Source organism: Beta vulgaris, chromosome 2, assembly GCF_026745355.1.
Source record: "Beta vulgaris subsp. vulgaris cultivar EL10 chromosome 2, EL10.2, whole genome shotgun sequence".
Taxonomy (NCBI): domain Eukaryota; kingdom Viridiplantae; phylum Streptophyta; class Magnoliopsida; order Caryophyllales; family Amaranthaceae; genus Beta; species Beta vulgaris.
The window spans coordinates 8,251,693-8,323,781 of NC_079203.1; the positions used below are offsets into that span (position 1 = coordinate 8,251,693).

The window sequence follows — 72,089 nt, forward strand, 5'->3', positions numbered from 1 at the left end:
AAAGGCCCAGAAGACCCTCCTAAAGATGTGCGTAGTAGGATCTTGTGTTGGGATCGTACTCCAGTAAACGACAGTGCCTCGATTGGACTCTTTCAAGGCTTGCAAGTACCTCGGTAACTCTTGATACGACTTCTCCCAATCACCAAAAATATTGCTGATTGCCTTTTGTTTTGCTAACCAAGCTCTCTTATATGTTATTGAAAATTGATATTGGTTCTTCACAACAGTAAGGATGGACTGAACTTTGAATGAAGGATCAGTCCTAATGAAATCCTCGATAAGATCAGCAACGAAATCTGATGAAATGAGAGGATGGTCTCCACATGTTATGTCTCCTAAAATTGCTTGCATGTGGACCAATATATCGTACAATTTTGAATGAGAACGACTTAGTCATGATTGCACGCAACCTCCATGGACAGTGACACACTTCCTTTCTAGCACATTCAATGACATACTTTGTGGGCTCTGACTCTAACACCCGAAACATCTGGTTTCTAGAGATCGACCATGCTTTCACAAAATTCTTTAATTGCTGCAATGAGGCGAACTCTTGTCCTATCTCAAATTCAGAAGCCACAGTTAATGAACCAGTGACATTCCAAGTCATCCATGAATCTATTAACCTTTGATCAACTTCGTCAACTCTAAGCCAATCTTGTGAAGGAACACCAGCCTTTATTGCCTTGTCAACTAATTCTCTTGCATCATCATCCTCATCCCTATCAGAATCCACATGCTCCTCCTCGTTTCCCAAAAAATCAACATCATTTTGATGTAGAGTGTCAAGATGGAATGTGGATGGTATGTGGGGGAGACGAAGCAGGAGAAATAAACTCATTCATGTGCTGATTTACATAATGTGGGTCTGACAACATGCTAGTAAATGATTCAAATTGCATATTAGGAGCTGATGTCGGTACCTCCATGCTATCCCTAAAGTCCATTGAAGGTACATAACCCACATTACTTTGCACATTTATCTCTTTGGGAACTTGTTCAATGTACACCTCCATTGCCATGGCTGACGTTTGTGTCACTGAAAGCCACATAGCACTCAGTGACTCGTCATCCTCTAGTGCAATTGGCACATATTTTCCCGGCATCGGATATCTCATAAACAATTTCAGTTCCACATACATACGATCACATCCAACAACGTCATATACCCTATTCAGAATCTCTTGAAACATCATACCGGAATTGATGAACAAAAACTTTTTCCTTCCACCTCTATACACAATATCAACATCATTTTGAGATAATTCACCATTCCAATAAAGGTATAGAGGATATTTAGGTTGTTCCATATTCTACATACAAAAAACATAATGTTTAATTAAGTTATTCTTATTCTACATATTCAAACAATATGAACACTATTTTTCACCTATACTAGTAGTATTTACAACATAAACACAACAATTCATGCAAAATCAACCATCACAAAATGCTCAAATCCATTTTTAACCAACCAACAACTAAATTATACTAATCAAACAACTAAACAATATGCTAATAACCTTCGAGTTATACTAATCACCTTCCAATTATACTAACCTTCCAATTGATACAAAATCAACCATCACAATATCCTAAATTTTTAATCATCAACAACTAAATTATACTAATCAAACTAAACAATTTCCATCTAACAAATATGGCATGCTACACAAATTAAATTAAAAAAAAAACAAAAAAAAAAACAAAAAAAATACTCACAAAGATGGCTGTGGTCGGAAGAGAGAGAGGGAGAAGTGACGGATCCGGTGAGGTGGCGCTGTCGTCGGAAGAGAGAGAGCAAGAAGTGACGGACTGTCGTCGGTCGCCGGCGGTGAGGATCGTGCGGCAGCGTCGTCGGAAGAGAGAGAGAGGGAGAAGTGATTGTGAGAGAAAAAAAATTTCGAGCACCTGTAAATTGGGAAATTGGGGATTTAGGTCTGATTTGGGGATTTTTATAAACCGCTACTCGGAGTAGCGGTTTTCTTTAATGAACCGCTACTCCGAGTAGCGGTTTACAACGGGTCCAAAATCTTGTAAACCGCTACTCAGAGTAGCGGTTCATTAAAGAAAGCCGCTACTCATAGTAGCGGTTGATTTTAAATATAACCGCTACTCTGAGTAGCGGTTTTTATGCATTAACCGCTACTCTGAGTAGCGGTTTTACTGCAGTTTTAAAAAAAAAAAATTTCGCGTGCCGTCCTACGTGGACGGTACGCAGGGAAATAAAATTTTTTGTCACACATTTTGGGAATTAATCCCCTTTTTGGCATTATTCAAGGAAAAAATTCAAATCTATCTTCACCATTTATCTCTCTAAAACTCCAGTAAGAGTTCTCTGCTTCTCAATGATTAAGGTACTTTTAACTTAGGAAAAATTGACAATAGAGGTCTGAACTTTGGGTGATAATTTTTAAAAGGTCTGAACACTTTATTATCCTATGTAAGTCCCAACTTTAGGGGGTCTTAACTTTTAGCGAGCCTCGACGACTTAAAATTGAAGATTTTTTTTTTTAAAAATCTCACCTAGTTCCTACATCTCCCTCAATTAACCCTTCTGATGTGACCCAAGTTTTACAAGTGATGACTTATTAAGCCAGTTTTAAGTCACTAAGGCCCGCTAAAAGTTAAGACCCCCTAAAGTTGGGACCTACTCAGGTTAATCAATAGTTCAGACCTTTTAAAAATTATCACCCAAAGTTCAGACCTCTATTGTCAATTTTTTCTTTAACTTATTCTATATCACATTTTGGTTATAATTTTTCCATTTATGACTTGCAATTTTTTTTCTCATCTCTTCTTCAAGGTCGGCCCTGGGTCCCAGGCAGGGAGTGCGACCTCCTAGTGCCCAAGCCTAAAGCGAGCCAATTTCCAAAAAAAATATACAAGTTCGTTATACAATAAAAAATTATCTATACACATATATTAAAAGGCGTGCGAAAATAAGAAATTGTGCCACGTGGCACTCTCCCTTGTTAGTTTTAGTTCATGTAATCCATGTACAATAAAAAAATTAAGAAATAGCATAGGGTTTGATCTCGAGACCTTAAGTACATATACTAAAGTGTTAACCACTAGACTAAGTTGTATTTAGGTTTATTATCATAATTCATAAAGTACTCCCTCCGTCCCATAATATAGTGCTTGTTTCTTTTTTACACGGTCTCCAAGACGTAACTTTGACCTTTAATGTCTTCAATTCCGCATTAATAAAAAATATAAAAAGTTGATATTATGAAAATACACATTGAGACGAATCTAACAAGATCCCACATGAATATATTTTTTTATATATACAAATGAGAATATTCGGTCAAAAATTTTAAAGTTTGACCCACCAAAAATGAAATAGGCACTATATTATGAGACGGGGGGAGTATTATATTAATAAATGAACTTTTTTCTTACTCGAGGCATAGCGCGGACCTCATAACTAGTTTTCCCAATTAAAGAGTAAAAATATTGGACGCTTGAGCCGATGAGAGTCGTAACTCACAAGTACAAGAAGGAAATTTCAATCTTTACTCAGTTATTGCCGGCTAGCTATCAAACAACTCCCCCAAAAACCATCACTTTTGAACTTATTAGATTTAGTTCACCTAAACTACACATCATAATGAAATTAAACTCTTCGTCATCTTCTTTTCTTCTTCCTTAGTTTCTTCGCCATGACTGTGTTGTCTGAGTATTACCTCCACTCTCCGAATCTCCATATTCTAAGTTTGCAACAGTAATTAGTAATCACACCAATCAGTAGACACCATTAAATTTTTCTTACTTCCTTCCCAAATTTCTATTATTTTCAATTAATATAGTGGCAATGGGAAAAAATTCGACAATATATATAAGAAAAAGGATGGATACATCAACAACAAATCATCAAATCGTCAACATCTATCAAATATTGGAATTATATACTCAGTCAATTGATTCCTTCTCTACTGTTTTAATATTGCTTTGCAAATCACGTTTTGGACTTTTTATGGTCTTGCAAGAGGAAAATTCGCGAAGTGGCATAATTCAGAAGGTATGCTTGTTTCTCCTTATCGTCTCTTATATTATTTTTTAATTATTGAAAAAAATTTATACATTATAATAGTTATATTCTGCCTAATTAATATTATTATGTTAAAAGTGCCAGTTATCAAATTGGGGTACTATCTTATTGAAATGGATCTGTCATATTGAAATGTGGACTTCAAAGTTAGAACTCTACTTGAAGAATCTAGGTGCAATTGTTCTTTTCTTAAAGGAGTTGGTTTGTTCGACTTTGATGAGATGTTGCTTGAAAACATTTGTGTGGAAGTGACAAAAAAAAAGAGACGAGTAGCTTGGAGTCGTTTGTGATTTGTCATGTTAAGCGAGCGGGCAATGTTGTGGCCCATCTGTTAGCTCGTTGGGATTGTCCCGCTGGGAACGAAATTGTGTGGATGGACTCTTTTCCCCAAAGTATTACCACTTTGGTGGATCTTGATTTAATATAAGCTGCTATGGTTTTCCCCTAAAAAAAAAACTAATTGTTTTATAAGGCGCCCTCATTTCTTGTTTCAACTAGGGTCCATAAAATGTCAGAACCTGCCATGTTTATCTTGTGTTGTGTCTACTCTTTTTCTCTTATTTGAGCCTAACTAAATTGCTTCTTTTTTTTAAGGCTATGTTCTTTTGGGCATTTAGCAGCAGGTGATAACATAGTGATATTGACATCACCTCCGATCCTAGAGGTCAAAGGATCGAGTCTCACCTCTTGCAAGGAGTGATCCCCAATTTTCCCCGTTCCTTGCAAGAGACTTCATCTTACCTTTTAAAAAAATGTTCTTTTGGGCATTATTTCAGTTCAATTTACCTAGCTTAGAGCAAGAATATCGGTAGTCTGGAGCACCGAGTCTCAGCGCAGACTTTGGTGAGTCTGCCTCCAGACTATCAATATTTGGACTAAATGGAATGATGAGTCTGGGAATGAGTTTTGGTTTCTCAAACTCAATCTCAGACTTGGTTGTCGGCTTTTGGCAGAATAAATGTTATCTAAAATAATATGTTCAACTTTTGGTAGAGAGTCTGGAGTGAATATGAGGGATAAAGTGTAATACTGGAATGAGTCTGAAGAATAAAAAGTAGATAAAAATTAGTGGAAAGCTGATGTGGCACAATCTGAAGATTGAGTTTGGATACGAGGGATAAACTCACCTTAGCTCAACTCTATTCATTTTTTTTATAATAACAACAATAATAATAAAGACTGAGAGGTACCATCTATGTCTGTTTTTAGGTTGCCTGCTCTAACTGTGCATGTTTGTCAATATATAGGGAAATCTATCTATACAAAATATATCCAAACTAAAAGAATATAATATTTTATATTTTTCTAAAAAAAAGATAGAGAGGTACTATCTAGATTCTAGAGCAAATTTGATAAATCTCTAACAGAGAATAGGGAGAAAATCCCATGAGAAGAAATCTAGATACTCCAAATCTGTAATAACTCCGTTTTCTCTTTCTAACTCTTGTCTCTCTATATGCAAAGTTCAGAGCTTGAGTCACTGTTTCTCCAAATTCTACGTCTTTCAATTACACAACTCTCTCTCTCTCTTTCTCTCTCTCATATCATCAGTTTTTCAAGGTGGCAGCGAAGTGATACCCTGGTGGTGGCGAAGGTATTGATGTTTAGCAGTTTTTTTCAAAAAAACTCTTAAGATAATGATCATAATAATCTGTAAATTCTTCTGGTCACTTTGAGGATTTTATACTTAGAAATCATAACAATGATCAAACAAACCAAATTCGAAGAAAGCCCAATTACGGTGTTAACTGAAGATATCATCCTTAATATCTTGCATCGTTTACCCCTAAAATCCTTAGGAAAGTGCAAAGTAGTCTCTAAATCATGGCATTCACTAATTTCGAACCCCGAATTCGCCAAATTTCACTTGCAATTATGCACTGATCCACCTTTAACCATCGCTCTACAATACTATAATACATTCTCTAGGCTTGAAAATTCTTCTGATATCACTAATAATGGTGCCGAGTTAATCCCACTTGAATACCAATTTCCTGCCACTTTTTTTAAGACTCATTTCTGTTTTCTTATTGGGTCATGTGATGGTCTTGTTTGTATTTACTTTAAGATGAAATCTGTGATGGTAACAAAACAAGTTTTTAAGGATATGATGTTTCTTTGGAACCCAATGACTAATGAACGCAAAGAAATCACATTACCTAAGGAACCTGGACATACTTATGTCAAGTTCAAGCTCTGTTGGTTCGGCTCCGTTCCTTCAATTGATGACTACAAGATTGTCTTAGTATATATAGCATACAATTATCCATCTGAAAGGCGTTTCGTTGTATATTCGTTCAAAGATCGTACATGGAGGCAAATGCATGATACACTTGGAGATGAGCTTATTTTCGGTCCAAGTATAAACTTGGTTTTCAAGAATGAAGCATTACATTGCCTTGTTAGTCATGAAACCATATGTAAATTTGATTTGGTTCGCGAAACCTTTGAAGTTTTCCCATTGTCAATACCGGGTTTTTCTCAAGGATCTCATTCGAAGATGCTTGGTGTCTTAGGCGAAGATAGATCATTATATGTTATGTTCTCGCAGAGCCCTGTGAATTGGTTGTGGGAAGTGTGGTTGCAGAAAGAACATAACAAATGGGATTCTTGGAGAAGGTTGTATAATACTTCTATGGAGTTGTCGGAGGAATTTGTCTTGTATTGCAGCAAGTTTTTGGGGTTCACGTATGGTGGCATTCTTTGTGTCCAACTAATGAATGAACTTTGGCTTATTGACCCAACTTTGGATCCACCTTTGTATGCAGTTGTTAAGAATCCTTCCTATGCAAAGGTTTTTGAGGTGTTTGATTATGTGGAGAGCCTTATTTCCCCTGTTTCTGTTCTTCCTCAAGTAAATCAGAGTAAGGTTAGATAGCATCTCTTTTAGTTAGCTTTTGGTTGGAGAAGTCTTAATGCCCTATACTTTGTTTTGTGTTCTGTAAAAGAAACTAATGGTAACTGTTAGTGTTTAAGACTTGCCTTTCAAGATCAGTATGTATATTGGACTATTACTATGTTCTTTTGTAAACAAAAACATATTTTGTAGTACTACTTAGTTCTAATATGCAAGTACTTTGTAAATGAGAAGCAATGTATTGTAAATCACTTCTACCTTTTCAGAGATCACAATCAATGGATGGTAAGTTTATAATGGATGATTTAGATCTGTTATCTTAGGAAAGATCAATACATATGTTGCATAAGCTTGTCTGCTTGAGTTTAATACGAGCTGCGCGTTGTTGAATGAGTGGGTGACATACTTCCTAATATCAATTATATGATTGTGCAAATTTTGAACACTAAGAAATGAAGAAAATATCAATCATAATTTACACAATATGAGAACTGATGGAGTTGTGTTACAAGGAAGTCCTTACCATGAAGAGGAAATTGTTTTTGCTTCAGCTGCTTCTTTCCTATCATGTATTTCAAGAAAAACTTGTTAGATGTTGTACTTCCAACTAATCTTGTAACAGCCCGCACTTTCGAGCTGCTAGCTAATCACATTTAACATTCATAAGCCTCATTTAGCATTACTAAATCTCAAATTACATTATCATGCAGCAGAAACATAACCTTACAAATCGATTATGGACTTGTGGGTTAGGGCCCCATAACTTAACAACTTGAAACCAAATATCAAAAATACTTAATTCTCATATAAGCACTTAAGTACTTCTAGATACAACTTCTGAATCACTAACATAATTACAATCTTATAACTAAACTCTCACTCTGCTCCACTCCAAGCTTCCAAGAAAAACTTGCAAATACATTAACATTGAACTCTGGCCCCACCAGGTTAGGTTCCAAGAACAAGATCAGTGAAACTGAGTATACATTGTTCATCCAGAAATTCTTTTTGATGGCTTAAATAGTTAATTAAAATGTTGTTAAGTTGCTGATTGAAATACGAAACATAAATTAAATCTATTTAAACAAATAAACTTCAAATCATACAAATCAAAATACTTCACAATCGAGAAGGTATATCCACCCTAGCCATAATATCAAGAACTTGTAATGTATTTAATATTAGTATTTATATATGGATATATGCAAAAGTTACTTAAGTATTTAATTACATTCTCGTACAATTCCCTTTAATATTCGATATATAAGTTTTCATAAGCTTATGACTTAGTACCATAATCCAAAATAAAATTACAAGTACACTTTGCAAAAAGATTTTCTCTTTAGTTTTCACAAAAACCTTTTCTTAAAACACACACACATACATAATAGAAGAAGAGAACACGAATAGAGAGGGGCATAAGCCATGTCTTTAGACATTTGAGGGACGTCTCATCACCTTTCATATTCTGCTTGCAAGACCTTTAGGTCATGACCCTACACAAAGGAGTAATATTCACTCCATAACACATAATGAGCAACTTGCTCCACAAATATTGTTCACTTTTCCCATAAAACAGAACTAAAACATAATACTTGTTTCCTTAATAAAACAAACATATACCAACTTAAAACTTCCTTTGCAATTCATAAAAGAAAGAAATGAATTAGTAATCAAATAACATATTCAACATTCTTGAATCTCAATATGTTTATTACAACTCCAGCTCAAATTTTAGAATAATCTTGCATACCATAAATGTCTTAAAAGAAAATAATCTGCATAAAATGTATTTAATTAAATGTCTTCTGCAGTCAAAATCCATAACATAATCCAAATGTAATATATACTTCTTAAAGATTTTATAAGTTGCTTAAATGTTCCCGACATCAAACACCAAGTGCGGATAACCTGTAATATTTTATCTTTATAACCTATAATTATAACATCTCCTAAAACATGGTTTGGCAACCACACCTCATTGTCACGATTTCAAACCTCTACTCTTGAACTTCCTTCCTTAACCTCTAGCAACAGTACTATAGACTTCAAAATTCTCATGACATAAATTCTTCAAGTTTGATGGATTTCGTATCCCTAATACATTACCTCAATTGTGCTGGAATATAACTCGTATTTCTATCTTTTTACTATGATACCTGCGACTTCCCGTGACCATATTATACTATACAAATCACCTACGAGTATTTTTGTAAGTCAAAAATATCTCACTCCGTATTTTCATGTCATAAATAAATATTTTATGATGCAACTTTTCATCCGAAGATTAGAATTTATCCAAAAACTCATGAAAGATCCTATTCATCAAGTCCATAAATATCGCAGGAGCATTGGTTAACCCAAATGACATTACAGTGAAATCGTAGTGACCATAACGCGTTCTAAAGGCAGTCTTAGGTACATCCTTATCGGCTACCCTCAATTGATGATATCCTGAACGTAAGTCAATCTTCGAGAACACACTCGCTCCATTTAGTTGATCGAATAGGTCATCTATTCTAGGCAAGGGTACTTGTTCTTGATGGTAACATTGTTCAACTCCCTATAGTCGATACATAACCTCATACTCCCATCCTTTTTCTTCACGAACAATACAGGAGCTCCCCAAGGTGATGCACTAGGTCTGATATAACCTTTATCCAAAAGTTCTTGCAATTGCGTCTTCAACTCACTCATCTCGGGAGGTGCCATTCTATAAGGTGCCTTAGATATAGGTGAAGTTCCAGGAACTAAGTCTATGGTAAACTCAACGGCTCTTGCAGGCGGCATACCTGAAATATCACTCGAAAATACATCCATAAACTCATTCACTATTGGAACATCCTCAAGTTTTAGTTCAGCTTCCTTACTACATCTTGCACGTACAGAAAAATAAGCTCACACCCCTTTCTCATCAACTTTCTTGCATAGCAGAGATCACTCCAAACTTCTTGGGTTTCCCAAATCGTCTATATGAGGTCAATTTTCCCGAAGGGTTTCTCAACACTACCTTTTGAACTTCACAATCAATCCTGGCCTTGTAATGACTCAACCAGTTCATCCCAAGAATCACTCTAAGTCTCCTAAGTTAAACTCGATTAAATCGGATGGAAAGACACTCCCTCCTATCTTCAAAGGCAGGTTCTTGAACAACTTAGTACACTTTACGACTTCCCCAGTAGGAATACTGATAGACAAGTCAATTTTCATATCTACTAACCCAGACTCTTTAAGACAAAAGGCGAAAAAAAAGAATAGGTCGCCCCGAATCAAATAACATTTTAACGAAAACTGAATTAATAGAGAAATTACCAGTGACCACATCACGACCCTCTGCTTCGCTATGACTCATCACGAACACTTTTCCCGCAGGCTTGTTCTGGGTAGGATTTTCATTAGCAGGCCTACTATAGTTTCCTTGGTTATTCTGACCTCCAGGCTTAGGACCCTGGTTCCTTGTCTATTGGACCCTGATCTAGCCTGATTACCATTCCCTGAGTCTTCAATCTTTCCCGTGCTTGGAGAAGCACTCATACTCTTATGACCCTTCTTCTGGCAATAGTTACAGGTCACTAACTCTCCTTGCAGTCTTTCCCAGGATGGTTTTTGTCACACAACTTGCATGATGCACTCTCTCAGGTTTCCCTTGTGACTATCCTGGTTTCCTCCTTGGAAATTCCCATTTCCATTCCGGTTTTTCTTAAATTACCTTGGTTTCCCCAGTACTAACCTCTTTTCTCTTTTCGCCTATTACCACATTCCTCTTATCTCTCCTTGATTGCAACCCATAAATATGTGAAGCTCTCCCATACACCACATCTAAAGATGTAAAGGTTTCACCCCCTAATCCCAGCTGGATTTCATCAGTCAACCCTTGTTCGAACCTCTGAGCCTTAAGCTCCTCAGTAGCTACCACCTCAGGTGCAAACCTAGACAGGGTTATGAATTTACTATAATATTCAGAGATAGTCATACTACCCATTCTAAGGTTGATGAACTCTTGAGCTTTCTGTTTTCTCATGAAGGCAGGGTAAAACTTTCCTCTCAGCACAACACAAAGGCTTCCCAATTGAATCCCTCAGCAGCACTCAATCTAGCCCCGTTTTCTCTCCACCACAAATCGCCTCATCCTTTAGTATAAAACAGCCTGGCCTACTCTCATATTAGCAGGGCAATTCACTACTTCAAATAATTTCTCAAATTCCCTAATCCAGTTCTCTAGGAAGGTAGGGTCAGTTGTCCCTTAAAGTAAGGTGGTTTCACTTTGGCCAGTCTTTCGAACATCTCTCCAGCAGTCTCTGGACGTTCGACCTTGTCCTGATTCAGTTTTCCGCCAAGAGGCGAATAGCATCAGCTAGTTCAGTGTTGTTAGCCATTCTACTTCGGGACCTGAAAGTAATATAACTCTACTCAGGTTCCAGAAAACTTACATAGTCATCTAAGCAAGGCAACACTTGATTTGATCATTAAAGATCGCATCAACATACAATTCACTAGGTTCAATATGAAATGTTCTCTAATAATCATATAATTGTTCACGTAAATAAATTCATATCAACATGAAATGAATTGAGCAAGAAAATATAATCACATAATGAAAATAAAATAAATAAAAATATTTCCCATTACGTGCCCAAAATAAATTCTTACTCCTCTAATAAAATAAACTATGCTTTTATTCTTCCATAGAAGGGAAAAATAATGTGAAATAAAAATAACACACTAGTATCTATATTTTTCCTAAAATGATTACTCTATAAAACACCTTTGTCTGTTGGCACACATCCAACATTATTCTTATAACTAAAATCTTATGTATACCTATATATATAAAAAAAAAGTATATAAGTATATATATAACCTATGGCACTACATTGCCATCCTTATCCTTGTCTTCCTTATATTGCTCAGGTATGAAGGTTTCATCACTAGCTTCATCCTCTTCTTCATCCTCATAGTAATCGATGAACTTTCTCTGAATCTTAGACTTCTAATAGGTATGGTGTCTTCGTCCTCTTCAGGTTCAGATTCATACCTAACATGCATCATAAATTCCTCCCTAGTGTACCTCTAGCACGTCCATCTCTATGATGACTTCATCATCCCTAGCAAATTCTTCCTAAAATACAACGCATTTCCAATGCAGTTCTTCATACTCTCTATGGTCAATGGGTGCATTAATCGTCGCTTCATCGTCAGTCAGAACGATGGGGTTAAAATATTTCCTAGATTAGCAGCCATATTCGTAGAGCTACAACACAATAAACCAGAAGGTTTAGCACTCTCCTACGTGTTCCCACAAATAACAAGAGGTAAACAAAACAAAGGCATGTAAATATACACTTTGCAGGCAAGAATTATAAACAGTTAGCAGGGAAAAAAATATTCATGCATCAATAGCAGGGAAGTATAAAAATAATGCACTTATTTGCAGGGAAGAAAATAATAATGATGCTGAACTAACTTCCTGATGCAGGCATATAATATTTCTATCCTATATGCCCTTCCTATACTACCCATTCTCACAATGCAATACTATAAACCTTAAAGGCATGAAAAAATAATGCAGACACTTTTATAAATAACGTTACTTAAGTGTCTAAAAAAGAAAAATTTCGAACCAACAATTTCCGAAAAATTTCGACTCGACTAAAAAATTTTTTTTTTTTCCGGACTCAGCACTTATTTTGAAATTTTTTTTTTTCCGCCGAAAACTTAAAATTTCGAACCCTTAATTTTTCCGAAAAAAATAAATAAATTTCGGTGTATATAAAAAAAATTTTTTGAAATGAAAACGTAGGAGCAATACTAAGGTTTCCATCAAATAACCAATAAGCTAGGTAACTTAATAGGCTAAAGTCACTTAATAAGCTAGTTAGTTAGGCGCCTATAAGTCTTAAACTAACCTAAAGCTCCCAGATACCACTTTGTAACACCCCGATAATTCTCTTTTCTTTAAAATACTTTTATAACAAACCTTAGAGAAGAACCCAGGCATTATCGCCCGTGTGATAACGTTTCGGCTTACTCAGAATTTTGCAGCGGAAAACAACTTTATTAAAACTTATGAAACCAAAAACAATGTCAGAAACTAAAACACACCAACTTAGAACTAATGTCTGAAAACACGCTCCTATGAAAACAACTTAATGAAACTAATAATACAAGAGTCTCTCCATTCCAGATTCCCAATAGATGCATCTGCGAACCTGTAATGTCAATGCTGTCTTGACTCTGCTCCCCCGAAGGATCACCATAGGATCAATAGGCAAAGCCATGATCACAAACATAGACAAGCACATAATCAGCAAAGCTGAGTACTACATATCAGCATACAATAATCCTAAACATGATACTACAAAATATAACTTGTAGGGATAAATAATAATAAAACATATAATAAACTGCAGACAACTCTTACTGAACTAGACTCTAAACTTTATTTATTTCTTTAAATGGAATAGTTATTGGACGAGTTGACTTATATAAAATAGGAGATATGGGAGCTACCACATATTCCAAAATGACCTGCGATATCGAGGAACCTTTGAACTAAAGAGGATGGTGATCAATCCATCCTAGAAAAGCCATGGGCTACCACCATGTACTCCAACCCTTAGTGTCCAACTCTAGACGTGCACCAGTCTAAATCTATAAACCTATTCTCGTTTCACTTTACGTTGAATATATTTTAATACTTGTGTTGACACAACAAACAAAGCACATAACTAATAATCACAACATCATAACAGAATCTTTTTATCTTTGATTAACAAGTGTCACAACTTATCAATCAAGACTCCTTTAACTTCTTTTTATACTTTACTAACTTGCTTGTTGAACCTAGCCAACAATAAACTTTACCTTTATATAGGTATAACTTGTACTTACCAAATAAGATCCACGGTTCTTATAAGATAATAATAATACTCAAGAATCCATGAAAACATGATTCAATCTAACTTACATTAATTCACTCACGAATTAATAATAAACTTTTACTTATTCGCTTGCATCAAACTTCCATACAAACATTTATAATCATAATACACTTCTAGTTTACATGTAGCACACAGGCAAATAACATGTAAAACAATTCCAGTAACATATATATGAACAAATAGAGTCCTATACATGATACTAAATAAAAATACTCTTAGAGCATGCTTCTAAATCAAATAGCACGTAGACAATGTACGTACCTTGTATAAACAAATCTGTAGGCCACTTTTACTGCTAAAAGTCTCTACTACGAAATCTCCGCCTAGAAAATAAAATAATGAAATAAATACCTCGAACTAAAAATTTACAGCAACTTTAAAACGATCAAAATCCCCTTAAACGTGTTTTAAAATCGTTTTTACGTACCAAACTTTCGTTATTTTTAATCCCTAGTATAGTACAACTATTCTAGTGATTAAAAATCATTTAAAACCCTTAAAATACTTATTTTCTGAAATTACAGCATTTATAAAATTTAATAAATCTTCTGAAAATATATTCAATACATACAAAATTATACACTAACCAAATCTCATGATTTATACTTTATATATATAGTTTCTAGTATTAAAAACCCTAAAAACTATAAATTTCATATAAAAACTAAAAATAACTTAAATAATAAATCTGAAATTTATTATAATTATATTATGATAGCCGAAATTATATTGCATATAAACAATAATTTAAATCGTAAACATGCTAATTAATAATAAAATAATATAAAAACTAGTACTTTAATGGAATCTTGAAGAGGAAGAAAGAAAAACAACCACAACAATGGAGGAAGGAAGGCGCCGGACAGCAGCAAGGACCGAAATAGACCGGCGCAGCAAGTTCTTGGCACTTGAAAAGATTTGTGACGTTTCTTGTTGAACAAGAAACATTACTTGAAGAAGAAAACAACTTTTAGAGAAATCAAGAATGGCGCACAAAGGAGAAGAGAGAGAAAGTGCCGAGTGAGAGAGGGGAGAAATCGCGTGGAAAGAGGAGAGAGAAATAAAGTGTGTAGCGTAAAATTTTGGGTTTTTAGGATATTTATATAGAGGCTTTCTTTTGGGCTTAGGAAAAAGATTTTAATTAATGAAACTTTGATGACTAATAGATGGGCTCTTTAGGACTTTAGTCATCAAATACTCTTTCCCTTTTTATCACTTTTGGGCTTTGATTCCATTAAGCTTCTTTTCAAATATACTTTTATAATTAAAACTCTTATTAAAACATGCTTAATTAAAACATTACAAATTTTATTAAGCTATGAAAAATATTTTTAGTTGACTTTTAAAATAGTCAACCCTTTTTAAAAGTCAAATCATTTTCCAAACTCATTTGGATTTAAATATAACTACATAAATACTTTAATATTTATGAAAATTCTTTAAAATTGTGGGGGATTACATCCCAATGCGGTTTCTCTCCCGAGCTCTCCATTGCAAGTGGAAGAGGAGGCCGAGGGCATCGTTAACTATCCATCGGAGGTGTCCCTGGCCTATTGTTCTTCAAGGAGTTACTAAGACCGCTATTTGTCTGATGGTGTAGTTAGGGTAGCTATGCCGGGAGAGGAAGGTGAAGCATCTACATCTGGCCGACTGGAATATCCCGATTTGGATCCGAATGGGGGGGTGCGGGATGCAAATTTCGTATACCCTCTTTAATAAAAAAGGCGTTGATCGAAGATCATTGAGGCCAAGTGGCAAGGTTCCAGATAAAGGACCCTTAACACCTTGTCTGACCAGAGGTTTTCCATACCATTCTGACTCCTCCTCCAGGGTGTACGACCGTCTATTACAAGGCGATGGAAATGGGACTTCGTTTCCCACTAACTCTGTTTATTAAGGAGCTATTGAATGCATACAATTTGTGTTTGGGGTCAGACATGGCCCAAATCAAGGTTGGGTATCTTGGCCTTACAATCCATCTATGAGATCATAGGGGCCAAGTCGATCGTGATGGCTGGCGAGCATGGTCCGGGCTGGTGGTGCTTCCAAGCTCGCCGAGGCTACCGGACATTGTTGGACCTTCCTTCTCCCCAAAAAGGCTTCCGGAGAGGGTTTGCTGATAGGCTTGTCGTGCACCTAACAAAAATATTTTCCTAACTAATCCTCCTAACTATGTAGTAGGATAAGTCAAGGTCGAATTCACAGGGACAAACAGTATCAAACACTAGAAATCTTAACTCAATCTAGCTAAATAAGTGACAAACAATGGTGAAAAGGCGTTGAACTAATTCTAACACTAGAATATAACAACTAACAATAACACACGAGATAAAATCAATTAATAAAAACATCTAGAATTAAGTATCCCCACTAGCACGAATAATACATGAATAATTCCCGTCCCAATAAACATAATCAATGATCCAAAAGGAGTAGTGCACTCTATAAATACTACAGACCTCTCCCGAGTACCTATGGCTACTCTAAACAAGCAATCAAACCTATTCCCATAGAATCATGCAAGAAATAGACATGAAGCATGACATCACAAATAAATTCCTAGTAATTCTATCTACTTATTCCCATAGAGATATTCATACTCTTGATTAAATTAACAAATCCATCTAGATTCAATTCCCACTGAAAACAAAACATAAGGAATCAATTCAAAATCACCTATCCCTAGTACGATAATGAAAATAAGCACAATTCAATCAAGCAAGAATAATTAATCACATCAAATTGGAATTAGGGGAGGGATTTTGTCCGACCGACATAATAATAATAAAGGAAAAGAGGAGATTAGAAAAACTTATTCTTTACTTGAATGGATCAAACTTGTAGAATTCAAGATTCAATAATGGAGTTTTCTCTCAAAATCTCTCTAAAGGTGAATAATAAAACCTAAGTGTCGAGATAATATTACTAAGAAAGTATTTATAGTTTCCAGAAATTAAAACAAACTAATAAAAACCCCGACGGAAAAGCAGGTCGACATGACTTGTCAAAACTCAAAAATAGTCGCAAGATACAAACGTTTATGTTTAATTTTCGGAAAAGTGAAGCAACACGGACGTGTCACATTTGAAACAGACGTGTTGCCATGGATTACTGAGATAAGTAGCAAACTGATTTGCGGATAGCAGGGTGACACGGACGTGTTAGTACAACAGACACAAACAACTCAACTTCGAACATCTATAACTTTTGATACAGAGCTTCAGTTGATTCGTGTAATATACTGTTGGAAAGCTCTTGAAGTCTAGATTCCAACCCAGTTACAATTACCTTATTATCATTTCTATGTCAAAAGTTCTGATAAATGTAGTAAAGAGGTGTCATATTCTACACAAGTGTGAAAAGCGGTTTGTATCTTCTTCAATTCCAATCCATTTTGGGCACATGATATGTCGTTTCAAAGGTCATCCAAACTCCTTACTAGTCATGTCCTTCCATAGGAGTATAGAGTACCTGAAATTATATCAAAATACCAAAAAACCCATGAAAGTAGCATAGCTTATAAAAGAACCCAAATAATGCACAAATGCAATCTAAATGGTCTAAAACTAAGCTAAATGAGACTTAAAATGCATCTAAATGATAGACTAATATCAACTTATCTCCTTCGTCTTCTTTGGCGGGGAATGGGGGGTGCGACCGTTCCCCTGACTGTGGAGCCGAATCAGGAGCTCAATTTTCGAGTACCCAAGCTAGATGATGACAAGGTCGTGGCTGCCTGCTACATGCAGCTGGATGCCAAAATAGTGAACGAAGGGGAGATGTTTGTGGTCGGCGATCGGCTGCCCAATTGTCGGCTTTTCATAAACGAACATTTCCTTGCCGCGATGGCGCTAAGTCCTGCCTTCCCCCAAGGGTAATTTAGCCGAGGGGGTCCTGTTTGCATATTTGCTTTTGTTAATTGTTATTTTTTCTAACTATTTTTCGATTTTGCAGAGCCTTCCCTCGCTTACTTGAGGGAAACAGACTATGAAATGGCCAAACGTCTCACATCTGCTGCTCTAAAAGCAGCTCGGATCAGGGTCGAGCTTAACTCGAAGGCAATGAAAAAACTTGTTGCGCCTAAGGTATTTTGTCCGACCGAATTGGTCTTGAGTTATAGTATATTCTTGATTTTCGACTAACATTTCATTGCTTCAGGATCTGGCAAAGTCCAAGCCAAAGAAACGTAAGGAGTGTGTCGATGACAAGGTGGCACAAACCGAGAAGGCCTTGGCTAAAGCTCGGGCTGAGAGGGGGTCGGTGAAGAAAGCCAAGATTGATCTTTCAGTTGAGGTGAACAACCCCCGGGTCGGCTCCGGCGTTGGGGAGACTAACATATCCTTCCACTCTTCGAATTTTCGTCCCCGTGGAAGTCCAGGTTATACCCACGATCTCCCTCTCCTGCTCGGGCAATGATCGAGCCGGTGGCTGAGGATGTGCATGTCCCCTTCACCGAGTTGAAGAAGGCGGACAAGAATAAAAGGCTGAATGAGGTAAGGTTGGGCTGAATATTTAACTTTATCGCCATAGATTTTAATTACTATTGTGACAATAAAATTTCCTTATATAAATTTTGTTGGAATACTAAGTTGTTTTGGTTCAGTTGAGTAAGGCTGATGTTTGGATCCTCTAGAGTTCTTAAAGAACTCTACAACATAGAGTTTGAGCAATATCAACCATTGAATAAAAAATCAATAACTCATATATTATCTTCCAAAACCCCGTCTATTTTTTCTCATCAAAATCCATCCTCTTATTTCCCCCCCTTTCACCAATAGACGCCCTTTATTAAAATGTATGGTCCATCCATTCAAAAAAATATATGGTTCATATACAACTCTACCTAGTAGAATTTTTAAAATTATACTCTAATTTTTTATCATCCAAAACTCTAATAAATATATATATATATATATATATATATATATATATATATATATATATATATATATATATATATATATATATATATATATATATATATATATATATATATATGTAACTTTATCGCTATAGGTTTTAATTTTTGTTGCGACAATAAAATTTCATTAATAAATTTTGTTGGAATACTAAATTGTTTTGGTTCAGTTGATTAAGAAAGATGTTTGGATCATCTAGAGTGTTAAAAGAACTCTACAATGTAGAGTTTGAGCAATATCGACCATTGAATAAAAAATCAATAACTCATATATTATCTTCCAAAACCCCGACTATTTTTTCTCATCAAAATCCACCCCCTTATTTCCTCTCTTGCACCAATAGACGCCCATGATTTAAAACGTATGGTTCATCCAATAAAAAAATTGTATGGTTCATATACAACTCTACCTTGTACTCCCTCCGTTTCATTTTAATCTACACACTTACACTTTTCACACATGCCAATGCAAAACTTTGAGGACATATATCTTTAGTTTTGTATTTGTAAAAATTATAAAAAAGTACATATTAATAAAATACATAGTAAGACGAATCTAACAAGATCCCACATGACTATGTTTATATTCACATATAAATCACAAACGAGGGTCAAAGTATAATTTGTGAATAGTGTAAAATGTCAAAGAGCAACAATTAAAATGAAACGAAGGGAGTAGAATTTTATTAAAACTCTAGAGGATTCAGACTCGTAAGACTAAGGTTTTGAAAGATAATATGTTTAATCCTGTATATTGAACCTATGATAAAATATTCTAATATAGTACAATATAGTTATAACTATTATTATATTTATCTAAAAAAAAGACTAAATAATGTCTTAGCATTCATTTAATTAAATATATTTTCATGAGTTGCAAAACTATATTGCAAATGATTCTTATTTTGAAGTATATTTCAAGCACTCTCAAATGGTAAAAAATTATAATGTTTTGAATCAGGTAACAAAAGTCATACTCAATTTACATAATATAATAATTTAGGTTGTTTATTCAAAATAAAACTCTAATTTCTTGTTATCCAAAACTCCTTTTATGTATTTAAATATATGTAGAACTCTATTTTTTAAAATATTTAAAATAAAAATTAATGACATGACAATCCTATGCGGCGCTCTCTGTTTCATGATTTGTAGAACTATATTGTAAATGGATCTTATTTCATAGCATATTTCGAGCACTATTTAATGGAACAAAAATTTAAATATTTCGAATTACGTAGCAAAAGTGATATGCGATTTACATAATATAATAATTTAGGTTGTTCGTGCAAAACCAAACTCTAATATTCAATTTACATAATATACTAATTTAGGTTGTTTATTCAAAATGAAACTCTAATTTCTCGTTATCCAAAACTCCTTTTATGTATTTAAATATATGTAACACTCTATTTTGTTTAAATATTTAAAAATAATTAATGACATGATAATCCTACGTGAAGCTCTCTATTTCATAAGTTGTAAAAAAAACTATATTGTAAATGGATCTTATTTTAGAGCATATTTCGAGCACTATCCAATGGTACAAAAATTATAATATTTCGAATTACGTAGCAAAAGTTATACAGAAATTATATAATATAATAATTTAAGTTGTTTATTAAAAAAAAACCCTATTTTGCTTATCCAAAGCTCCTTATATGTATTTAAATCTAGGTAGAACTCTATTTTTGTAAAAAAAAAAAGTAAAAATAAAGATTGATGACATGACAACGTGGCGCGCTCGATTCATAAGTTGTAGAACTATATTGTATATGGATCTTATTTCGAAACATATTTCAAACACTATCCAATGATACAACATTATAATATTACGAATTACGTAGCAAAAGTTATACACAAATTATATAATATAATAATTCAAATTATTCATTTAACATGAAACTCTAATTTTCGCTAATCCAAAGCTCGTTATATGTATTTAAATATATAGAGAACTCTATTTTATATATAAAAAAATAATGACATGACAATCCTATGTGACGCAATCTATGCTTTCGAAAAATTTCCTCCTTTATATATATATTGATATTGATTTTAGAAAATTCTATCTAAGAGTGTAGATAGTCCCAGTCCCAACTTCCAATAGCGTGAAGATTCCATGTAAAAGAAAATGTTAGATTTAGATAAACACTAACGTGTTTATTTAGGGGGTGTTTGGTTCACTAGTTTTAGGTATGAGGTATGGGTTTGGAATGAACAAAACCCATACCTAGTGTTTGTTTAACTTATTTCTAAATTTTAAACCCATACCTCAAACCCATAAGGTATGGGGTTTAGAAACCCATGGGGGGAGGTGGGTATGGCTCATACCTTACCTCTAGGTATTAAATAAAAGAAGATTTTTCATTCCTAAATGAAACCAAACACAAGGTATTAAGTATCAAGTTCCAAACCCATACCACCTTGGTTTCATTCCTGATTCCAAACCCATACCATTATATGAACCAAACGCCCCCTTAGGGGATTAGGGGGTGGGAATGGGATATTATATCCCTATGGGTAGATATCCCATGTTTGTTTGAGGGGATATCTAAATTCTCATGTGAAGGGGAATGAGATTAAAACCCCTCTTATCCCACCAAAATAAGACATGGGGGTAGGCATGTATTAGGGAGGGGGATTATTTTTGGTTATGTTAAAAGACAAATTTACCCTTCATTAAAATATACTGCAATAATATCGCTTGCTCTTCTTTTGCTATCCTTCATTAAAATGGGTAAATTTGTAATTTAGCAATATATTCCCTACTTAATCCCACTAACATACCAAACAAGGGATTGGGATATATTTAATAAATTCCCACCTTCTAACTCCCATTCCCAATCCCATCCTCTAATCCCCAAACTCCCAATCCCTCATACTAAACGCCTCGTAAGTAATTTTCATTGATCAATACATATAGCTTACAAACTAAAGCTAATCCTAATTATATTAGAAAATCTATCTCGATTAGAAATCTATTTATACAAAATATATCCAAACTACAAAATATTTCACGAAATCTTGTCAGAATACGACTAGAATACGATTAGAGAGGTACTATTATTTAAAGAATACGAGAAGATCTTGTCAGAAGAAATCTAGATACTCCAAATCTGTAACTCCCTTTTCTTCTTCCAAGTTCCAAATTTAGGTACTATATGCAAAGTTCAGAGCTTGAGTCACTGTTTCTCTAAATTCTGTGTCTTAAAAACTACAATAATAATGATCAAACCAAACAACCTCGCAGAAAGCCCAATTATGGTGTTAAATGAAGATCTCATCCTTGAAATCTTGCATCGTGTACCCCTAAAATCCTTAGGAAAGTGTAAAGTAGTCTCTAAATACTGGCATTCACTGATTTCGAACCCTGAATTTGCCAGATTTCACTTGCAATACTGCACTGATCCACCTTTAACCATCGCCCTACAACTCTATAATACATTCTCTAGGCTTGATTATTCTTCTGATATCACTAAGGGTGCTGAGTTAATCCCACTTGAATACCAATTTCCTGCCTCTTTTTTTCAGACTCATTTTTGTTTTCTTATTGGGTCATGTGATGGTCTTGTTTGTATTTACTTTAAGATGAAATCTGTGATGGTAAAAAAACCACTTCGCAAAAATATGATGTTTCTTTGGAACCCAGTGACTAATGAACGCAAAGAAATCACATTACCTAAGGAACATGGACATACTTATGTCAAGTTCAAGCTCTGTTGGTTCGGCTCCGTTCCTTCTATAGATGACTACAAGATTGTCTTAGTATATAAGACGTATAATAATCCATCTAAAGGGCATTTATTCGTATATTCGTTGAAAGATCGTACATGGAGGCAAATGCATGATACTGTTGGAGATAAGCTTTTTTTCAGTTCAAGTATAAACTTGGTTTTGAAGAATGAAGCATTACATTGCCTTGTTAGTCATAAAACCATGTGTAAATTTGACTTGGTTCGTGAAACCTTTGAAGTTTTTCCATTGTCAATACCGGGTTTTTCTAAAGGATCTCATCCTAAGATGCTTGGAGTGGTAGGGGAAGATAGATCATTATGTGTTGTGTTCTCACAGAGATCTGCGAATTCGTTGTGGGAAGTGTGGTTGCAGAAAGAACATAACAGATGGGATTCTTGGAGAAAGTTGTATAATACTTCTATGGAGTTGTCGGGGTTGTTTTTCTTGAATTGCAACAAGTTTTTAGGGTTCACATATGGTGGCAATCTTTGTGTCCAACTGAAGAATGAACTTTGGCTCATTGACCTAACTTCGGATCCAGCTTTGTATGCAGTTGTTAAGAATCCTTCCTATGCAAAGGTTTTTAAGGTGTTTGATTATGTGGGGAGCCTTATTTCCCCTGTTTCTCTTCTTTCTCAAGTAAATCAGAGTTGCAAATCAGAATAAAATAATATTGCTCATTCAAAAGCAAACTCTAATTTTAGCTTATCTAGAACTCTTTATATGTATTTAAATATATGTACAACTCTGCTTTTGTAAAAATAAAATTTAATTACATGACAATCCTATGTGGCATGCTCTATGGTTTCGAAATTTGGAGGAACTCCCAATGCTCTCGAAACGTTCCTCTTTTGTGTATATACTAATATTTGGATCCTGGCCAAATGCGTGCGTGGAGAAAATGTTGACTTCTGAAATTTTCACAAACCCTATTTGAACACACTTTTGTACGACATATAACAACAAAAGTTAAAATGTAATAACTTTGAATATTCTAATTCTAACATGAATGAGTTTTTTTAGAAAAGATCTAATTCTAATTGATTTCTGATTCTAATTGTACTTTGTTACTTTAATGCGTTAATATAGTCAATATATCTTTTTATATGTTACTTAATATAAAATTTTAAATATAGTATAAATGGATCTTATTTTAAAGTAGTTTAAAACACTATCCAAAGTTACAAAAATTATAACTTTCTGAACTATATTTTCAAAGTTATAATCAATTTACTATACTTAAGGCCTGTTCTCTTCGGCATAAAACAGCTGGACTGAACTGAACTAAACTGAATTGAATTGAACTGAACTGAACTGAATTGAACTGAAATGAAATGAATAGTGATATGTGAGAGTAAAGTATTGTCAAGAGCTGAACTGAACTGAACTGAACTGATTTGAACTGAACTGAACTGAACTGAAAATAAGCTGGGGAGAACAGGCCCTTATGTTTTTCATTATAAACCCAACTCTAAATCTTGTTATTCCAAAAACTATATATGTATTTTTATTACTTTGTAACTCTATTTTCTTAAATGACATGGCAGCTAGTTAATAGGCGCGACAAATGACGTCCTAATGTCGTGACCTCATGAGCTGGCTTTTGTACTCTGCTTTGTATATTAGCTATATATCACATTCCTGTAGAAAAAAAAGCTATATATCACATGATATGTTGATTTCATTCCTTATTTATGAACCAAACAGCCTCAAAAAAACAACTTAACTGGTCCATTCATCATAATTTTCATACACGTGCGATACAGATGAACCATATAATATAGTATGTAATGAGTCCAAGTCCAACCTCGTCTTACAAAAAAAAATTGAGATAAACTAGTCTTAACATCTTTAACGATTTTGATTCAACCAAACTTCTATTCTCCTCAATTTATTAAAATAAATTTTAGTAAAAGTAGGATTTGTTCATCAAACATAACATAATTTCAACAAAAATAAGTTAAATAAAAATAAGTTAAGTTCAGCTAGATAAGCTATGTTAACACAAAGATAAGTAAAGTTCAACAAAATCTACTCTAAGGGCCTGTTCTCTTCGGCAAAAAACAGCTGAACTGAACTGAACTGAACTGAATTGAATTGAACTGAACTGAACTGAATTGAACTGAACTGAACTGAATTGAACTGAACTGAATTGAACTGAACTGAACTGAACTGATCTGAACTGAACTGATCTGAACTGAACTGAACTGAATTGAACTGAACTGAACTGAAATGAATAGTGATATGTGAGAGTAAAAGTATTGTCAAGAGCTGAACTGAACTGAACTGAACTGGTCTGAACTGAACTGAACTGAACTGGTCTGAACTGAACTGAACTGATCTGAACTGAACTGAATTGAACTGAACTGAACTGAATTGAACTGAACTGAACTGAATTGAACTGAACTGAACTGAAAATAAGCTGGGGAGAACATGCCCTAAGTTTGAGCGATAATAATTTCAGTAAAAACTAGTTCGGCAAATCCAACTAAAGTTTACCAAAATAAGTTTATCGAAACTAAGTTAAGGGCCTGTTCTCTTCGGCATAAAACAGCTGAACTGAACTGAACTGAATTGAATTGAACTGAACTGAACTGAATTGAACTGAACTGAATTGAATTGAACTGAACTGAACTGAACTGAACTGAACTGATCTGAACTGAACTGAACTGAATTGAACTGAAATGAATAGTGATATGTGAGAGTAAAAGTATTGTCAAGAGCTGAACTGAACTGAACTGAACTGGTCTGAACTGAACTGAACTGATCTGAACTGAACTGAATTGAACTGAACTGAACTGAATTGAACTGAACTGAACTGAATTGAACTGAACTGAACTGAACTGAACTGAACTGAACTGAACTGAAAATAAGCTGGGGAGAACAGGCCCTAAATTTATCAAAATTAAGTTAACGTTAGAAAACCAGTAAAAAAAAAGTTAAATTCAGTTTGAGTATGTTAAACTAGCTTTTTCTGCACGCTATGCGTGCGGTGACATTTTAGACATAACCATTGCTTAATAATAAATAAAATAAAAAATGAAATTATGAAAGTATGTATCTAAATTCACCCCCACTTGGTGAGTACGAAGTATTTAAATACTTACAAATAGTATCTAAAAACATTTTAAAAGTAAGTATAAGTGATGAAATCAATAAATATGGGGAACTTCTCCCCTCTCCTTTTCTCTCTCTAAAACCCTAGCCTCCCTTACCCCTTCTTCATCAATTAGGGGGCTGCCATGGATGTTTTCATCCATGGTAAGCCCCTTTTTCCCTTTTATTTTCAGTTTTTAGTTCATTTTCTTATTTTGTTCAATAAATTAGTATCTCTTTATGAGATTTTCTCAAACCCTTTTATGGGTTTTTAGTTTCTGTTTTGGAAATCTCCTTCTCCCCTATGGGAGTTGTGAGTATGGTTCTTTTGTTTTTAGGTATGAGAAATTATTCTCATTGGTTGAAGTTCGAGATTCAACCTGAAAAATTAGGGTTTCACAACTTCTGTAAAATTATGGAAGACTATTGGAGTACGTTCATCCCAAAATTTCCGCATCTGCAGATCGTATGCCGAACCAGAGCGAACTCACAGATTGCATTGCTTCAGATGAAGATTTTTATTAAGGCAAAATTAAGTCAAATCTGCGATGTTTACATTTCTATGGTGATATGTATTTCTATTAGAATTTTATGTTTTTCAGAAATGACTTGTAAGTGCCGTTTGGCGAAATATTAATGAAATCCCTTTTATTTCAAAAAAAAAAAAAGTATAAGTGATGAAATCGTATATCCAAGTAATGAAAAAAATTGAATTTTTTTGGAGATCTGTGTTTGTGAATAATTTTTGTATATGAGTTAATTGTCTTTGTCATGAGAGGATTGTTTGTGGTATTAATTTTTGGTAAGTTTTTTATTACGAATTTTTTTAGTTGATTGAATATTTTTTATTGACAAGTTTATAATTAACCATTATATGAGTTGGTTGGGTTTATTTTGATTGATTTTTTTTTTGATAAATTTATGCATATAATGGTTTTTATGATGTGATTTGTGAAAGATAAATATGTAAATACACCATTGCTCCGGCTCCCCCTCGACTAATGAGTTCCCTTCAAACATAAAAGCAAAATAAGTTGAGGAGAACCTAACCAGTAAAACCTTAAATTTTTTTCCTTTAACCGCCACTCTCACTGGTTTCACGGGCAGTCGAAAACTCAGCCGATTTCGGTAATCGATGGATTATAAGGGTGGAGGATAATGGTCATGTTGCAGATAAACTCCTTCTTACAGGTGTAATTACTTATTAGGTATCATCTTCTTTTCCATTAAAGTTGTACTCTTGCTGCAAATTTTTAAATTGTCAAAGAAACTGCATCATATGATGAAACTCATGAAAAACGAAAACTGCCCATTTTTGGGGTTAACCCAAGATTTAATCCTTGAAGTTTTTCTTCGTTTACCCTTAAAATCATTAGGAAGATGTAACACTGTCTGTAAAACATGGAATTCATTAATCTCAGACCCTGAATTTGCCATGTCTCATATGGAATTTTCAAACCTTACTAATTCACCCTTGACACTAGTTTCACAAAAACATAATTTCATGTCCACACTCAAGTTTGATGATCAAGATGAGTCTGATATTACAAAGGGTGTGAGGTTAGTTCTAGTGGAAAATCAATTCCCTGCAAATGAATGCGAAGACTATTAATGTTTCTTGATTGGATCATGTCATGGTCTAGTCTGTTTTTACCTTAAGGCGGTGTCGAAACACCGTGATGATATGATGTTTATTTGGAATCCTGTCACTGATGAACGCGAAGAAATTGTGTTGCCTGACGAATATGGAAGGACTTATCTCTATGAAGACTCTTGTTGGTTTGGCTATGTTCCCTCCGAAGAGGATTACAAGATTTTTTTAGTGTATTCTGTGCGTTATAAGACACAGGTCTATATATACTCGTTGAAAGAGAAACCTGTATGGAGAGAAGTGCATGCTGGTGATGAAGTGCCATGGTCTCAATCGGTATTCATGGATGATTCGTTGCATTGGCTTAGTGGTCGCAAATGGATAGTTAAATTTGATTTGGTTGAAGAAACCTTTGAGAGGGTACCCTTTTCGATTAACGAACCTGGATTATTTGAGAATTCGCGTGATGTGTTGCTTAGTGTCATTGGAGGATATGACTCTCTATGTGCTATGTTCGTGCAGTACCCTGTGCAGCAAATACTCAACACAGACTCCGAGGAAGAGTCCGAGGAAGAGGAAGATTCGGAGGAGAAGGAGGATCAAGAACAAGTGTTGGAGCTGTGGATGCTTGAGGAATATGACAATTGGGATTCTTGGAAAAGGTTTTATAGAATTGAGTTGCAGGAGGGTATTTTCAGAAATCCCATTCAAGTTATAGGATTTACATACTATGGCATTGTTTGCATTCGAGTAGAACATGCACTTTGGCTCTTTGATCCAAGTGATGATCCTCCTTCATACGCCATAGTTAGGGATCCTAGGTTTGCAAAGGTTTATAAGGTGACCGATTATGTGGAGAGTCTTGTTTCTCCCTTTAATCTTCCTTGAACTCATTTGTGTTTCAAAATGTAGGACTGCCTTTTTCTGTTTTCCTTCTTTTGGTATAGCTCGAAGCCTCTAATTATATTATACTAGACATGAACGGTTTCTTACTGGTAGAGCAGAGGTTATTTGGTTTTCCATGAATGGTCGTCACTCTTAAGAAGGTTCTTTTTTAATGCTCAGATATAGAAAGTCGTTTCAGAAATCTGATTACTCTTCGGGGTTGCGGTTTAGGCTTTTAGCTTTTGGTTAGGCTGTTTCATGCTCATATATGTGGTTGGCGGGTTGCAAGAATTAAGTCATTTTGGTTGTATTTCACTCTACTGTTTGTGAAGAAGGTATCCCTCCTCAACCCTTGCTAGAAGGTGGGGGAGTGTAATACTAATGTACTAAGGGGCAGTTTTAGGTTGTTTTTGGCATTCTTGCTTTTTGGTTAGTAATTCAACAGCCTATTTTTGTAAAGCTGTTCTCGTTTTATCTCTCAAACAAATTGTTAAACTGCTTAGTTCTATTTTCCTGTCATCAATGTCCTCATGTCTATAGTGTATTGTGGAGACTGGAGACGAGTCATGGAGTTGATAAAGGCCTTGATTTAGACGCTTAGCCAGCAACTTTTTAGTTTTTGTCATGCATGACTTTACAACACAAAGAGTAGGATAAAATTCGTATAACATCACATTCTTTTGTTATTTTATAAATACATAGCAAATTTTTGGTGATATTGGGTGCACGAAGACCTTCACTCAGTTGTAAAGGATTGGTATTGGTTATTAAATGTGATCAACTTACCAATTCCAACTGCAGTGCATCCTCACCATCATAAGTAAAGGCTACATAAAGCTTGTTCAAATCAGTGATTGCATGATTTGTAGCTCTAGAGTCGAAATACCATGCTGGATCAACGAGGTCACTTGGTGTAGTAGACGCTAGATTGACTGAGCGTTGTTGACGGCTCGCTGGATAACGCTCTTTATTATCACGTTTGTATCAGTCTGGCGCTGAATGACCAGATTTATCGCATATCTGAAAAACCATGCAATGGAATAAGAATATTTTCTACACAGGTTTAGGGTATTCTGTACCAGCTACCAAAACTGGTGGCAGGGGTGCAGCAAGATGAATATGCTGGTTGTTTTTGCTTTTATGGGAGCGATGTACCATGTTGGCAGTGGCTTCTATAAACTTGACATCTTCATGAATTCGATGTTCCTCTTGGAGAAGAAGACCAAGAAGTTCATCAGAAGCAATTGGTTCAATGTGCACTGGCCATAGCTTGAATCTAGCCTAAATAGAATGTACATGACAAATTCATCATCACTTAATGGGAGTTTGTGCTATTGCAAGACCTATTAGCAGGACTTTGCTTCGTCTTAACATACAAGAATAGATAGAGGACCTTTGTTGAGTTTTTGGAGTGGAAAATCGAACATACGTATTTCGAGATCGAGTTTGAGTTTGGAAAACACGACAAAGAGTAGCCGAGGTTTCATGAGTGGTGGTAGCACCGTATGCAATCATGCGAAAAGACATAGTTAAGCCACAACAAGATCAAACAGTCAACTATTTTTCCTAATCACAATATCACATACTCTGGTTTTGGTTGTGCTGTGGGTGACTAGGTGGGTTATTGTTGGCTACTGCAACAATTTGTGACTAAGGAATTAGCCAAGTTGAAAGGCTCTTCGTGCTTGCTACACTAATTGTTTCCTAGAAAAAAGATTATCAAGATAGAGTAATATGAATTTTTGGCATTGACATATTTTGAAATGCAGCAGTACCACCTATGAGTGAAATTAGGCTGATAATTGAGAAATCATCATGTGTTGCCTGTTCTCTCACTTTAGTTCAGCTCTGTACAATACTTTTGCTCTCACTTATTAGTTATCACTATTCATTTCAGTTCAGTTCAATTCAGTTCAGCCGTTTTATGCCGAAAAGATTAAGCCCTAATTGTATGTAGATGTGGGAGTATTCACTTGATAAGGAAGCAAATTATAATATATTGGATCCAAAGATTTTGGTGATTATTAATGATGATGATTTTTTAATAGTTATATTTTTATAGAGTATCTGATTAGTATGGCTTCTCCTAAATTAGCTTTTTCAAAAATCTATTTACCAAATATTGTAATTAAAGAATTAATTAGTCAAATCCTCTAAGGTAATCTTTGGATAGAATGAATTTATTTCAAATACATCATTTTAAGTAATTCATTTCAATTCTTGACATTCAATTCCAAATCATTTATTTGGGAAAAAAAATAAGATTTCTAAATTCTATCATTTCATGTAAAAAAAAAACCAGATTATGTCATTCTTAATCAATAGCTTGTTAATTTTTGGTCTAAAATTTCACTTTAGCATATAAATAATAAATTACCTCCATCTCCTCCTTTAACTGAGTTCTTCCCTCAATTTACCCAAAAATTAGAGTTTTTCTCTCTTCATCAATTGATTATCTTTTAATTATAACCTTTAATCTTCATCTTTTCACTGCCATTTTCGTTATCAAATTAGAAATTCATTACATATACCATCTTCAACGTCCTTTCAAGTTCAATTTTCCAAAAAAAATTGAAAACTTCTTAGTTCGCAATTGTTGTCTCTGCAAAAAGAACCATAATTTCTCATTGTTTCGTATTCTTTTAGTTTTCAACTTTGTTGTCTTCTTTGCTAGTATTTTTAGCAATTGTTATCCGTCATAATTAGATTGAGCTTGAAAGAATTTTGTTGTTGTTAGAGGAGAGAGAGAGAAAAAAAAAAGAGTGAATGAAAAGGGGAGTTTGACTGGATGAAGAAATGGTGAGGTTGGAATAAATTTCAAATCCTTAGATTTTAGAATGGATTTCAAATCCTAAAGGATGGGTTTAATTTTTTAATGGCATGAAATTGGTCCAAACACAAATTCAAATACCTAGTTTATCCAAACAATGCATTTGGACCAATTACAACATTTGAAATGAAATGGGCCCTGTTTGACACTAGCGTTTGAGGTTGCAGTTAGCGATTGGACAAGATTAAAACGAGACTGAAGAAAATTATTAGTGTTTGGTAAGTTAGTGGTTGTAGTAGCGGGTATCAGTTGGAGTAGATTACGAGTGACGATTGTGGAATGTTACTACAAGTAATGTTTGAGATTTAGAGGTAGGGGTGTAGCAAATAAACACTATATATCAGCATAAGGTAGAATTATTAACCAATGTTTTTTTATTTCTTTTTCCTTTTACTGTTTATTAATTATTTTATTTTATGACAATTTAATGTTTATTTTACAATAGCAGATTTGTAATTCAAATATTTATTTTAAGGGTTATGCTATATGCAGCCCTTAGGGTTGCATATAAGACATAAATGCACTACTTAAAATGATAAGTTGTGAATTTATGGAAAAAATTTGCATCAATCGATGTAATAAATGATCAATTAATGCAACTTATTTCCATTTTTAGCTTCTTATATACAGCCCTTAGAGCTGCATATAGCTTTTCCCTTATTTCAAATATAAGATATTTTACAAGTATTTTAGTTAAAATTGGTAATATAAATTTTTCGAGAGTTGAATATTTTCTTAGATTTATACATTTCTTTGAGCAGCTAAAAAGTCGTATACTCTTTTATGTGTAACTTCTTTGAAAAAATAAATATTGAACTATTGAACGAACATATGAAATTGTTTTAATTCATTTCATATTACAATTTCAACATATGCTTTTACCAAAGACTTCTAATTAAACAACTAATTTAATTGTTGATCCCTGACAACTACTAGTAGACAGCTAACAGCTACCTCCAACAGCTACTGCAACCGCTACTTGAACCGCTAGTATATGTTCAAAATTTATACTATATGCTCAAAAATTTACTAGTACGTTCACAACTTTTAAACATTTGAATAAACAAAAGGTTGATAAATCGTCTTTTGAATCATAGGTCTAAAGAAATAACCTCCCCACATTCACGAGGAATGATAGAACTATAGCAGCTATGGGCCAAATGGACCAAAGCAATGACTAAATTGCAAAATAAAATTTACAAAGGGTTTCTCTAAAAAGTGGGGTGTAAGAAAAAAAGAAAAAGGAAGGAAAAAGAAGGTGTGTACTCTATTGCCGTAGCCTCTTAACTCTCCTTTTTGCGAAATTATTGTCCCTAAAGTTGAAGCTTGCTACTGCAAGCTTGGTACTGGAGTACTGGTACCTTAGCTTAGGCCAAAATATTTACTTTTTTCTGTTTTACACGGATTAGATAGCACTTTCTTTATTTTATACTTTTCTATTTTATTATATGTGGTTTTATGTTTATAAATTTATAACTTTGCCCATTAATATTTCTAATTATTTATTGTAAAGAGTTTATGTTTTTGGCATAGTAAGCAAAAATTTATGTCAGTTTAATTACCTTAGGTCAAAATTATAAAAAATTGATATTATAAAGAAAATATAAATATGGTTTTGGAGGATATAGAGGAAGATGATTTTACCTTTTTTTTATTTACATTAGATTGTGTTAAGTATTAGGACAATATTGTGTTTGATTTAATGCAGAACACTAGTATACAATAAAATATAAGGGAGAAAGAAAATGCTTGTTACTGACCTTTAAATATGCGAGGACCACGTCATTTCCGTGCATTTTGCACTTTAACGGTGTGTCATTGGGGCTTAAGTACTTTGTCCAATACTCCAACCACAAATCCCCCAACTCCACCCCCGCTCTCCGTGCGTAATCTACGTACTCGTAACTAAATTTTTTAGTTACACACATATCATACACCGCCCCAAGGTCGTCAACTCCACCACCCTTCACAGTAATGTTGATAGACTCCGCTCTACCCTCTTCTATGGTACTCTTGGAAAATTCACTTCCAGAAGAGGAGCCACTTTCTTTTTTTGATAGGCAAGATAAGATATTATTGCACCAAAAACATACCAAATGCAGTCATGCTAGAGACAGGCCTCTAGATGAACACCACCCTAGCAGGTTTCATAGCCTATATTACCTGCCACTGAGGGCTACAAACCATCTTTGATCATTGCTACTTATTTTCTTTGGTATAATACTGTTGATTCTAGTATATACAGTATATTTGATGCTACGTATAACAGAATCTATACATTTCACCTGACTATTCCAGAGGGCATTATTCCTTTCACACCATATGTGATAGATGGTGCTCATGACAGCTGCATATATCACACATCTTCTGAATTTGCTTTGCTTCCTCTTGTGTAACCTACTTAGCAATGTGTTGTAATTAAGTTGATGGCATACCAAACCCATCCATTCAAGTATGCTCAAGATACATTTCTGGCTAAAATAGTAGTTGAAGAAAAGATGCATATGGGACTCCAACTGATCTGCACAAATTAAACAATTTCCTTCCTGTGTTATCCCCATTGTCAGTAATCTATCTTTTGTATTCAACCTGCCTTGCATCACCAGCCACATGATGAAACGATGATTTGGAATACCAAGCCTACTCCATACCAATTTTGTCCAGTACTCCACCCTCGATGTAGGGGCCATTTGCTGATAACATATCTTGATAGAATACTTAGGCATGTTCATTAGCTGAATCTCAGATATATGCCTTCTCATTATGTCTTTTATTCTGCAGATTTCTCTCCAGTACCAGCTATCACTCACCTTTGATGTGTAATTCCACCAATTTTGATCCTTTAGGTAAATAGAGTGAATCCATTTAACCCATAGGTTTTCTTTTTTAGCTGCACTCATCCACACATGTTTGCCCATGGCCACCATGTTCCACCTTTGGCCATTAATAATCCCCAGACTCCCTTCTTTTTTTGCTTTACATAACTGATTCCAAGCAACCTTCCCAGGACCCCTAGAGTCTGCAGTACCACTCCAAAGGAAGCTCCTACAGATGCTATTGATTTGTTTGATAACAACTCTAGGAAGCACCATAATCTGAGCCCAATAAATCTGAAATGTCATCAAAACTGAATTCACCAGTGTTAACCTTCCTGCAAAAGACATGTTCCTTGAATTCCACACCTTTATCCTTGCACACATCTTCTCCACAATTTTCTCACACTCAGCAGCTGAAATCTTCTTAGAGCCTTTTTTGAATCCTGTCATATCCAAGACCCTCTGAACCTCTGATGGCTGCATACCAGTACAGTACACATCAGTTTTGGGAGGACTAGCCTGTAGACCAGTTGTATCAGAGAATAGTTTAAAGCCTTGCATCATCAAATGCACAGACTTAAAATCCCCCTTGCAGCATAGGATGATGTCATCAGTAAAGCAAAGGTGGGTCAATTTTGTATCTCTGCATTTAGGGTGAAATTTAAAGCCTTCTTTCTCCCCCAACAATCCTCAGTATCCTAGACAGGTATTCAATACACAGCACAAACAACAAGGGTGAGAGTTTGACAAAATGCTCTGGAAATTGTAGCCCAACTAACATTTCTTCTACAAAATCCCATTCTACTGTATCGTAGGCTTTTTGCAAATCCAGTTTAATGATGCATCCTGCCAGAGCCTTCTTCCTTTCATACCCTTTAACTAGATCCTGACAGACCATTATATTATGGTGAAAGAGGTTTTTAGTGCGTCGTTAAGGCACTAAGAACCGCTTTCCAAACAATATTTGTAGTCCTAACAAGCAATTACTAAGAGAATAGTAAGGGCAAGTCAAGGGTCGATCCACAGGGAAACAGGGATTGGTTAAAGTCTAACAAGTCTAGACTGCCTAATTGAAGAATTTTTGGGGGTTTGAAAGATTTTGGTATCAATTAAGACTAACTAATAACAAGAACAAGCAACTAAACGAGTTTAAATATCAAATAAAAGACACTAGAGTTAAGGTACTAGTATGAATAAGAACGGATGATGATTGTTAATGCGATTGTGAACAACAAAGACGATTATGCAAGGTTTAGTTCTCCTCTAAAATACTTGAGTCCTCTCTCGAATGGTCCTCAAGAGTAATCCTTAATCATCAACTAAATCCTCTCTCGAATGGTCTTTAGTTAATTGATTAAGAGATTCATAAGTTTGGAAAACCCCTAATGAAGGATCCCCTTAATTTCCATCCAATATCTTGGTATGAAATTAAGTTGATTCTTGGGGATGATAAAAGAGTTCAAAATCCGATTTAAGAACATTTGAAATCAAAATACCAAAGTATAAATGTGATCAATATCTATCCTAAGGTCTCAAAACACCAAGATCAATGCATAAACTTCTCCATCATCACAATCACATCAACAACATATTTAAAACCCTAATTCATACTTTCACCCTAACCCTAGATATGAAATACTCACTAATCATGGAGTTAAAGCAATTAAACATAAATCTATGACTAATCTAAGGCTAAACATGATTAAGAAATGATTAAACTAATGAAATCGCAATTATAAACTAAGAGAATGAAGATCTTAAATAATATGAAGAACATAAACAAACACCAAGAGAATGAAATAAAAACTAAAACTTTGAATTGAATTGAATAAAAAGTACCTTGAATGTAAATCGAATCACAAACTATGATCTCTAATCTCAATTACCAATGAAAACTCAGTCTTTTCTCTCTAATACAAAACCCTAAAATACTGTGTGTAAACTAGAATAAAGCGTAAGTCTCCAACTCCTCTCGAAAAGAGGGTTTAATGATCGATTTTTTTTTGTCCGGATCATGAGGTGCGGGCGCACCAGACCTCAGGTGCGGGCGTACCTGAGTCTTCTGCCTCAAGGTGGAAATCTCTTCGTCAAATGGTGCGGGCGCACCAGATGAAGGTGCGGGCGCACCACATGTAAGGTGCCTCAGCCTGAATTACTTCGTAGAATGTGCGGGAGCACCACGGTTTGGTGCGGGCGCACCAGACATAGGTGCGGGGGCACCTTATGCTTTGTGCGGGCGCACCAATGTAGTCTGTTTTGTGCTCCAGAATTGGTCGATGGTGCGGGCGCACCAGTGGCTTGTGCGGGGCATACGAAGCGCACCTCAGGCTACCTTTCAGCCTCTAGCTCGTTCCCTTGTACCATGTCTCGCATTTCTCGGCCCCGAAGAGGGCAATACCTGCAATAGAAACACGAACAAACATGGTGAAAGCATATGTGCTAGAAATTCGATGAAATAGATCGAAAATCTAGCAAAATGTCACTATGACCAAGTATGATCAAGTGAATGAAATAGAAGGGAAAAGTGAGGAGAAAGAAAGAAGAAAAGGAGGAAAAGGAAGCTAAAACAAGCCAAAAGAAGGTCATAAAGTGCGTTAGAAACACACTTATCAAACTCCCCCAAGCTTAGCGTTTTGCTTGTCCTCAAGTAAACCAAGAATGAGAGTGAAGGAAAGAAAAAGAAAAGGAGAATAAAAAGAAAAGGGAAACATGCAACAAACTAACCTATATGCTCTAAATGCAAGGTTACAAACATGACATGCAAGCTAAATGAGTTCATATCAAGATTTAGGAGACCAACCAAACACAAGAGGGAAGATGATTAGGAAGCACAAGAGTGACTCTAAGGTCTCAATCCACCGATCAACCGAGTCTTTTTGAAAGAAAGCTTTCCAAGAATGATTTCTCACTCTTCTCCACTTCCAAGACCCAAGTTTGACTCCTCCCTAGGGATGCTCAACCATAATTGCTCGCCTCTACCATGTTTTGATGACCCTCATCATGACTTGCACAAAATCTCACCCGCCACTACTAAATAGATCAAGTCCAATCTAGAAGTCAAAAGGGACTTTGTTAAGGTTGTAACGGGGCTAGGTTAGGGGCGTGGATCATATTCTAGGAATGTGGTGCAAAAAGAGTAAGTGGAGTACAAACTAGGGGTAAATACTCTCCCAAGCTAGTCCTAACACTATTCTCAATTAAAGATAACTCTCACACATATCCTTGAATTTCACTTGTTTCTTTTTCACTTTGTGAACTTTTTCATTTTTCTCATCAATTTGATCTTTCTTTCTTTTCATTTTCAATAATAAACCAAATCAAACAATAAGAACTTTCTTTCTTTTATTTCTTTTGTCTTTCTTTTTCACAAATTTTTTTTTTCACTTTTGCTATCATACAAGCACATTAACTCTCTTTCAACCAAGACTTAATATCAAAACCACTTAACTCAACAAAAATACACATGTACTCCACTTTGGGGAAAGTTTGGCCATGACTCATTATGTGGGTTAAGCAAAAATAGGATAGAAAGGCTCAGATGGGTTGAGAAGCGAATATTATGCAGGTATTCAAGCTTTTGGCTTTGTAGCTCCTATTACTAGCAAAAGAAACGCCCTAAATCATTTCCTAGAGGCTCGTCTTATGTAATCTTGGGGAGCTAAAATGCAAGTCACAAGTTAGGCGATCAATGGTGAGGGTTGTGAGTGAGTCTTACGAGGTTCTTGGCCCTCCTTCGGGATTCATCGCACAAGGGGCAAGGCAATCCATTCATCCAACTCGCCTAATTTCAAAGAGACTCTACCAAAAGTTATCGGTTTCAAGAGACGCCTAAAGTCACAACAGGGCTTCCAAAATCATCAAGTCTAATATAAGGAAGGTCTTCCAATCAAGTCATGAACTCTTTAGCCACAAATCATGCATGCAACCAAGCTATCCTAAATGAAACAAAAAAAAAAGAAGAAAAAGAATAAAAGAGGAAAATGTTTTTGTTTTTTTATTATTATTATTTATTTATTTATTTTTTATTATAAAAATATGCAAAGCAAAAGAAAACGACCAAAAGAAACTACCAAAGCACAGCTGTACAGGTGAAGAGAAGTCAGCAGGGGTGGGGGATGTCAATACCACAGACAGAAACAATCACCAATAAACCGAAAACCAATGAGACCCCTAATTCTAACCATCTATGACCCCAAAACTCCCTAAGATATAGACATACAAGCAAGTCCCCCAAGCTTAAGCAAAACCCGCGCTCGGAGTTGCAAAAGGAGGGAGAGGGAGGGGGTTATGAAAAGCTCCTAATAGTTCCCACCATTCCCCCATCGGGAGGGGGGTAAGGAGGGAAATACCCACCAGAGGACCCATCAGGATAGTAGGATGGGTAGTGGGGGTAAGGACGGAATGAAGGCTCCTCAAACGGCCCTTCTCGAGGGTCGAAAGAAGGAGGATAGTGGGGATGGTTAGGGAAGGGAGGCTCATGTCCGGAGTGGACATTGGCGAGGTGAGTGCGCCAAGCCACCCTAGACACATGGTCCAGGTCGGTGCGGATACCGGCAAGAGTAGCCGTAACCGCACGGTGATTGGCCTCCTGAGAGGCCTGCATCTGGGCTATGGCTGCCATGACAGAGCCCATGTCGAAGGATTGAGAGGAGGAAGCTTCGGCCACCTCACTCTCAGGAATGCGGTGGTCGGGCCTCGGACCTCTCGGAATGCGGGGATCGATCTCCATAGGCATGGGCTCAGGGATAGCCCGTGGGATGTCATGGGCAGGGGGAACCCGCCAACGGTTTTCAACGTTAGCTGGGAGGTCCCAAACGAAGTCGGGCCCTATATAACAGTAAGGTCGCCCCCCCACAAGCCAGATGCAGTTTTCCTTTTTATAATTGCGCAGAAATTTCATCTGCTGCAGGCTGGCACCATCCAATCTGTTGGACTGGCCAACAGTAGGCATGCTGGCTTCCAAGCGAGCCAAGTCATCGGTCAAGTCAAGGTAGGATGCTAGCCGGGTGACCATGCCACCACAAAGAATCTCCCCAGTCACCGTTGTGCCCCCCCGAATTTCCTGCAGTCGGTTGAGGAGGAGAGCAGCAAAGTTAATGCGGGCTCTATGGTGGGCCCCGTCAGTGGCCAACCAGAGAACCAGCAGCTCGTCCTTCCGCAACTGCCCGACTTCCTGTTTAGGAAAGATGGTGTAAACCAACATCCTATGGAAGTATCGGAGAGCAAGGTGGATGATCTCCGACGCTTTGGACGAGTTCGTTCGAAACGAAGTCGTACCGTTGGTGATCTTTGCCCACCACTCTTGCTCATTGTATCCCTGCCAGATGATCCCAAAGGGGCATCGCAGGGGCTCGAGGGTCCATCCCAAACGCCTCACAAAATTCGTCAAAAGACAGTGCTCTAGCTTGATTAAACATGCGAAATTGAATAGTTAGAGCACCTGTCACATTACTTACGTTCAACGTACTCAAGAATTCGAGAGTGAGTTGATCGTAAGTAGGTTCATGAATATCAAGGAAGTCCGATAACCCGACATTATCTGCCATCTCCCTTATCATCGACTCGATGTTAAGGTAGTTGCAGGTAGTGTGTCATAGAACTTTGTGGGACGAAACGTGCGCTCAGAAAGTTGTTGGAAAATTTGTTTATGAGCGGCGTTGGGAAACTTTAGAGCATAAAGGGAGGGGGATGCGAGCTAGACGAAGGTCCTTGTGAAGAGGACCCCGTCTTTGCTCGCTTAGACCTGGATGAGCCTTCACCACTACTTCTTCCCAGATGATAAAGAATTTTTTGTCGAAAAGGGGAAGGAGAAGTGATGATCTGCTGCAATGACACAACCACAAAGCGGACTCTCTACACAAAGAAACACTCAAAAAGAAAAAAAAAGCGAAAACACACAAAAAGAAAAATCTAACCACACAAAAAGGAAAACACACAAAAACTAAAAAAACAAAAACTAATCCTAAGATCTACCAGCTAGCCATCCACAATTAGTAGCAACAAAGTTGCTAGCAATCAAGAGTATCACCACTCAAAGAGACTTTCAAGCCAATTTCACCAAACCAACCACAATTATGCACAAAAAGCAACAACGCCTAACAATTTTTGCAATGTAGTTCTCAAAAAGTAAGAATATTATGAATTTATCACAAACCACAAAAATTGCATATGTTCACCACATCACCAAAGACAAAATGACCAAAGTTCATGAACAATCAAAAGAAATTAAGGAAAACAAGCATGCAATCTAAAAGAAAACACACTAGAAGTCCAATTTAGTAGATTATTGATGAAAAAGCAAAAATTAGAAGGGAGTTACCAACATGGAGATGAAAATCCCCAATTTTGAAACCCTAGAAATCCAATCCTTGCAAAACCCCCAACTTTTGTGCTTTGAATGTTGTAGAGAAGATGGTGATGAAGATTTTGGTGAGATTTGCCCTTGAAAGTCGCCGGAAAAGGGTGTAAAGTCGCCGGATCTAGAGAGGAGGAAGAGAGAGAAAGTGAGTGAGTGTGAGAGAGAGGTTCGAAATAATGAAGAATAGAGGGAGGGGGCCGAAAAAAAAACAAAGTGGCGTTCTGTTTTTTCGCCCAGCCGGTTTGGTGCGGGCGCACCTCTCCCTGGTGCGGGCGCACCATCTAATTTTTTTCAAAACACACGTTTGGTGCGGGCGCACCTCTCCCTTCTGTTTTTTCTCAATAAAAATTCGTAGGCTTTGGTGCGGGCGCACCACGTCGAGGTGCGGGCGCACCAAAGTCGTTTGTTTTTTTTTTCAAAATCAGTCGACAGAAGTGGTGCGGGCGCACCTTGTGTGGGTGCGGGCGCACCTGCGTTTTATTCGAAATTTTTTTTTTACGAGGTGCGGGCACACATGGACTAGGTGCGGGAGCACCAAAGTCTTCTGTTTTTTTTCTGAAAATCGTTTCCAAAATCTGGTGCGGGCGCACAAAAAATTTTTCCGAAAATTTCCCTCATGTGCGGGCGCACCACAGTTTGGTGCGGGCGCACCTTATGCTTTGTGCGGGCGCACCAATGTAGTCTGTTTTGTGCTCCAGAATTGGTCGATGGTGCGGGCGCACCAGTGGCTTGTGCGGGCGCACCATCGTGTGCGGGGCATACCAAGCGCACCTCAGGCTACCTTTCAGCCTCTAGCTCGTTCCCTTGTGCCATGTCTCGCATTTCTCGGCCCCGAAGAGGGCAATACCTGCAATAGAAACACGAACAAACATGGTGAAAGCATATGTGCTAGAAATTCGATCGAAATAGATCGAAAATCTAGCAAAATGTCACTATGACCAAGTATGATCAAGTGAATGAAATAGAAGGGAAAAGTGAGGAGAAAGAAGGAAGAAAAGGAGGAAAAGAAAGCTAAAACAAGCCAAAAGAAGGTCATAAAGTGCGTTAGAAACACACTTATCATATGGCCTATGTATTTGTTTTGCACAAAAGCTCCTTGATTCTGAGCTATAATGTCAGGTAGGATGTTACTCAATCTTGCACAAAGCACCTTTGAGATACACTTATAAAGGGTATTGCAACAAGAAATGGGTCTAAAATCTTTTACACTCTCAGCACACTTACCCTTGGGACTGAGAGTGATGCTTGTAGCATTGATTTCTTTCAGAATCTGCCCTGTGTTAAGAAAATCTAACACTGCATTACTGATCTCATCTCCTACTGTCTCCCATGCACCTTTGAAGAAGGAGCTTCCAAAACCATCTGGGCCAGGGGCCTTCCCACCATCAATAGCCCACATTGCAGCTTTGATTTCCTCCTTTGTGTAAGCTGCATTAAGTTGCCCCTTCATTACATCATCAAGTATAGGTCCCTGGGCAACCACTGACAACTTAAGTTTTGTTCTATTTTGCATCTTTGATCCAAGCAGTGACTTGTAATATTCCAGGAAAACATCAGGCACCTGGGCTGGGTCAGTAGTCCATATTCCATGCATATCTTTGATGGAACATATGGAGTTATGCTTTTGTCTTTGCTTGATCACTTGATGAAAATACCCAGTGTTCTCATCCCCTTCTTTTAACCAATCACTTTTAGCTTTTTGAGCTAAAAACTGCCTATAAGCCTTGTGAGCTCTAATATATTCATGTTGTGCTTCTTTCTCTCTATTGGCAAGGTCAACATTACAAGGATTAGCATGTAATGCAGTCTGCAATCCTTCTAATACATGGTAAGCTTTGGAATCCTGAGCCGCAATATCACCAAAGCTCTCCCTATTTAACTTCTTTAGCTCCCCTTTGACTGCTTTCAATTTCTTAATCACAACATACATTCTAGTGTCCCTTTGGGTCCCTTGCCATGCCTGAGTAATAATCTCCATATACTGGGGATGAGATTGCCACATTTTATAGAACCTAAAAGGTTTCTTGCCCCCATTAATATTAGGGTAGACAGACACTATAGCAGGGCAATGATCAAAGTACCCCTCATTCCTGAAACACACTTCAGTAGCAGGGTATTTATCATTCCACCTTTGATTCACCAGCACTCTATCAAGTTTAGAGAACACCCTCCTACTACCTTCTTGCTTGTTGTTCCAAGTAAAGAAGATACCACAGTACTTTGCATCCTCAAGTGCACATAAATTTATACACTCCTGGAAATCCTTCATTTCCTGCAACCTTATTGCACTGCCTATCCTTTCATCTGTATGTAACACACACTTGAAGTCACCCATGAGTATCCAAGGCCCCTGAATACTCCTAGCTAACATTCCCAAGTCCTTCCATAGAGCATTCCTCTCCTCTTGAGTGTTATGAGCATAGATGAAAGAACACTCAAATTCCTCACCATGCTTAGGAATCATTTTGCAGTGAATCAATTGACTGGAACTCCAGTGAGGACTCACCTGAAACTCCACAGGATTCCAGGCAAGGATTATCCTGCCTCCTGGATGATGCATACTATTTGAAGTAAACGCCCACCCCCTAAACAAATTCAAGTATAAGACTCCCAGATTCTGAGCCTTAACTTTTGTTTCAAGGAGGCAAACTAGGCTGCATTTATTATGTGACAGAAAGCATCCAATATCTCTCTGTTTATCAGTCCTATTTGCCCCCCTGACATTCCAACATAGCATTCTATCCATTCACATCAAGAGGTCTTCCACCTCCTCCTCCTAATTCAGCCCCTTGTTTTACCTCCACATTCTCCTTTTCCTGCACCCCTCCCTCTTCTGATTTCTCCTGTACCTCCAGAACCTCAAAAGAGTTTCTAACCTCCACATCTGGACCCCTCTCCTTCCTAACTGAACCCTTTTGAGTTACTCTAGATCCTCCTCCATTTCCTTCCTTCTGATTCCCTGCTTGTGTCCCTACTTTAGTAACTTCCTTACCACGAGTCTTCACTCTCTGTGGTCTACCCAGCTTCTTCTTACATTCCTCAGCCCCATGGCCCAATAAATGACAATGAGAACACATAATTGGTCTCCATTCATAGCCAATCTTAACTTCCTTCATGTTGCCATTTTCATCCAGAACTTTCACACCATTAGGTAGATTTTCTGAAATTGTTACTTCAATCTGCACTCGAGCAAATTGTAACTTGTCTCTGGTGATAGTGGCCTGATCTGCTTGGATGAAAGTACCAAAGACCCCACAGTATTGCTCAAACATTTATTTCCCCAGAATTTCAGCTCTAGGTGCTTAAGTTGAATCCATATTGGAACAACTTTAATCTCCTTCTTAAAGTCCACAATATCCTTATGCCATGGCTTACAAACTACAGGTTTCCTATCAAATGTAGGTCTATTTTCAGCCAGAATTTTATCCCTCTACTCCATAGAAGTAAACCGGACAATGAAAACTCCATGTTCTATGCTAGCTACCTTGTCAATACCCATATTCTTCCAAATACGCCTAAAAAACCCCTCAATTACAGCTAATGGTGGATTCGCACCAATTACAGAACAAACAATTGATGAATTCCAATAATCCACTTCATCTTGAATATCATCCATCGCAATTTGCACAACATCATTATTCAAATCACCAGAATTATAATCAGGATTCAAGATTGGCAATACTTGATTCTCCTTTAACGGACTTCCAGTTTTCATCATTGAGAGCCAGGATAAAAATGTACGATGATCCTCCGATTGATTCTTCATCGCTGCTAGAGAAGCTTCCGGAGTAAGAATTTCACCATCCTCTGCCGAATCGTCAGATTCCACCTCCATCGCTGAAACCCCGAGCAATTCATCCATGGATTTCGTCTTCTTCGCCATTGAATCAGATGCAGGACCTTTCTGTTTATTCATCGCAGTTGGATTTGCAGACGAATTCGAGCTTTTTGCTTTTCTTGCCATGGCACCAGCGCAGGATAAGGTATCCTAGGCCGAGAGAAAAGTTAGAGCGCGAAAAAAAATGAGATGTAAAATGTCTTGAGAAGCCACTTTCGATTTCTGCAACATTGTTGGAATTCTCGTGGCTACATTCTGAATCAGATTGAGATTCAATTGACATACTATCTTCAGACATATTTGTGGAGGATGAAATTTTTTATGAGAATGGTGTGGCATAACCTTTCGTTTTATAGGCATAAATGGTTAGTGGCATTTAATGCCCCCATGTCATTACTTTAACTTCCACTTATTTGAATTATTGTGAGTGAAACATAAATTAAATACACAACCTAGTCTAAGTTGCAATTAATTGTAAAGGGTAGAATTTTGACAACAAAGTCCATTTTCTAATGAAATACGAAAAGATAAGCTGAAACTAAAATGACATCGAATTGGAGTACAATACCCCAACAATAAGGCATATCAGCCCCATAATAACACCCAATTTAAAGGCCTCATTCCTTGTTTTCGTTTTATCGGCGATCTTCAATTCATAAACTGCAATTTTGACATCGAATTGGAGTACAGTACAGTAGCAGATGCATGTGAATGTTCTCCTACCATTGCTTTGGTCCATTTGGCCCATAGCTGCTATTGCTTTATTATTGTAAGCTTTTTCCTCCTTCAAGCGATCTCTCTCTTACATAGAATAATAAAGCAATAGCAGCTATGGGCCAAATGGACCAAAGCAATGGTAGGAGAACATTCACATGCATCTGCTACTGTACTGTACTCCAATTCGATGTCAAAATTGCTGTTTATGAATTGAAGATTGATAAGAGGTTTTTAGTGTGTCGTTAAGGCACTAAGAACCGCTTTCCAAACAATATTTATAGTCCTAACAAGCAATTACAAAGAGAATAGTAAGGGCGAGTCAAGGGTCGATCCACATGGAAACAGAGATTGGTTAAAGTCTATTAAGTCTAGACTACCTAATTGAAAGGTATTTAGGGGTTTGAAAGAGTTTTGGTATCAATTAAGACTAACTAATAACAAGAACAAGCAAATAACACGAGTTCAAATATAAGATAAAAGACACTAGAGTTAAGGTTACTAGAAGAATGGCCAATGAATGCTAATGCGATTGTGATGTACGGAGATGATTATGCAAGGTTTAGTTTCCCTCTAAATTACTTGAGTCCTCTCTCGAATGGTCCTCAAGAATAATCACTTAATCAATCAATTAAATCCTCTCTCGATAATAAAGAATCCCCTTAATTTCTACCCAATCTCTTGGCCTAGAAATTAAGTTGATTCTTGGGGATGATAAAAGAGTTCAAAATTCGATTTAAGAACATTCAAAATCAAAATACCAACGTATAGATGTGATCAATATCCATCCTAAGGTTTCAAAACACCAAGATCAATGCATAAACTTCTCTAAACATCACAATCACATCAATAACACATTTAAAACCCTAATTCATACTTTCACCCTAACTCTTGATTATAAAACTACTCACTAATCATGAAGTTAAAGCAATTAAACAGGAAATCTATGGCTAATCTAAGGCTAAACATGATTAAGTAATGATTAAACTGATGGAAATCGCAATTATGAAACTAAGAGAATGAAGATCTAGAATAACCAAAAGCAAGAACAAAGACAGAAAGAATGAAATAAAAACTAAAACTTTGAATTAAATTGCATAAAAAGTACATTGAATGTATTGGAAATCACAAACTATGATTAACAATTCTCAAATCTCAATCAAACTAAAGTGTTTTCTCTCTATACAAAACCCTAGAATGTTGTGTAAAAACTACCATGAAACGTAACTCCTTAAACTCCAAGAGACAAAGGGTTTAATGATCTAAATCTTTTTTTTCCGGAACGCATGGTGCGGGCGCACCATGCAAAGGTGCGGGCGCACCATGCAAAGGTGCGGGCGCACCATGCAAAGGTGCGGGCGCACCATGCAAAGGTGCGGGCGCACCATGCAAAGGTGCGGGTGCACCTGCGTCATCTGTCTCATGGTGAAAATCCTCCGTAGCTGGTGCGGGCGCACCAGTGCTTGGTGCGGGCGCACCAAGGTCGTCTGTAATCTGCTTCAGGATTGGTCGATGATGCGGGTGCACCAGTGGCATGTGCGGGCGCACTATCGTGTGCGGGGGATTCCAAGCGCACCTCATGCTCCCTCTCATCCTCTAGCTCGTTCCCTTGAGCCATGTCTCGCATTACTCGGCCTCAAAAAGGGTCATACCTGCAATAAAAACACGAGCAAACATCGTGAAAGCATATGTGCTAGAAATTCGATCAAAATACATCGAAAATCTAGCAAAATGTCACTATAATCAAGTGTGATCAAGTAAATGAAATAGAAGGGAAAATTGAGGAGAAAGAGGGAAGAAAGGGGAAAAAGAGAACCAAAACAAGCTAAAAGAAAATCATAAAGTGCGTTAGGAACGCACTTATCGAACTCCCCCAAGTTTAGCGTTCTGCTTGTCCTCAAGTAAACCAAGAGTGAGAATGAAGGAAAGAAGAAGAAAAAGAGAATAAAAAAAAAAAAAGGGAAACATGCAACAAACTAACCTATATGCTCTAAATGCAAGGTTACAAGCATGACATGCAAGCTAAATGAGTTCATAGCAAGATTTAGGAGACCAACCAAACACAAGAGAGAAGATGATTAGGAAGCACAAGAGTGACTCTAAGGTCTCAATCCACCGATCAACCGAGTCTTTTTGAAAGAAGGCTTTCCAAGAGTGATTTCTCACTCTTCTCCACTTCCAAGACCCAAGTTTGACTCCTCCTAGGGATGCTCAACCATAATTGCTCGCCTCTACCACATTTTGATGACTCTCATCATGACTTGCACAAAATCTCGCTCGCCACTACTAAATCGATCAAGTCCAAACTAGAAGTCAAAAGGGACTTTGTTAAGGTTGTAACGGGGCTAGGTTAGGGGTGTGGATTATATTCTAGGAATGTGGTGCAAAAAGGGTAAGTAGAGTACAAACTGGGGGTAAATACTTCCCCAAGCTAGTCCTAACACCAATCTCAAATAAAGAAATTTCACAAAAAACCTTGATTTATACTTGTCTCTTTATCACTTGTTCATTTTACTCATCAATTTGATCTTTCTTTCTTTTCTTTTTCAATAAAAATCCAAATCAAACAATAAGATCGTTCTTCCTTTTATTTCTTTTGTCTTTCTTATTCACAAATTTCTTCAACTTTTGTGACCATACAAGCACATCAACTCACTTTCAACCAAGACTTAGTATCATAACAACTCAACTCAACACAAACTAGACATGCACTCCACTTTGGGGAAAGTTTGGCTAAGACTCATTATGCGGGTTAAGCAAAAATAGGATAGACAGGCGCAGATGGGTTGAGAAGCGAATATTATGCAGGTATTCAAGCTTTTGGTTTTGTAGCTCGTATTACTAGCAAAAGAAACGCCCTAAATCATTCTTCTAGAGGCTCGGTCTTATGTAATCTTGGGGAGCTAAAATGCAAGTCACAAGTTAGGCGATCAATGGTGAGGGTTGTGAGTGAGTCTTACGAGGTTCTTGGCCCTCTTAAGGGATTCGTCGCACAAGGGGCGAGACAATCCATTCATCCAACTTGCCTAATTTCAAATAGACTCTACCAAAGATTATCGCTTTCAAGAGACGCTTAAAATCACAACAGGGCTTCCAAAATCATCAAGTCTAATGTAGGAAAGGTCTTCCAATCAAGTCATGAATACTTTTAGCCACAAATCATGCATGCAACCAAGCTATCCTAAATGCAGAAAAAAGAAGAAAAAGAATAAAAGAGGAAAATGTTTTTTTTTATATATATATGCAAAACGAAACAAATCTACCAAAACAAAGTTGTACAGGTGAAAGATAAGTCAGCAGGGGCGGGGGAACTCAAAACCAACAGACAAGAACAATCACCAACAGATACCGAAAACCAATGAGACCCCTAAATTCTAACCATCAATGACCCCAAAACTCCCAAAGATATAGACATACATGCAAGTCCCCTAAGCTTAAGCGAAACTCCGCGCTCGGAGTTGCAAAAGAAGGGAGGGGGAGGGGGGTCATGAAAAGCGCCTAATAGTTCCCACCATCGCCCCCTTCGGAAGGGGGGTAAGGAGGGAAATACCCACCAGAGTACCCATCAAGATAGAAAGACGGTAGTGGGATATGGACGGAAAGAAGGTTCCTCAAACGGCCCTTCGCGAGGGTCAAAAAAAGGAGGATAGTGGGGATGGTTAGGGAAGGGAGGCTCATCGGTCTGGAGTGAACATTGGCGAGGTGAGTGCGCCAAGCCACCCTAGACACATGGTCAAGGTCGGTGCGGATACCGGCAAGAATATCAGTAACCGCACGGTGATTGGCCTCCTGAGAGGCTTGCACCTAGGCTATAGCCGCCATGACAGAGCTCATATCGAACGATTAAGAGGAGGAAGCTTCGGCCACCTCATTCTCAGGAATGCGGTTGTCGGACCTCTCGGAGCTCGTGGAATGCGCTTCGTAGGGATGGACTGAGTGACAGTCCTATCAGGGACATCCCGTGGGCCGACGTGGGAAGGGGAAACCCGCCAACGATTTTCACTGTTAGCGGGGAGGTCCCAGATGAAGTCGGGCCCTATAGAACAATAAGGTCTCCCCCCCCCACAAGCCAAATGCAGTTTTCCTTCTGGTAATTGCGCAGAAATTTCATCTGCTGCAGACTCGCACCATCCAATTTGTTGGACTGACCAATAGTAGGCACGCTAGCTTCCAAGCGAGCCAGGTCATCGTCCAACTCGAGGTAGGACGCAAGCCGGGTGATCATTCCACCACAAACGATCTCCCCAGTTACCGTAGGGCCCCCCCGAATCTTCTGCAGCCGGTGAAGGAGGAGAGCAGCAAAGTTAATTCGGGCTCTATGATGGGCCCCGTCAGTGGCCAATCAAAGAACCAGCAGTTCGTCCTTCCTCAACTGTCCGACTTTCTGTTTAGGAAAGATGGTGTAAACCAACATCCTATGGAAGTAACGGAGAGCAAGATGGATGATCTCCGACGCTTTGGACGAGTTCATCCGAAACGGAGTCGTGTCGTTGGTGATCTTAGCCCACCATTCTTGCTCATTGTATCCCTGCCAGATGGTGCCTAAAGGGGCATCACAGGGAGCTCTAGAATCCATCCTGAATGTCTCACAAAATTCGTCAAAAGAGAGTGTTCTAACTTGATTAAACATACGAAACTGAATAGTTAGAATACTCGTATCCGCCTCCTTACTTATGTTCAACGTACTCAAGAATTCGAGAGTGAGTTGATCATAAGTAGGCTCATGGACGTCAAGGAAGTCCGATAGACCGGCATTACCTGCCATCTCCCTTATCATCGATTCGATGTTAAGGTAGAAGCAGGTAGTGTAGTCATAGAACTTCGTGGGACGAAGTGTGCGCTCAGAAAGTTATGAAAAAATTTGTTTATGAGCGGCATTGGGAAATTTCAAAGCATAGAGGGGAGGGGGATTAGAGCTGGACGAGGGTCCTTGTGAAGAGGACCCGGTCTTTGCTCTCTTAGACCTAGAGGAGCCTTCACCACTATTTCTTCCCATGGTGGTAAAAAAAAATTGTTTTGCAAAGGGGAAGGATAAGTGACGGGCAACAACACACCACAAAACTGACTCTCGACACAAAGAAACACACAAAAATAAAAATCAAACCACACAAAGGAACACACAAAAAGGAAAATCAAAAGGAAAGAAAAAACTAATCCTAGAATCTACCAGCTAGTCAATCCACAATCAATAGCAACCAAGTTGCTAACAAGCAAGAATGTCACCACTCACTAAGTGACTTCCAAGACTAATTCATCAAACCAACCACAAGTAGTGCAAATAATCAACAACACCTAGCAATTCACGCCATGTAGTTCACAAAAATTCAGAATATCATGAAAATACCACAAGCAACATGAAATCGCACTTGTTCACCACAACATCAAACACAATTATGAGCAAAGCTCATGAATAATAAAAAATTTATGGAAAACAAGCATGCAATCTAAAAGAAAACACACAACATTTGTGGTTTGATTTTTATTTTTGTGTGTTTCTTTGTGAGACATTCGGGATGGATTCTTGAGCTCCCTGTGATACCCCTTTGGGCACCATCTGGCAGGGATACAATGAGCAAGAATGGTGGGCTAAGATCACCAACGGCACGACTCCGTTTCGGACGAACTCGTCCAAAGCGTCGGAGATCATCCATCTTGCTCTCCGTTACTTCCATAGGATGTTGGTTTACACCATCTTTCCTAAACAGGAAGTCGGACAGTTGACGAAGGACGAACTGCTGGTTCTTTGATTGGCCACTGACGGGGCCCATCATAGAGCCCGAATTAACTTCACTGCTCTCCTCCTTCACCGGCTGCAGGAGATTCGGGGGGGCCCTACGGTAACTGGGGAGATCGTTTGTGGTGGAATGATCACCCGGCTTGCGTCCTACCTCGAGGGACTGAGGTCGCTTGGAAGCTAGCGTGCCTACTATTGGTCAGTCCAACAAATTGGATGGTGCGAGTCTGCAACAGATGAAATTTCTGCGCAATTACCAGAAGGAAAACTGCATTTGGCTTGTGGGGGGGGGGGCGACCTTATTGTTCTATAGGGCCCGACTTCATCTGGGACCTCCCCGCTAACAGTGAAAATCGTTGGCGGGTTTCCCCTTCCCACGTCGCCCCACGGGATGTCCCTGATAAGACTGTCACTCAGTCCATCCCTACGAAGCGCATTCCACGAGCTCCGAGAGGTCCGACAACCGCATTCCTGAGAATGAGGTGGCCGAAGCTTCCTCCTCTTAATCGTTCGATATGGGCTCTGTCATGGCGGCTATAGCCCAGGTGCAGGCCTCTCAGGAGGCCAATCACCGTGCGGTTACTAATATTCTTGCCGGTATCCGCACCGACCTTGACCATGTGTCTAGGGTGGCTTGGCGCACTCACCTCGCCAATGTTCACTCCAGACATGAGACTCCCTTCCCTAACCATCCCCACTATCCTCCTTTTTTCGACCCTCGCGAAGGGCCGTTTGAGGAACCTTCTTTCCGTCCATATCCCCACTACCCGTCTTTCTATCCTGATGGGTACTCTGGTGGGTATTTCCCTCCTTACCCCCCTCCCGAAGGGGGCGGTGGTGGGAACTATTAGGCGCTTTTCATGACCCCCCTCCCCCTCCCTTCTTTTGCAACTCCGAGCGCGGAGTTTCGCTTAAGCTTAGGGGACTTGCATGTATGTCTATATCTTTGGGAGTTTTGGGGTCATTGATGGTTAGAATTTAGGGGTCTCATTGGTTTTCGGTATCTGTTGGTGATTGTTCTTGTCTGTTGGTTTTGACTTCCCCCGCCCCTGCTGACTTATCTTTCACCTGTACAACTTTGTTTTGGTAGATTTGTTTCGTTTTGCATATATATATATAAAAAAAACATTTTTCTCTTTTATTCTTTTTCTTCTTTTTTCTGCATTTAGGATAGCTTGGTTGCATGCATGATTTGTGGCTAAAAGTATTCATTACTTGATTGGAAGACCTTTCCTACATTAGACTTGATGATTTTGGAAGCCCTGTTGTGATTTTAAGCGTCTCTTGAAAGCGATAATCTTTGGTAGAGTCTCTTTGAAATTAGGCAAGTTGGATGAATGGATTGTCTCGCCCCTTGTGCGACGAATCCCTTAAGAGGGCCAAGAACCTCGTAAGACTCACTCACAACCCTCACCATTGATCGCCTAACTTGTGACTTGCATTTTAGCTCCCCAAGATTACATAAGACCGAGCCAAATGGACCAAAGCAATGGTAGGAGAACATTCACATGCATCTGCTACTGTATTGTACTCCAATTCGATGTCAAAATTGCAGTTTATGAATTGAAGATCGCCGATAAAACGAAAACAAAGAATGAGGCCTTTAAATTAGGTGTTATTATGGGGCTGATATGCCTTATTGTTGGGCTATTGTACTCCAATTCGATGTCATTTTAGTTTCAGCTTATCTTTTCGTATTTCATTAGAAAATGTACTTTGTTTTCAAAATTCTACCCTTTACAATTAATTGCAATTTAGATTAGGTTGTGTATTTAATTTATGTTTCACTCACAATAATTCAAATAAGTGGAAGTTAAAGTAATGACATGGGGGCATTAAATGCCACTAACCATTTGTGCCTATAAAACGAAAGGTTATGCCACACCATTCCCATGAAAAATTTCATTCCCCACAAATATGTCTGATGATAGTATGTCAATTGAATCTCAATCTGATTCAGAATGTAGCCACGAGAATTCCAACAATGTTGCAGAAATTGAAAGTGGCTCCTCTTCTAGAAGTGAATTTTCCAAGAGTGCCATAGAAGAGGATAGAGCGGAGTCTATCAACATTAATGTAAAGGGTGGTGGAGTTGACGACCTTGGGGCGGTGTATGATATGTGTGTAACTAAAAAATTTAGTTACGAGTACGTAGATTACGCACGGAGAGCGGGGGTGGAGTTGGGGGATTTGTGGTTGGAGTATCGGACAAAGTATTTAAGCCCCAATGACACACCGTTAAAGTGCAAAATGCACGGAAATGACGTGGTCCTCGCATATTTAAAGGTCAGTAACAAGCATTTGCTTTCTCCCTTATATTTTACTGTATACTAGCGTTCTGCATTAAATCAAACACAATATTGTCCTAATACTTAACACAATCTAATGTAAATAAAAAAAAGGTAAAATCATCTTCCTCCATGTCCTCCAAAACCTTATTTATATTTTCTTTATAATATCAATTTTTTATAATTTTGACCTAAGGTAATTAAACTGATATAAATTTTTGCTTACTATGCCAAAAATATAAACTCTTTACAATAAATAATTAGAAATATTAATGGGCAAAATTATAAATTTATAAACGTAAAACCACATATAATAAAATAGAAAAGTATAAAATAAAGAAAGTGCTATGTAATCCGTGTAAAACAGAAAAAAGTAAAAATTTTGGCCTAAGCTAAGGTACCAGTACTCCAGTACCAAGCTTGCAGTAGCAAGCTTCAACTTTAGGGACAATAATTTCGCAAAAAGGAGAACTAAGAGGCTACGGCAATAGAGTACACGCCTCCTTTTTCCTTTCTTTTTCTTTTTCTTACACCCCACTTTTTAGAGAAACCCTTTGTAAATTTTGTTTTGCAATTTAGTCCTTGCTTTGGTCCATTTGGCCCATAGCTGCTATAGTTCTATCATTACTCCACAGTCACAAGGAATCACAAGACTAAAGTCAGTTGGTGCTTTGGAGTTTGCTAAGCGGTTCTTTGTACGCGGAGTGACTAAGGACTTGAGTCATGCTCTGGCAGAGAGACAAATATGCTACTAAGACTGGATACAACCTCACACCTTTCGCAATATCTTTGAATGAACTGATTCCTGGTTTGGGAGAGAAGCTGACACCAACAGACTCAAGGCTTAGGCCAGATCAGAGACACTTGGAAAATGGAGAATATGAGCTGGCAAATGCAGACGAAGTCAGAATCGAGCAGTTGCAACGTCAGGTACCCATTGCGTGAGTAAAGTAACATTTATATATACTCATTTATAATAATAATGACTAATGCTAAACTTCATATAGCAGAACTCAGCTCAAGAACTTGGCACTCATAACTGATGATGTCCTGGACCACCTGGTTAATTCAGCTACATGGATCATGTGTCAAACTTTTACCCCGAAGTCATGTCATTTGTGATTAATATCCATATAACACTAATATCCAGCAACTTCAGTGCAGATGCTTCAGAGTTCAGGCCAACTAAACAAGTCATAGCCAGATTCACAACTCACACTAATAGGCAGTAAAATCATGTTCCTGCAGTCTACAAATGAAAACGAGCTCCCTACCTCAATTACTTTGTCACTCCACTCCAATGAGTCAATACGAGCTTAGTTGAACTTATGAACTTATTTTTCTAAAATTTCACATTGTCAATCAGCAATCTGTACCCAAAATCAACACCTGAATATATCCTAAATCCTACACTTCAATATTTTAATTATTTGATCTGTGATCATCAACCAACAATTTACACAAAGACAGAAAATAAGGTGAAATCACTATTCGCCTTCTTTTCTACAAACTCGGATATCAAAAGGTTGGAGTTTGGATCAATGCTGATTCATTATCATAAACCCCTACGCAACAACATACTAATTCCACATCCCATAAAACCAGCTTAAAAGTAAAATCAAACATGTTCAAAGCAGGTTACATCTATGTAGGGACATTCCTCATCATTTCTAAGTCACAGAAAATAGCAAAAACTGACACAAAACCATGTCACTTACAAAATCATTACAAGATAATACTTAGTTCATTTTAACATTACCCACTGCATTCAACCAGTTATCAACCGTTTTAACAAGTTTGAGGGAACTTTATAATGTTCGACTAAAACAGAGTTGCAAAAAATATCATAGTTTACAAATTAAAAAATTTAAAATCATATAGTATAAAACCATATAGTATATCCAAAACAATCCACATTTTATTACTACCTAACTAATTTATAAACCCTAATTACCACAAAATTTCAAAAGAAATTGTAAGAGAAAAAACCTTAATTAATCCATACAATAGACAAAAGAGCAAGATATAAATAGATAATACATAGAATCAAAAATCCAATCAATTATACATTCTAGATCAGAAGATAAAATCCATTCCAAAAAAAACCTAAACAATATTTATAAATCAACAATCAAACGATAACGCAGCAAATTCATGGTAAGAAAAATTAAGAATGGAGAAACTAACCTTAGAAATGAGATTCCGCAGTAAAGGAGGAGAGAAAGCTTCACATGAGAAAGCTTGATGAGACAGAAAGCTCGACGACGACAGAAAGTTTGAGGAGAGAGAAAGCTCGCAACGTCCCTAAGCTTGAGGAGAGAGAAAACCTAAAGAGTGATTGGATTTCAAATTCTAAAAAAGGGACTTATGTTTTAAGTAGGTTGGAATTGGTCTAATTTTAAATCCAAATATTTGGGGTTATCCAAATATGTTATTTGGCCAAATCCAGCATTTCAAATGAAATGCTTACAACCAAACAGGTCATAAGAGTATTTTAGGTAGTGATGAGAATGTTGTTAAAATAGTTAGACAATAAAATTTGTTTTAGGAAAAATTGATAGGAATAATCCCATCTTTCGACTGTCTTCTTAAAACAGTCTCAGTTTTAGACTAACTCAATAAAATCCCACCTTTTATCTTCTCTTCTTAAAATGGTCCGTTACTTATTAATGACCTACGATTACAGGTAAAAGACCCACGTGCTCTATTTTTTGCCAAATGAATCTCCACGCTTCTCTTTCCTCATCTTTGAAACTTAGCCCTACCTCCCCCTTTCTCTCTCCTTATCCCTGAAACTTACTCACTTCTGCCATGGCAATCGAAATAACTGGGTAAGGGTAACCGAACCCAATTCCATGTCTTTCTCTCATTTTTTCTCTCCTACCTCCCTTTTTTCTACTTTATCCCTTGTTTTAGAGGGCCTTTTTCCTTTTCCCCTTTTTATTCCATTTTTGGCCACTTAGCTTCTTCGATTTCACTCTTGAATATCTCTCTGTTTTTTTGAAAAAAATTCCCACTTTCTTCACTCTTTTACTGAGCCTAAAACCCAATTTTGGAAGGGCTCAAAAATTAGAAAATAAAAGATGCATCAAAGAATGAAGCAACCATAACAAGTAACAACAAGCTCTGATGCAACAATGGATCCTTCAACAAGAAGCTTCTCTTCATGATCCGGGTGTTTTACTTGATTTTTCGCATAATTATATCTTCAATTTTTATTTTTTTATTTTTTTTGTATTTACAAGATGATTATTGGATAATATGGGTTGAATTGGATGGACTTTTTCAAGTTGAAAACTTGGGTCATTGCTCCTTTTCAAATTTGTAGTATTTACACCTGAAATTGATGATTTTTGGGGAAATCAAATGATGGGTAATGCGGTTTTGACATTATAATGTATCGAATCAAGAACTTGTTTGTTCTTTGTGGATAGGTTGAGTAATAAGTTTCAAAATCTGAATATATAGTTGTGTGTTTGAGTGGCAAGGTGTGATTTTACATTGATGTGTGTGGGTTCAATTTTTTGGGTAGATAATTTTTCATTGAATAGGAGACATATTTGAGAGTTTAGCAATTTTGGCTTAATCTCTCGCTGCTCGCCGAAGCGTCCGCGTTTCGACAATTGTTTGACGGAGGAGAGAACGTCGATGTAGATGCCGGAGCAGAATTGATCCCCAGTGCCAGAATGAGGACAATTGCATTGACCTTAGAGTTTTTGTCAACTGATCTCCCACTTATGTCTCTCCTCCATATGTGCTGACTGCTGTGAAGAAATTTCTTTTTTTTAAAAAAAAAAGGTTAATCGGTTTCCAGCAGGTGACAAGTAAAACAGGACCATTTTAAGAAGATATGGGAAAAGGTGGGATTTTATTGAGTTATTCTAAAGCTGGGATTGTTTTAAGAAGACAGCCCAAAGGTGGGATTATTCCCATCAATTTTTTCTTTGCTTTATTCATTTCTAAGTAAAAGAAATGTAAAGCACAATGTTGATTTGTTGGAGAAGTATGGCATTTGTAGTGAAAAAACTTATATGGACTTGGTTCACACTAAATTAGTGTGGACTTAATGTTAATTTATGTGATTTATGAAAAAAAAGGGGTCAATATATTAAAAATATAGATATAAAAGATGAGTAATATTGATGGTAAAGTTTGACTATGTGAAAAAAAATGTTACTATATTGCAAAGTGAAAATTTCATTATGATTATTAATGTGAGAGATAGTGACTATATTAGAAAACGATCACTATGGTAGATAGTAACTGTATAGTGTAACTTAAGATTTTAAAAAGGTTACTATATAGAAAAAAAAGTCACTATGTTAAATAAGTGGATTTGGTCCACAATAAATTATTGTGGAACATGTCCACGCAAGATAAACTCCTAGTTTCACAGGCAATCGGTTTAACAATATTTTATGTCCTTCAAAAATGTATTGGGGATGTTTTGGTATGTAATTAACATGTGTATAATAGTTTGATCATATAATTCAAAGGAAAAATTGATTTAATCAGTCCCAACTTTCGACGTCCTGACAAGATCCAACTTTCGACGTCCTGACAAGATCCAACTTTCGTTTTTTATTGTTCATTCCTAACTCTTAGGGATATTTTACACGAATGGGCCTAGTAGGTTACCAACCTGTTAATGCAGGTAAACACTAGTCACGTACCTCCACGTGTTTTTCTTTAGTTAACAAAATCCAGAATTTTTCCCCTTAACACATTCTCCTTCTACTTACCTTCTGCAAAAACCCCCAAAAACTTCGACTTTGCAATTCTCCTCTCGTGGCAGCACGTTTCTTCTTATTTTTTATTGCTTCGTTTACAACGTCGTCTGGAGACGATAACGACGACGAGGTGGAAGGAAGTAGGGGGATTCAAAGGCTTTGGGGTGGAAGGTTGCGAGGAGGTTGTGTGAAGGGCCTGGGGTGGGGGAGTGATGTTGCGAAGAGGAGAGAGAGGGGCGTGAGTGGTGGGAGATGAGCAGCGAAGGAGATGGGAAAGAGGCGATTGTTGGCGGCGATTTACTGGCGTTGTCGGAGCTCGCCGGTGGTGGTCGAAAGGTGGGGCAGTGGTGGTTGTTTGGTGGTTGTTTGGTGTTGATATGGGTTTTTATGATGTAATTTAAATTCCACTATTTTATAAATAATTGTATCTTAGTAACAATTTCCTCAATTCAAAAATCTCAAAACCATTTAAATTCATGAAATTGGAAGAAATCAAGTGGCTAAATTCATGGGCTTAACGAAAATCTGGTGGGTATAATGTGTTTGTGAGAGGGTCAGGAGGGGGAGCAGGTGGTTGACGTCCCAAAAGAAAAGTGATGTCGGCAGAGGGTCAGGAGGGGACGAGGAGGGGTTGCAGGGAGTCGACACTCAGCAAAGGAGGGGGAGGGGGTGGATGGCTGGGGAGAAGGAAGAGGAGGTAGAAGGGGAGGAAAGAGGAAGGAGGAAGGAGGAAGGAGGAAGGAGAGAATTAAAACATAATATATATAATTAAAACAACAAAAACAAAGTAAAAGAAAATTTAAAAAAATATTTAAGCTCTTAAACCGGTTACTGATTAACCTGAACTCTTATTGTAAAGGATCCCCAAAAGTTGGGATTGAACAATGAAAAACGAAAGTTGAGACTATTTTTGTCATAAATGTCCAGAGTTGAGACTGATTAAATCAATCTTTCCTAATTCAAAGGGAAAACAAGTTCTTAAAAGTATAGGATACATGCTTCTGTCATTTGTTTTGTCTAGTAAGGCATGCATAGCATGCTAAGGAAATACCCCAACATAATGCTGGCGGTAAGGGTCGAACCCCTGACCTCAGGGGCCAAGGGGGAGCGCTCTACCCACTTGAGCTAATTCCTATCCTTATAAGAAATGACCTTATGTTTAGTATGCTCGATAATAATCCGGATGATATGCCAAACGAAGAAATTTCAGAAGTTGCTAATTACGAAAGTAGCGAAATTTCAAGAGGGAATTCTAAAGAGATGGATTTGGTTATTGATCGTATTGCTAGTCAAGTATGGAGTAGAAAATGATTTGTTATTATATTTTTACAAGTATTGCTTTTGTTCAAGTGAGCTATATTTTAGATATTTATATTGTTATTTTATTGTTTAAATGCATCGAAAAAAATTACAAAATTTAAATAATTAATCAACTTATGCAACTAGTTGTGCCAAACAGTAAAGCTAATCAGCTACCTTATCGATTTTAACACGTACCTTATCGATTTCAGCTATACCTTGTCAGTTTTAGCTACCTTATCAATTCTAGCTACATTTCATGCAATATATTACTTGATATTCAAATACATAAGAAATAATTTCTTGCCTTTTAACTAAATTTAATAAATTAAATGTTACTCCCTCCGTTTCCTGAAGATCTTCCCTCTTTCGGTTTAAGTGCGTTTCCAAAAGATCTTCCCTCTTTTACTTTATTCCTTATTTGGAATTTCTTTTCTCCTTTTTACCCTCTCATGTCCCTATCATATGGTCCACCATTACATTATTAATTCAATTTTACTCCCTTTCTCTATCATATTTTAATCCCTTTTTATTTGTTTATTTATCTTAACCCCTTTCTCTCTCCTACTTTACCCACTACACACCCCACACAAATGGATCCTCCTTGATATCTGTAGGAACAGTAATAAGGAAGATTTATAGGAAATGAAGGGAGTACATAGTTTACCTTATTATTCTCCTAAATACCAATATTTCCCCTTATATTCGTAAAAGAAAAGGGTAAAATTACAGAGATCATTAACATGATAATTAAATCACATTACGGTGCAACTTGGGTTATGATCATCATAGGTATACATGTAACACTGAGGAGGATTTTGACAACCATAATAATTAGGAATTCTTCTCTTTTTCTGGTTTCTTTTCCTCTTTCTCTAGTTTCTTCTCCTCCACTTTCTCTGCCTTTTTCTCCTCTGCTGCTTTCTTTTCTTCATTCTTTTTTTCTTCTGGTTTTGGATCCTTCACTTCTTCTACGCTCAATAAATTAGAAACCCTTACTTTCTTTCTTAACGGCGCACATAAACCAGCTGAATCAACCTCATTTCCGACCACCACGATCTCATCTTTGTCTTTCCCTTACATGGTTACTGATATCCCCCTGCATTACACAAGTTTTATTTCTTTTGGTACAAAAGTTATACCTTAATTTTGGAAACAATATAAAGAAACCTTGTAGTACATGATTGTTGGTCCGAATTAAGGGTGTTAATGAATCTGCCGGTAGGAGGGTAGGTGGAATGGATTGGATTGGATTTTGTCAAATCCAAATTGGGTTCAAAGTTTTTTGGACTCTAGAAATTGAGTCCAAGTCTAGTCTAAATATTTTTTTAGTCCAGTCTAGTCTGATAATTTTTTATTGAGTCTAAATCCAGTTCAATCCGGTTATTTTTTTTTTCTTGATTTAGATTCAATGATTCACAATGTTTTCTCATAATTGAATTTGAAAAATGAAGTTCATTATATCAATTTAATAATTTAAGCCACATACATCTTTTATATCATATATATAAATATTAAATATATATACATTATATATATAAACATTAAATATATATTATATATAAATATTATATATATATATATATATATATATATATATATATATATATATATATATAGGAATAGGATTTTGTGAAAACCACTCTTAGGCTGAAAACTGAAAACAAGCAATATTAGCCATCGGATTTAGAAGAAAAAATTAGATGGCCATGATTTAGCCACGTCGCTTGCCCAATTTTTTTTTTCTCCTACCTGATTTTCTCTCTCTTGTTCCTGAGGTCTCAATCACGCTCTCAATTCTCACGCTATTTCTCTCTCCTAAAAGGGCGATTTTCACGCTCTCAATTCTCTCTTTCAATAATTGTTAATCCTTCATTGATTCAAAATTCCTGTAAGAATTTGTTTAATCTTTTCATTTTTCACATTTGCAAATCGAATTTCACTCAATATTGCTCTACTTGAGTTTTTCCCCAATTTTTCTAGGGTTTTATGCTCAATTGCGATTTTCTTTCATGTTCATCTGCAATTTTTTGTGCGATTCTTCTTTATGTTTCATATTCTTCACGAATTTGTTGATATTTGGATTATGTTATGTTTAACTTAGGTTTTTTTAGGAAAATGATGAGAAAATCAGTTCGAAAATTTCCTGGAGAGAAGAAAAATGATGATGTTGCAGTACAACTTATAAATGCTTCTGAATTTGACAGTTAGTTTCGACAATTTTTCGTTCTTCATTTTTTATTTTTTTTGCGATTTTTAAAATATTAGGGTTTAGATTATGAATTGTTTTTTGCTTTTAGGTTTAGTTTATTTTCGCTTACACTATTTTTTCTTTGAGTTTTAATTCTTATAATCTCTAGATTCGGTGGTTTGAAATTTTTTTTTCAACTTTTTGTTAAATCTAGAAGAGTTTGAATATGTTTCTGTAACTTTTGATTTGGACGTCATAATAACAAATAAGCTGCTTTGTGATTAAATTATTAATCAGTAGCCTTTACACTCCTCTTCTTCATCCTACCTCAAAAAAAGGAATTTCAAAATTTACAATGCAGATATAAAAAAGACAGAGAATGAGAATGAGAATGGTGTATGTTTATTTATATAGTTATGAAGGAAATTGGATAAGTATAGTTTTTCTCAGTTTTTGGTAGATTTATATATAATCTTGTGTGTGTGTTTTACAAGAATGTGGTTGTGTTTTATGTTTGAAAGGAAATTAATAATTGAGTATGTTTGCTGGAGATTTTTGGTAAACCTAAGGTAGTTTACCAAAACAAGGAGAGACAGATGAGTGAGTAATGAAAGAGTTTGAAGAAAAAGAGGGAGAAAAATACTACTGTTTGTAGAACAGATTTTGCTTCTTTTTTTTTTTAGAGCTCAAGTGATTGAGGGGGAGGTTCTGAGGGGTTTTAGGCTGTTTTTTAACTACGGGATAGGGTTAAGGGTTAAAATTAACTCGTGTAGTTATAATGTTGAAGCCTAACACTTGGCTTAAGTGTTCAATTTGTTACAGACATGCTACCAATCAGGTTTTGCTAGTCCAGTATATTCATGAAGGATCATGTGACATAAATGAAACTAGGTAGTAGTATATCATATGGTTCTTTCTTACCAACAATTTGTTCAGATAGTAGTTGTTTTAGTTCAAGGTATCTCCAATTTTTCAGTACTATCTACTATGTCTTCCACGTTTTGCACTTTACAGAAGTTGCATATTATATATCCCTAATGCTTACAAATTAAAATTACAAATCTGAATTCACCATTTAATTGGCAAAAGTATCGGCACTTGGCAAGTACTGTATAAGTTAGTTTCTTCTATCCAAGTTTGGAAATCAATGCATTTATTCATATTGGATCCATAATGGAATTCATTATGATTGAATCTGACAGTTCATATATCGAACTACGCGTAACGCAGCCTCCCAATGAACCACCTTAGGCACCTGCATAAACTGTGATAACATGTGAACAGAATATGCTAGATCAGGTCTCGTAACAGCAAGATATATCAATCTGCCCATCAATCTACGATATTTCTCCGGATAATCAAACACAGGACCCTCTTGCACAGCCAGCTGATGATGCTGCTCCATAGGAAACTCAGCAGGTTTCGCCCCAAGTAACCCTGCCTCCGCAATGATATCCAATGCATACTTCCGTTGACTCATAAAAATTCCCTGTCGCCCCATGGCAATCTCAAGACCAAGGAAATATTTCAAAGCTCCCAAATCCTTCATTTTGAAACATTTCCCAAGGTAAGCTTTGAAGTTCAGTAAAGCTTTCTGATCATTTCCTGCAATAATCATGTCATCCACACAGATGAGAACATTCAATTGAATATTATTCCTAGTAAACGTAAACAAGGAATAATCAGAATAGGACTGCTTAAACCCATATGCTTTCAAAACAGTGGCCAATTATGCAAACCAACATCTAGGTTCCTGCTTCAAGCCATACAATGATTTCTTCATCCTGCACACTAGATTAGACTTATTTCCCTGAAAACTAGGTGGAATTTTCATGTAAACTTCTTCCTCCAAATCTCCATGTAAGAAGGCATTATGGACATCCATCTGATGAATGTCCCATTTCTTGACTGCTGCAACGGCCAGGAAAGTACGAACATTAGTCATTTTTGCTACCGGGGCAAATGTTTCGTTATAATCAATCCCTTCCACCTGATGATGGCCAAAGATAACCAACCTTGTCTTCAGTCTCTGAAGGTTTCCTTTCTCATCATACTTTTCTGTATACACCCACTTACTCCCCAAGGCCTTCTTTTCTGGAGGAAGTGGCTGTAATTCCCATGTGCCCTGATTTTCCAGAGCTTGTATCTCAACTCCCATGGCCTCACGCCACCCTTCATGTTTCATGGCTTCTTTAAATGATTTTGGAGGGCGCCCTGTAGTTATAGCAGCTAGAAACCTGCGATAGTTAGCAGAAAACATTTCACAGCTAACATAATGTGTAATAGGATATGGGGTACCTGAGGACGTTGTCGAAGCGGGTGCCTGAGTTGATGAACTTTTCTTTTTCACTACCGTATGAGTAACAAAATCCTGTAACTTTTTATTCGGTATTTTGGTTATGACAAGCTGCCTGCACACAATCCCCCCAAAATTTTAAAGGAAGATTAGCCTGAAATCTCAATGCACGGGCAACATTTAAAATATGGCCATGTTTTCGCTCCACTCTACCATTCTGTTGGGGGGTTTTAACACATGATGTTTCAAAGATAATTCCTTGGTGCAAAAAGTATGGTTTGAGGCAATTAAATTCTGTGCCATTATCACTGCGCACATATTTAATCTTCTGGTCAAATTGGCGATCAATCAAAGCCACAAAATGCAAGAACATTGTTTCAACCTCCAATTTATTATATAGCAAATAAGTCCATACAGAACGAGAATAATCATCAACTAAAGTCAAGAAATAAGATGCACCACAAGTAGACTTTGTTCTATACGGACCCCATAAATCACAATGAACTAATTCAAATATCCGACTAGCTCTACTATGACTCCTAGGAAAACTAGTTCTAGGTTGATGAGCACGAAAACACACATCACACCCATCTTTAGTGCAACTACTAACATCAAAGGGACTCACACACGATAAATGCCGCAAAACTTTCTCCGAAGGGTGACCCAAACGCTTATGCCAAATATCAATAGAGGCCATGCCTTCCACAACGTTGATCTTCGCCTTTGGAACACCCCGGAAAAAGAAAAGTCCATCTTCCCGCTCACCCGCTCCAATCAGCGTCCTCGTCCTGCGGTCCTGTAATACACACAATGTTTTAGTGAACTGAACTATACAATTCGCCGAATCTACTAACTGCGGAATGGAAATCAAATTACAATCCAGGTTAGGAACAAATAAAACATTATGTAGTTTCAAATTTCCAGGAAGTATAACATCTCCCTCGTGGGTAGCTTCTGCAGAACTACCATCTGGCAAACCAACTGGACATCCAGGAATTTGCCGTATAGCACATAAATGCGAGAACTGTCCTGTCACATGATGTGTAGCACCCGTATCAATTATCCATAAACACTCACCAGTCATACGATCTTTCGATTTAGGCATGTTCAGCAAGTCTAAGAGATTCTGCCACTGGTCAGGCGAGATTCCTGCCAAGGCGGGATCTGATTTGGGAATATTGGTTTCTGTAGATTCAGTCATGGCTGTGAAAAAAAAATTTGAAGATCACGTTTTTTTTGGTTTTGTTTTGGTTCGAGTGGTTTAGGGTTTCGGTGTTTTGATTTTTTTTTCTTTCTTCTCGTCGATCTGTTTGATCGATTCCTCTCGTCGATCTGTTTGATCGATTCTTCTCGTCGATCTGTTTTATCGATTCTAGGTCGTGGGTGGAGAGGATTTTTCTCAACCTCTTGCTCTTGATACCATGTTAAATTTAGGTTAATGTTATGTCTGCCTTTCTCATTCATCAATCGAGTATATATATACATCCTGCATCTAGGGGCCCATTAGGGATAACATGCTATCCCGCAAGTCTATCTTAAATATCTAAAGATAATTCCTAACAAACGACAATTGCGATATTGCGATCAACTCAACTCTTTTACCATTTCCGCGACCGTAATTGAAAACATATTTTGAAATTGTGCTGATGACCCACGTCATCACCATATCATACATAATAATTTGAGACTTAAAGTAATCACTAACAAAATGCCATATTTATTCTCACATAGCTCAACATGTAAGAAGCTATCAATAGGAAGCAGCAACAATGAGAGATGCTCACGAAATAACCACGACATCACCATAAACAAAACATCTCAAACCAGCAAGCAAAGGAAGAAGAACCACATCCCATGTACTTCCTCCGTTTCATATTATTCGCTACATTTCTCAATTCACGGACTCCTAGGTAATTTTCGGAGAAGAGAAAGGTAGAGAGTATAAAGAAAAAGGGACTTATGTGAGAGGAGAGAGATAGAGAGAGTTTATTACCCAAAAAGGAAGTGTAGCAAGTAATGTGAAACTTCCCACAATGGAAAGTATAGTGACTATTATGAAACGAAGGAAGTACTAACTACAAATTCATCTAAATATTAAACCATGAAATGTTATGGATTGATCCCAGGGAAATAATCCCACATCGACCGTATGGGAGGTTGGTGTGGTGTTTATATAGGACAATGTGCTCTCCTCCTTTTGAGCTAGCTTTTGGGAAGTGCATTTGTATTGTTCTATAACAAATGGTATAGTATTAGAGCCAAACCTCGGAGTGGTGGCCTGGAACCAGCCAGCCGTGACCAAAGAGGACGTTGGTCCTTATGGGGGGACGACTGTTATGGACTGATCCCAGGAAAAGGATCCCACATCGATAGTATGGGAGGTTGGTGTGTGGTTTATATAGGACAATGGGCTCTCCTCCCATTGAAGCGAACCAAACAAAAAAAAACACGAATTCTACATATAAGAAACTTCAGATAGCAACCTGCTAAAAAACATTATATTTGGTATTTAAAAATGCGAATTTGAGCTAGTATTTTTAAATATACTTTCTCCGTTTCACAATAAGGGTGCGTTCTATTCAACTTATTGGCCCTGAACTTATTGGACCTTATCAGAACTGAACTTATTGGAACTTATTAAACCTGATTGGACTAGATTCAACTTATTGGACCTGATTGAACCTGATTGGAACTTATTGGACCTTATTGACCTTATTGAAACTTATTACACCTTATTGGCCCTGATTGAAACTTATTAGACCCTATTGAACCTGATTGAAACTTATTAGACCTTATTGGACCTGATTGAAACTTATTTGACCTTATTAGACAAAAATATTGACCATGAATAACATAAATATTACCACTAATGTAAATACTACCCCTCAAATTTTTTTATGGAGTAATAATTATTATAATTCGTCCTTTAAAAAATAATGACTATTAATTATCTTTTATATTTTCGGGTCGAGAACAATTCCCTAAGCAAGTACGTTATAATCAAAGTCTTACTTGTTCGAGGTTTCACTGTTTTGGAGACATTTATAGTTTTTGATTGTTTTCTTGCTTGAGATTTCACTGTTTTGGAGACATTTTTAGATACTCCGATGAAGAAAGATACTCCAATGATGATAATGAAGCAAGCAATTGATAGCATTTATATCTTTCATTGTTATTAGTAACGAAAACATGTTATCTCTAGTTTTTTAAAGACAAATTGTAAAATATTATAATTATAATAATTATTATTATTGTTAACCTTAATTATTTAACCATGATTATAATATTATTTAATAATAATATAATCACCTAATAGTAATATGAATAATCAAATAATAGACAATAATACAAGTATAATACTATACATTGTGGTACTTTAATAAAAAATTCTAATAATAACATAATCAACTAATAGTAATATGAATAATAAAATAATAGACATAATACAAATAAATAATAAAATAATAGACATAATACAAATAAATAATAAAATAATAGACATAATACAAGTAAATAATAAAATAATAGACAGTCTCTCTCTGGCGTCCGTCTAGGGTTTGAGTTACAGTCCTGGATTTCCATTAGTTTTACTCGGATTTTCGATCTGTGTGTAACCATCTTGGGATTGGTGTCAGTCATCATGGCTGACGAGATTATTTCTAAAGTTTCTGCGATGAAATTAACGGCGGAGGAGGACAAAACCCTAGCATTTGATGATATTCCCGATACCGCTAACAATCAAGATTTTACCCTATCTCTGATTGGTAAAGTTGCAACAGTTCAATCTTTCAACTTTGAGGCCCTTAAACGCACTCTAAATCAGGTATGGTCGATCTCGAAGGGGGCTATTTTTCGAATCATAGAAAATGACTTGTTTGTGGTCCAGTTTGCCTCTAAGCGTGACAAAGAGAAGGTTATGGCAGGAAGGCCATGGTCATTTGATCAAAGTCTGGTTGTATTACAAGAAATCGATGCCGATATTCAACCCTCAAACATTAGCATGACACATTCTCCGTTTTGGGTTCGAGTTTACAATTTGCCAATGCGATGTCGGTCGGAACCACATATTCGAATGATAGGAGGGTGTCTTGGGGAGGTTCTTGAAGTGGATACGCATGAAATATTATGGGATAAGTCGGCGCGTATCCGTGTGCTTATTGATACCACGAAACCGCTTACGAGAGTGCAGCGTTTTGCTTTGAAAAACGGAGTTTCGGCTTTGGTGGAGATCAAGTACGAGCGTCTCCCTACTTTTTGTTTTCGGTGTGGTGTGATAGGCCACATAGGCCGTGATTGCGTGGAGGTTGCTGAAGAGGATAAAGAGAGTGAAAGCCAATGGGGTGCATGGCTTCGAGCGTCCCCTAGAAGAGGAAGGCAGAAGATGGAAGAGGAGGCGCGGTGTTTCTTAAAGGGTGCTCGTGCGTTAGATTTTGTGCGGACAGAGGAGGAATCTACGGGGAGGGCCAAGCACAATGCAGTGAAGAATGGGGATCATGTTAGTTCACCACCGAAAACCATGACTCTTACGGTTTCGGGGGCGACGAATATCTCGGCTGTTCCTAAACTGGTTGCTGTCGAGGTCGAGAGAACCCCTGCTGTTACGGGTAATGCTGCTGTCACGGAGACTAGTGGTGTCGGTTCCGTCCACCATGGTGCCCCACTTGGAGATTGCTGGAATTTTTTCAGGTGACGTTAATAACCATAACAATCCCTTTTCTTTTGTTGCTGGGAGGGAAAGATTGCTACAAAATTTAAAAAACAAAAACCAAAATCTCGGTTGACTAAAGTTGTTGGGGAGGCATTTATTGATATTAATAATGTGAGTCCATGTAATATTGACTCTGGTGGTCAGGTAGGGGCTAAAAGAAGGATGGTTGATAATATGATTGTGGATGATATTCATGATTCTAATAACTTGAGTTCCAAGAAACCTAAATTAAATGATTTTTCGGACAATGACAAAAATGTTGATATTGTTGAGGCGGAGGTTGGTTGTAACCAACCCCGCCAGGCATTATGAAAATCTTATGTTGGAACTGTCAGGGTATGGGTAACCCTTGGACAGTTCGTCAGTTAAGAAGGCTTATTGCCTCTAATACCCCCGACATTCTCTTTATATCGGAAACAAAGGTTACTAAAAATATTGTTGAGCAGAAAAAGGAGAGTCTCGGCTTTTCCGAGGCCTTTGGAGTTTCGTGTGTTGGGAGAGCTGGAGGGTTATGTATGTTTTGGAAAGAAGAGACGATCTCTTTTAGGATGGTGTCCTTTTCCCAAAATCATATTTGTGGTGATGTGGGGAGTAGTGGGGATGTGCGATGGAGGTTTGTGGGCATTTATGGATGGCTGGAGGAGGAGAATAAACACAAAACTTGGGCTTTGATAAAAGGGTTGTGTGATGAATACGAGGGGCCTATAGTCTTTGGGGGTGACTTTAATGAAATTTTGAGTTATGATGAGAAGGAAGGGGGTGCTTCGAGGGAGCGGAGAGCTATGGTGGGGTTTCGTAATGTGATGGACGACTGTAGTCTGGGAGATTTGCGGTTTGTAGGTCAGTGACACACCTGGGAGAGAGGGAGGAGTCCGGATTCTCGGATTCGAGAACGTTTATATCGGTTTATTGTCTCGCAGTCTTGGTTGAATTTATTTCCAGAGGCTTTTATTGATCATAAGGTGCGTTACTGTTCGGATCATGCTGCTATTGTATTACGGTGTTTGGGAAATGAGAGGTTGCCGCAAAGAAGGGCTGGTGGGTTTCGGTTTGAGACCTTTTGGCTTCTTGACGATGCTTGTGAGGAGGTGGTGCGGGGGGCGTGGAATACAGCAGAGGGTGGTAGAATTTGTGAAAAATTAGGGGCTGTTGCGCGGGAGTTGCAGGGATGGAGTAAAAAGGCTTTTGGGTCTCTTAGAAAGAAAATTGAAGAAGTAGAGAAAAAGTTGCATGCAGCTCAGGGTGAAGCTACTTCAAATGACAGCTGTGAGAGGTGTGTGAGTTTGGAAAGGGAGTTGGATGAATTACATGCTAAGAACGAGGCTTATTGGTATATGAGATCGCGAGTGGCGGAAGTGAAGGATGGGGATAGAAATACTTCATATTTTCATCATAAGAAAAAACGGAACCTCATTCATGGTATTTTTGATGGTGATGGGAGGTGGCAAACGGAAGGTGAGGAGATCGAGTCTGTGGTGGAACGCTATTTTCAGGAGATCTTTACGTCTTCCGAGCCTTCTTCTAATGATTTTCAGGAGGTATTGCAGCATGTGAAGATGTCTGTGACACAGGAGTATAACGATATTCTTCTAAAGCCTTACTCAAAAGAGGAGATTTTTGCAGCTTTGAGTGATATGCACCTTGCAAAGCCCCAGGGCCTGATGGTATGCATGCTATCTTTTATCAGAGATTCTGGCATATAATTGGTGATGAGGTTTTAAATTTTGTTAGCAGCATTTTACATAACTATTCTTGCCCAGGAACTGTCAATTCTACTAATATTGCTCTTATTCCAAAGTTAAATCCCCTACTTTGCTCTGAGTTTAGGCCTATAAGTTTATGCAATGTATTGTATAAAATAGCTTCTAAAGCTATTGTTTTGCGGCTTAAACAATTCCTTCCCCGTATTGTAACGGAGAATCAAAGCGCGTTTGTTCCTGGAAGACTGATCTCGGATAATTCTCTTATTGCCATGGAGATTTTTCATACTATGAAGAAGAGGAATAATAGCAGGAAAGGATTGATGGCGATGAAACTTGACATGAGTAAAGCCTATGACAGAGTGGAGTGGGGTTTTCTCAGGAAGCTACTATTGACAATGGGGTTTGATGGACGATGGGTTAATTTGGTTATGAGTTGTGTTGCTACTGTTTCGTATTCCTTCATTATTAATGGACGAGTATGTGGTTCTGTGATTCCCTCCAGAGGATTATGCCAGGGTGATCCTCTATCTCCGTTCCTGTTTATCTTGGTCGCTGATGCTATTTCTTAGATGGTAAAACAAAAGGTGGTTTCGAAAGAAATTCATGGTGCGAAAGCAAGCCGGAATGGTCCAGATATCTCTCACCTTCTTTTTGCAGATGACAGTTTGCTCTTTACCAGGGCTACCCGACAGGAGTGCTTGACAATAGTTGATATCCTCAACAAATATGAAGCAGCATCCGGGCAGAAAATTAATTATGAAAAGTCGGAAGTATCCTTTAGTAGAGGTGTAAGCTGTGCAAAAAAAGAAGAATTGATTAATCTTCTCCATATGAGGCAAGTTGATAGACACCAGAAGTATCTTGGTATTCCAGCTCTTTGTGGGAGGTCTAAGAAAGTGCTTTTTCGGGAACTCTTAGATAGAATGTGGAAGAAGTTAAGGGGTGGAAAGAAAAGTTATTGTCGCGCTGGGAAAGAGGTTCTGATCAAGGCTGTTATCCAAGCCTTACCTACATACCTGATGGGAGTTTATAAGCTTCCTGTTGCTGTCATACAAGAAATCCACTCTGCTATGGCTAGATTCTGGTGGGGAGGAAAGGGGAGGAACGGAAAATGCATTGGCTAAGTTGGGAGAAAATGTGCAAACCCAAGTGTATGGGGGCATGGGATTTAAGGATCTTGCGGTTTTCAATGATGCTTTACTGGGTAAACAAGTTTGGCGATTGTTACATAATAAAGAGTCCCTTTTGAGTAGGGTAATGAGTGCCAAGTATTATCCACATGGTGATGTGTGTCAAGCACGGCTAGGATACTCGCATAGCTACTCGTGGTGGAGTATTTGGGGGGCGAAGAGTTTGGTATGGAGGGTTGATTTGGAGGGTTGGAGATGGTACGAAAATTGAATATGGAGTGCACCATGGGTAGGGGATGAAGAAGGTAGATTCATAAGAGTGCTCGAGTGGAGGGACTAGAAGTGGTGGGAGACTTAATGGATGTTGAAAGGAAGGAGTGGAATGTGGAACTTATTGAGCGTCATTTCAATGAACGGACAACAATGTATAATGGCCATTCCTTTAAGCACTAGAGTCTACAGGATGAGTTAACTTGGGCATATTCTAAGGACGGCACTTATTCGGTGAAAACTGCTTATATGTTGGGAAAAGGGGGGAACCTGGATGACTTTCATAGAGTGTGGAATATTTTATGGAGCTTAAATGTGTCGCCAAAGGTACGTCATTTCATGTGGCGTGCGTGCACAAGTTCACTCCCAGTTAGGACAGTGCTTCAGAGACGCCACCTCATCGATGAAGCAGGGTGCCCCTGTTGTGCTAGAGAGGATGAGACACAATTACATTTATTCTACCGATGCCCGATGTCGCTCAAGTTGTGGGAGGAGCTGGGTAGTGATATATTATTGCCAGGGGTTGAAGATGAAGCTATGTGTGATACCCTCGTCAGATGGAGTCAGATGGATGCAAAGGTGGTTCAAAAGGGTTGTTATATCCTATGGAACGTTTGGGTTGAAAGAACAGGAGAGTCTTTGAGCATACAAGTCAGCCTGCTACTGTTGTGGGCCAGAGAATTATGAGACAAGTTGAAGATTTAACAACTATGCTGTGAGGATTTATGGAGGATGCGCTCCCCTGCGGTCTGAGCCCAAGTCGATGGTATTCCCCCCAGTTGGCGCTATTAATTGAACGCAGATGTCAGTTTGGCCGAGGAAGGATGGGTGGGACTTGGAGTGTAGCCCGCGATCGGAAGGCAAGGTGTGCTTTGCTGCAACCAGACGTGTGCGTGCCTACTGGCTTCCCGAGGTAGCTGAATGCAAGGCCATTTACATGGCAACACGCTTGGCCAAGGATCATGGGTATGGGGATGCGATTTTTGAATCCGACTCTCTGGTAGCAACGAAGAGGTTAACGAAAGCAGCAATTTTCTCTCAGATTTGGATGCAATACTTGGGGACATTCTTTCTATGTGTAATGCATTTTCTTCGGTTTCT

General features: G+C 37.4%; 3 protein-coding genes and 1 long non-coding RNA gene across 5 annotated transcripts in view; 1 reads left to right on the plus strand and 3 right to left on the minus strand.

Moving 5' to 3' along the window:
* The window catches only part of LOC125494674 (uncharacterized), a 1,481-nt gene extending 288 nt beyond the window's left edge, over window positions 1-1,193 (minus strand). The window contains exons 1-3 of the mRNA XM_057392865.1: window positions 858-1,193; window positions 445-742; window positions 1-344 (exon numbers count right to left, since the gene is read on the minus strand). The exon at window positions 1-344 is cut by the window's left edge and continues 288 nt beyond it. Coding sequence (XP_057248848.1) covers window positions 1-344; window positions 445-742; window positions 858-1,193 — 978 coding nt within the window. The remainder of the gene's footprint in view (window positions 345-444; window positions 743-857) is intronic.
* A 2,295-nt stretch (window positions 1,194-3,488) lies between these two features.
* LOC104883413 (F-box protein CPR1) lies at window positions 3,489-7,215 on the plus strand. 2 transcript variants are annotated; one of them, XM_048638254.2, is made up of 2 exons: window positions 3,489-4,027; window positions 4,136-7,215. In XM_048638254.2, exon 2 carries the CDS (start codon window positions 5,760-5,762, stop codon window positions 6,933-6,935), a length of 1,176 nt encoding a protein of 391 aa, XP_048494211.1. In that variant the 5' UTR covers window positions 3,489-4,027; window positions 4,136-5,759; the 3' UTR covers window positions 6,936-7,215. The 2 variants fall into 2 exon arrangements, with proteins under 2 accessions (XP_048494211.1, XP_048494212.1); XM_048638255.2 differs by having other exon boundaries at window positions 4,142-7,215.
* Window positions 7,216-28,678: 21,463 nt separating this feature from the next.
* Window positions 28,679-33,091, minus strand: LOC104883414 (uncharacterized). Its single transcript, XM_048638257.2, has 3 exons — window positions 32,674-33,091; window positions 29,239-29,364; window positions 28,679-29,103 (listed from the first exon to the last, which is right to left on the minus strand). Exons 1-3 carry the CDS (start codon window positions 32,839-32,841, stop codon window positions 29,068-29,070), a joined length of 330 nt encoding a protein of 109 aa, XP_048494214.1. The 5' UTR covers window positions 32,842-33,091; the 3' UTR covers window positions 28,679-29,067.
* A 12,612-nt stretch (window positions 33,092-45,703) lies between these two features.
* LOC125494639 (uncharacterized) lies at window positions 45,704-55,128 on the minus strand. The gene is made up of 2 exons (XR_007270932.2): window positions 54,849-55,128; window positions 45,704-46,332 (listed from the first exon to the last, which is right to left on the minus strand). It is a non-coding gene; the product is annotated as an uncharacterized LOC125494639 (long non-coding RNA).
* Between the last annotated feature and the right edge of the window lie 16,961 nt (window positions 55,129-72,089).

Bases quoted from the DNA above. Each gene is read 5' to 3' on its own strand.
- LOC104883413 (XM_048638254.2), top strand. From the start codon at position 5,760: ATGATCAAACAAACCAAATTCGAAGAAAGCCCAATTACGGTGTTAACT.
- LOC104883414 (XM_048638257.2), bottom strand. From the start codon at position 32,841: ATGTGTGTAACTAAAAAATTTAGTTACGAGTACGTAGATTACGCACGG. The intron at 29,365-32,673 runs GTCAGTAACAAG...CATTCTATTTAG, and splicing joins TGGTCCTCGCATATTTAAAG to GCTAGATTCAAGCTATGGCC. The intron at 29,104-29,238 runs GTACATCGCTCC...ATGGTTTTTCAG, and splicing joins TAGAAGCCACTGCCAACATG to ATATGCGATAAATCTGGTCA.